A 72,089-nucleotide genomic window follows, 5' to 3' on the forward strand; every position below is an offset into this window, starting at 1 on the left:
TTTATGCAATGTGCCTCTATGATAAAGAATACATAGACTACATCTGGAAATCGCATGTGTGTAGCACCCCCTGCTTAATACAGTGAACCACACAATATATACTCTCTGTAGATCATGGTTCAAGTCCCACCTTTGCCTTATATGGAAGAAACCTAAAAAACACTGCTCACAAGGATAAAACACAGTGAGCTTTGCTTTCCATGTTTGCACACAACTTAACTTCACACAAACCTAGCCTAATGGGCCACACATGAAGCAGAAACAACATTTGCAGACAGGGACCAGACATTCTTGAATTCAAAAAGGAAACATTGCTGCATCTTTTGCTTTCCATCACGCAATCCTGCTAAGCTGCATTGCATGGTGGTTAGCAATTTCCCCCAACACCTGCAGGTCTAGAACACCTGCAGACAAGAAGCAGATGGTACTTAATTTCAAAATGGATACATTGTATCCTCTATAGTCTGCTACCGTGCAAACACAGTAAGCGGAGTTGTGCTGCAGATAACACACATAATTAAGAATGAATATGTACATATACATTTGTGTCTTAACTGCTCCTGTGGTAGTAGGTGTAAATGTAGAGCAACAATACATGTGAGCTTGGGTTCTAATTCAGCAAAGAATGTGTAACTGTGAGCATCAGTAGAACTATGGCTCTACAATTACACAATTAATTTCTGAAGTATCATGTCACACAAATACACATTTAAACACTCAACTTTTTAATGTATATGTCTAAGTAATGAACCGATCTGACAAACAAGGTCTTATTTGCAATGGGCACTGTGCATAATAATGACTATAAAAATACACTTGTAGCCCAATCTTTCCTGGGGTAACTGGTATAAGTTCTTGGTGGTATGTTATGGAAAGTGCACAATAGCAGGACTTACTAATGTTTAATGCTCATTTAGTCTTCATCCCATGAAAGTACATGTAAAAACACATATATAGGGAAGGCACTTTTTAAGGAAAGAACACATATTTAAACTGTGATCATGTGTTACCTGCACTCATGCACTTGAAACTTGGTCTGTCAGTACTTGTTCCCAAATATATCAACTACACTACAGAAATAAATAAGAAATCCTTTCTAATATACCATGTACATCTTTATACTGACAATATACATTCAGATTTTCCAATACTTGTATTAATGTGGACATCTGTTTGCATATAGTTTGTAAGGCTGTCTCTCAAAGTATACCTGCACATTGGAAACACAACAGCAAATACTACCCTTTGTGCACTCATCAATCTGGTAATATACAAATCTGTAATATCTTGGCAGTCATCCATGGCTAGCCATCCATTTCATACAGGCCTCCTAACATCTTCTAACAAACATCCAATGATGATGTCATCCATTAAAAATTGTCCTGCAGCATTATAAAAGCAGGACATGTGCTGTGGTGCTTGTGTTAAGTACTAATTCCTCTAGCTGATTTACCTAGATAGGCAGGGGTTCTAATTTTCTGTAGTCAACTAGGGTGTGTGAACGTGTCTGTCTGTCAAGTCTGAAAAGCATAACTGTGTATCTTTCAGTCATCAGTGCAATCCCATAGAATACCAATATTTTGACAGTTGTACATGCCTACACATCCATTTAATTCAGGCCTCCCAGCATCCAACGATGATGTCATCCACTATAAATTGTCCTGCAGTATTCCAAAACTCAGACTTCTTCTGTGGTGCTTGCATTAAATACTGAGTTCTCTAGCTGGCTGTATCTAGTTAGGTAAAGGCTTGAATCTCACTGTAGTCAACTTGTGCTTTGACTGGCCTGGATACCCATTTACAAATATTCTGAGCCATGGACAAAATAAATATTATGTTTGCTTGTTTGTTTGGTCAGCTGGTTGACATTCAAGAGATCAGTTTACACTAGCATGTGGGACATTGCTATTACCATCTTCTTCTCACCACACTCTGCTGATGTCATCCGCTATAAATTATTTTCAGATACTATAAAAGACAGACTTGTGCTGTGGCACTTGCATTAAATACTGAGTATTCTAGTTGGTGTACTTAATTTGGGGTTATGTTCTCACTGCAGTCAATTGGTGTGTGTGTTTGGTCAGTTGGTTGACATTCAAAAGACCACTTTACACCAGTATGTGGGACGCTGCAATTACCATCTTCTTCTCACCAGACTCTGCTGATGTCATCAGCTATAAAGTATTCTCTAACACTGTAAAAGACAGACTTGTGCTGTGGCACTTGCATTGAATACTAAGTTCTCTAGTTGGTGTACTTAGGTTGGGGTTAGGTTCTCACTGCAGTCAATTGGTGTGTGTGTGTGTGTGTGTGTGTGTGTGTGTGTGTGTGTGTGTGTTTGGTCAGTTGGTAAACATTCAAGAGACCACTTTACACTAGCATGTGGGACACTGCAATTATCATTTTCTTCTCACCAGACTCTGCTGATGTCATCAGTTATAAAGTATTCTCTGACACTGTAAAAGACAGACTAGTGCTGTGGTATTTGCATTAAATACTGAGTTTTCTAGTTGGTGTACATAGGTTGGGGTTATGTTCTCACTGCACTCATTTGGTGTGTGTGTGTGTGTGTGTGTGTGTGTGTGTGTGTGTGTGTGTGTGTGTGTGTGTGTGTGTTCAGTTGATTGACATTCAAGAGACCACTTTACACCAGCATGTGGGACACTGTGATTATCATCTTCTTCTCACCAGACTTTGCTGATGTCATCAGCTATAAAGTATTCTCTGACACTATAAAAGACAGATATGTGCTTTGGCACTTGCATTAAATACTGAGTTCTGTAGTCAGTGTATTTAGTTATGTAGAGGTTCTGTTCTCACTGCATTCAATTGGTGGGTGTATTCTGTTGATTGATGTTCAAGAGAACATTTTACACCAACATGTGGGACACTGCTATTACCATCTTCTTCTCACCAGACTCTGCTGATGTCATCAGCTATAAAGAAGTCTCTGACACTACAAAAGCAAAATTCCACTATGGTGCTTGTGTTAAGTTCTGTGCTCTGTAAATAGTAGATACGGGTTCTATTCTCACTACATTCAACTGTGTGTGGATTTAACAATCAGTATGGTGATAATGTTAGAATAATATGCAAGTTCACAGCTATGTCCAACCCTCCTCCAAACATCTTGTTGTAGCATACAATGATTATGCCATCCTGTGTAGCATGTACTCTGACAGTATTCAAGGAAAACCTGTAATGTGGCAGCAACATTAACTACTGTATTTGCAAGCTGCTTTAACTACACATATAAATGTTCTAATCTGACAGCAAGCATCTTGTGTGACTTTGCATGCAACAATCACTGCTGAGGCAATTTTACACAGGATTTGACTCCATATCCATGGCCTACACTCCTCCCAACATACTGTTCTCAGCATACAATGATGTTATCATACTCCATAAAGTGCAATGTGACAGTGTCAAAGCCAGACATATGTGGTGTTGCTACTGTGACATTACATGGCATTCATATTCTATACCTACACAGGTATAATGTTCAAATCATGACCAGTCTACTGCTGTGTGTGTATGGTGAGTGGTACATTATGGTCATTGTATGACCTTTGGAATAGTTCTTCATTTTACTACTACTTGTGGTACTTTTCATGCAGCCCCATGCATCCTTCTTTTTCCTCTGGCCACAGGACATCCTTCCTGCAGAAGAGTGTAGGATGCCCTCATGATCAACCTTCTGCACAGTTCATATTGTGCAATCACAGTGACACTTCCAGTATAGCACACTGTGTTATGTGTCTACATACCATCATTAAATGCTCTGTGACATACATCACTATAAATATATATTGATTACAAGATCACATAAGTCTTGTGTTTACACATGTTATTCTGTGATATACACAACCAATGTATCACATGTTTTGATTTAATTACAACCTTTGTGGAATTCATTGCATGTATAGTTGTGGTGCTACACCCAAGGATTACTGAGGTGGTCAGCAGCACCATTGTGTGACTATTAGCATTTGTGTAAGGAAGTGTTCTTAATAAGATATAAACAACTGATCTGTAATGTGTCCTGATATGATATCAGGCTGATCAAACAAAGCTTGCCTGTGAAACACATATAGGCATATGTTGTGCAATTGATGTAAGTACATGACATTGGTACAGTTGGATGACTGTGTATATTACCAGTGTGTGGAATGTAATGAATGACCAAGGCTGTATTTGTAGGTCTTTTCACACATCATTTATTCCAATAAATTTGAAATGTTAAGGGGAATACACAGCTAAGCAGAGATCTGCATGTGGATGCCACCAGATATACCCAACTGGAGGAAATAGACCATTCGCTAGATGACAGTTTGTCTCACATGCCACGCCTCCCTGTCAACACTGGTCATCAACCAAAGTATATAAGCAAACATTACTCAGTTTCTATTCTAAACAGGGCAGCACATCTGTGCTCTCTGTACGGCTAATAACACAGAATCAATGGGCCATGACAATATCACAGACTGTTATAGTGAGACACAAAACATGGACCTAACAGACAAGGTTGGATCCGTACTTCAACACAGCCTCCAGAGAGAATGTGTTTCCAAAGAAGGGTGTACATCAATATGCATCCTTTTGATTGGGGGGGGCATCACCTGATGAATGCATGTATAGACACATCCTGACTCTCCTCATCTGTGAGGTAGACCAACATATCATCATGGACCTTTTCTAAAAGGACACATGTAATATACTGACAGTGTAGCAAACACATGTGATTTGTTCAGGCTTCATCATGTCTGTTACATCTGTTCAATGTCCTCAAGAAGGTCACCAAGGTCATGCATGATAGCCACACTATCATCCTGTGTAACTTGACTTGGCCACATTTGAGACATATCCATATTGAGGTATTACTGAGACACTGTCACAAGTGGCCATAAACACCTATTTCACCAAGTGGGTAGACCACTAGATCACAAATATGACAGATAACTATGTTGAAGTGTGTAAAGTGACCTATATCTAAAGTTCAGTGATTCGGTCCATACTTCACGGCTTTCTGTCAGGCCTTTTCCTGTTCATTATTTAAGTTTCACACATCAAGAATGACTTACACATCCTTTGTCCAATTAGCTTTGTGAAGGAATGCAGATTGTGATCAATCATTGAATCCAAGTGTGATATTAATATAATACAGACCGTATCAAAACACACAAAGGATTTCTGCCACACCCGTGGAGACACAGGATATGAACAAAAATCATGGGGGATTTGTTATGTTACAAAAGCAAATACACAACCTAATTATAACATAGACAGCACACCCCCATGAGCAAACCAATTGGTGTGTGACCTGTGTACTCAGTTAGATAGGTGCTGAACATCCACCTGCATGTACCCACAGTGGTGACTACTTCTTTGAATGTAACGCAACTCCTGAATATGTGTGGGACATATTCATAAAAGGGCATTATAATTCCATAGTCCTTGGCCCTCTTCACAACAACACTGTTTCTGGCCACGAAACCATGCTTTCTTATGTTTAAATGCAGTGCGCAGCATGCATATGCAATTAGCGCTGCTGCTCAGCATGCAAATGTATAAACTCCATGTAGGCTTAGAGTGTTGCCCACACAGAGTTTATTGAATCCCCAGGATAAACTACATCTCACTGCTGCCTATCAGCTAAATGTAGAGCTGCATTCAATACTGTATGCTTGTTCTGAATGTGAAGTACGAGGTCATGCTATCTGATTGGCCTGTCTTCTGTCTTTACCTGACTTTTCTTTGTATACCTTTAATGCCTGGAGGGCAAATCTTGGAATGCAGTATTATAATGATAGGATGATAGGTGCAGTAATGGTTCTGTACCTCCTAGTCTTTGTTTCAAAAATGCTCTTAGCACCAAAAAGCTGCAGGTTCATGATACACATTGCATTATCTCTTCCTGGTTGCTTAATATAGTGTATCTTTTTAAAGACCATTGCCTTCAGAAAGATCCAACATAAAACTATTTGAGACAGATAATTTTGATGCTTCTTATTTAAAGAAAATGTAGATTTATTTCTGTTGCTTTTAAATAGTAGAATCCAGGCTGCATCACAGTAGTATGCTTAATTCTATTGTTGGGTCTGATGTTACAGCTCCACAAAATCAAATTAATCTGATAAAGCAAGAAGCTATGACAGACTGTTTGGAAAATCATAAACATTCAGCTATTTAATAAAATAACTAGTCTGAAACAACATTAGACTTGTTTGTTTGAAGAATATTTACTTGAAGTTGGCATCACCAGTTAGAGAATTGATACTGAGGCTACACATATAATTCAGCCATTTCTGGAAGAACTGAATCATGTTTGAACAAAAGTACAGTAATACATAAAGGAAATGGTCACAGTAATAGAAAACAAAAACAGTGATGACAAATCATGGAGAAGAGAAGGAAAACTTTTTGTAAGATTTGTGCACTGAAACAAGTAAGGACAAAGCACATTGTAGGATCAAAAATGAGCTGTGGTTGATCATAGAACCGGCCGTATTCACAGCCGGCTTGTATGTGCTCATCCTCATTTTCGCAGTCACGTCCCCATAGTGTGACACTGATGTGTTTGTCCTCTGGCCTGGCTATACTTTATACTCTCCTGATACTCTCATCCTGACTGAAACCTGGCTCAAACCTCACATCAAAAGTGAGGAAATACTCCCAACAGGTTAAAACTTTCTTCAAGTAGATAGACTATCTAAGAAAGGGGGTGGTGTGGCTCTAATGCTTAAAGACCACCTCAATATCCAGATCCTAAACACATCTGCCCCCCCACATTGGAAATGAAGAAATCCTATATGCCAACCTCAAGCTGAACCCAAATAAAACAATCAACATCATAGGATGCTGCTTCCCACCTGGCCAAAACATCCCACCCCTGGAAAATCTCCTGAACTGGCTAACCATTCCTTACTCCAGGAAACCATAATCCTAGGTGATTTTAATATCAACTGGCTATCTTGTAGTTACAATCACCCAGCCCACCATCTAAACTTTTATAGTTTCTCCAAACTAATTCAGTCACTTACCCAGATAAATAAAAATTCTAACAAATATACTACTCTCGACTGGATATTAGTTAATAAAGACCCTCACTCATACTTAGCTGTCTTTCTACCATACAGCCCCAGTAACCACACTCCAACATTCCTTCTGAGACAGCACTTAAATTGTGCTAAACCCATCATCTATAGGGAAAACCGAAATAGGGTAAACTTTAACCTTCCCTCCTTTATCTCATCCCTTCAAAAATGTGATTGGACACCACTAAAGTACCTCAATCTGGATGAAGCCATCCACTTCTTCAATAGCACCTTCCTAAACATCCTAAACACACATGCCCCCATAAAAAATGCCAGAGTCAAAACACAGTAATCCCCTTGGCTGCAAAAGAGCACCAGGGCACTAATGAAAATCGAGATAAGGCCTGCAAGCACTGGCGCTTAACAACCCCCCCAGACAGTCATTTCTAGAGTTGCGCAACAAGGTCAAAAAGTAAATAAAAGTAAATAAAACTCAATATTATTAGTCTGCCCTAAACTTCTCCCATCAAAACCCTAAGCAGCTCTGGTCCACATAAACTCAATTTTCCACCCAGGTAAAGTAGGCACCCTCCACCTACCACTTCCCCTTCCTCCAGCAGTATTGCTGATTCATTCAATAAACACTTTACTGAAACCATTCTGTCTTTGACTAAACAACACAACCCTTTACCCACCCTCCCTACATCAAAACCAAATACTCTGCCCAAAGTCTTTTCTTTTTCATCAGTACCTACCTCCTATATTAAAAAAAACTTCTACTGAAACTTAAGCCTAAAAAACTTGCAGCTGACAATCTCTCCTCTGAATACCTAAAATATCAGCAGAAGCCATAGCTTATCCAGTCTCTATCTTAATTAATCGGTCTTTATCAGAATGCTATGTCCCCACACTGTGGAAAATATCCCACATCATTCCCCTCCATAAAGGTGGCTTCTCCACTGACCCTTCCAATTACTGCCCCATAGCCATCCTTTCTCCACTTTCCAAGATACTAGAAAAATGCATCCATTCTCAAGTCTTAGACTACCTCTTAGCTAATAACCTCCTCTCCACTACCCATCATGGTTTCAGGCCATACCACAGCACTACTACCGCCTTGCTCTCTTTCACTAATGCTATCCTTCATCATAAAAATAATGACCTGTTCTCATCTGCTATATTTCTGGATCGATCCAAGGCTTTTGACATGGTCTCACACAAGCTACTAATCTCTGTTCTCACTAACCTATCCTTTTCCCAATCAGCTACTGATTGGTTTCACAGCTATCTAACTGGCCACCAACAATCAGTTGTCTGGCATAATGACCTATCTCCTCGACTTCCTGTAATACTCAGTGTTCCCCAAGGCTCCATCATTGGTCCCTATTATTCTCACTCTTCACCAATGATCTATTCACAGCCACCAAGTATGCCTCTCTTATACAGTATGCAAATGACTCCACCCTCATCTGCTCAGCCCCAACTACACCTGAACTTCACAAGATCACTCAGGAAGCCTTTTCATCTGTAGAACGTTGGCTATCTAATGCCCAGTTATTACTCAGCCCAAGCAAGACTAAACTCCTTATCTTCCAACTCACTAAATCTAACTCAATTATCCCCACTTTAATATTCTAACCATAGATGATATATTCATCTTCCCAACAGAACACACCACACTACTTGGTGTTGAGATTGATAACAATCTCAGATTTGACAGTCGCATTTCTCTTACCATAAAAAAGGTTCACAAAAAACTAGGTGCATTGCAGAGAAACAAACAATTCCTCACCAAGACAGCCTGAATTTCTGCTGCCAATTCCCACCTAATCTCCACTTTACTCTACACCTCTCCTATACTTACCTACCTTGGACAAACAGGCCTAAACAAGCTCAAGGCTTGCTACAATAAAGTTGCTAAGTTTGCCACTGGTGCATGTTATCACAGCCACCAATGTATCTCACTTAGAGAACTTGACTGGCTTGAACTCCCTTATCAACTCTCTCTCACCCACAAGTTAGTAAACCATCATCTTAAAGTCCCATCCCTTCAAAACCTTCTCCAGCCCTACTGCTCCACTAGACCACTGCATTCCAGCAGCAAAAATCTACTTCTAGTGACCAAACCCAAGACCTCCGCTGGAGAAACACTATTTTCCAGCATCATATCCATATTTTGGAACAATGCCCCCCCCCCCCCTCTATAACCACACTACCTTCTTGTAATCACTTCAAGACTGCACTAAAAAATCACTTAAATAGTCTCTGGTTATGCTAATGCACCAGTCCTGACTAGTAACCCTCCTTTTACCTCCCCTTCCTCTCCCCTCTCCTAGCCACCCTGCTTTACACCCTTTGATCATTGCATTCCTTATTCTGCATGCTCTGGCTCACCCTTTACCCTCCCCTTTCCTCCTTTCTCAATCTCTCAGACCTGTTATAACATGCTTAACTACCTCATTTAATCTCAACTCCAAATACATATCCAACTGACTTACAGTTAGCTTTCTCTCACTACCACATATACTACTCACTCAGTCTCCTGTTACTCCTCTACCTTCCCCTTTCATCTCATTAGTCCTTTTAGCTTATTCCACCTTCGTGTGGCATATCTGCTTTATATCTGTTGGAGTTTAGTGCAATATTTGTATATAAGATTTAGGTATATGAGTTTAGAACAGTATCTGTTTGAGCTTAGTACTATCTGTATATACATCCTACCCTTATTCCTAGCCTCTAGCTAGATATTGGTATATCTGTTCATTACTATGTTTCATATTGTATGTATAGCTAATGATAAGTGCATATGTATTATTTGCTATTGTATGTATATTCAATTGTTCTTCATATACTCTGCTGCTCATTTATTGTTCTGTGGAGCTTTTCTCTCCTGGCCTCTGCTGAAAAAGAACCTGTGTCCAGTTGGAATAAAGAAATATATAAATACTGGAGTGTTTCCATTTGAATGACTTCTAGAATATGTGGGGATAACATGGTCCACTGCCTCACAAAAATATACCACAGAGAATACTGTGGTGAAAACACTGCATATAATATTTCTGAGAGTAGTATCTATAGGAATATGTCGGCACCCCAGGGAACAGAGTGAGGATACCTCAGTGGAGGATTCATGGCACAGTACATTGGTTCTGTGCTTTGACTGGCCTGGGTACCCATTTACAAATATTCTGAGCCATGTGCAAAATAAATATTATTGAAAAAATCAATTGTCCTTTAAAATTTAACTTTTATTACATCAACAAAAATCCCATACACGTTTTGGGTATGTTCTATCCTACCACCTCTGTGTGTTCTATGCCCTGTATTATGTTTGCATTCAATGAACTGCATGCTGTTACCACAGTAACCGATGGTTGGCACCTGTGACATTTCTGTTTGTGTTTTTGCGTGATGCTGTCAGTTGCACATAGTGTACAGTTAGTGTAGTGCTCTCCATGACTGCTATACTTGTGGCATACTGATTAGTATATAATTGACAATGGTGGTTACTTTAGGATACTAGAACTTTCTAATGCTATATAACTTTTCATTATATGCAAACCCTTCATAAATTCTTAAACCTGATTAGTCAACCCACAAAAGAATAGGGCCTAAAGCTTGTTAAAAATAAATAAAAAATAAATAAATAAAAACAAGAACTGATAACAGAATATCTTTACAAAATAAAATCATACCAATATAATGTTGCATGTCAGTTACATAATCCTGTCCATAAACTACCAAATCACAATGGTTTAATAGCGGTTTGATAACTGTCAAAATAGTGGTCAAATCAAACGTATATAAGACTCTCAACTGTTACAGTCTCATGGCTTTACTGACTGCTGTGAAAATAGTTGTCTGTGTCTAGTAATTCACAGATAAAATGTATACATTTTGTTTGTGTGTGTTTCACTTCTCCACTGCTATAAAACTCAATGTAAAATGTTGAAGCTCTGGTCAAAAATACCACTCCATGTTACAGTTGCACTTAAAGAGCTGCAGTTTCAGGTATTTCGGAGCAGCACTTAATAAAACATAATAGCATTATGCTTAAAAATGTGCACTTCATGTTCCATCTGATAAAATACAAAAATGTCACAGGTGCAGTCGGACAAGTACTTGAGTGCCAAGTATTACTTTCTGGAAGTTTTTTTTAAGAGCTGCATGGATTTGCAAACATATGTATTAATTGATTATTTTTTAAGCATTTCTAAATGTACAGTATCAGGAAGATTCCAGTATAAAAACAAAGAAAGTACTTAAAAAAATCTGCAGAATTACAAAACCATACATATTTTTTAAAGCAACAGTTTTTTTCTAGACAATAAAATCACCAAAAGGTAGATAGACCTTCTGTCTAGAAACTGATCCTCATAATGTCCCTAGATGTCAATTATTTCCATGTAATACCTAATGTGAGAGACATTACTGGTTACAAATTGCACAGGGTTTAATGTCCACTTAGTAATAATACATTTTAGTTTACTTTGCAATTTTAGCTAGGAATCCTAGCAGTTGTCCATTTCAAAGTGTATACCGCTTGTTTGCATGGTTCTCTTCACTGACTGTGTTACTGACAATTTATTTGGTTCCCAGTTACAGGATCATTCACTGATCTGTGGTGCTTTGTGATATTTTCCCATGTGCTGCTCTAGTTTTCACTTGTTTATCATCAAGTATATCTGCAATGTTTCTGAATACCACAAGCTTGTTTAGCCATTTATGTTCATGCTTTACCATATTTAAATGTGCTTTATATCACAAAATGCTTCATGTGCAAGCCTTGTCTTTAAAGCATCAATGACTGCATTTCTGAGAACTGCACATGCTGTGCAGATCATTTTTGAGTCTCTCTATGTTTTAAAACTCACTGCAAGATAATATTCCCAGTCATATTTAACATTAAAACAGTTACAGAAACACAGGCAGCATTAGAAATGCATAGTTTTAAAATTACCCTCATGCATCCCTTTTGTATAGATTGCAGTTTGTTAGTTACCTTTTAAACAGTGTCTGTAGCTGGCTGTGAATTAGCACACAGATCAAAGAGAAAAGGAAAGCTGTGCTATTTAATTAAGTACCATTTTTCTTTGAGTTGTCTTTATACAGTACATTCTTATAAACAAAATTAAATGTTATAGTGATGCTGAAGAGGGACTGAATGAATGCAGCTTCAACAAATGTTACAGTCCACATTTCCTCCCATAGGACTTGGAGTAAAAGACTCAGCAGAAAAACACATTTAATCAGCTACTAACTAAATGCACACCTTTTATCAATGACCTCTATACACTTGACAGCTGGAATTCAAGTTGAAAAAAAAATGTCAAAATAAAGTGGTGGAAGAGAGAATGCTGTGTACTATAAAATATAGCTGGTTATAGAAATTCTCCCAAATGAGATAAGCTCTTTAAATATAGGAAACATTTTCTAAATATATTGAAGTATGCATTAAGTCATTTTATTATGCTTATCTGTTTGACTGGATTATTTTTGCTGAAATCCTAATCCAGGGTTGTTGCACTACTATTGAAATCTTATTTTATGAGGTTTGTTTTTCTGTCTATGTTTTTCATAGTTTATACATATATTTGCCTTCAGTATTTTCAATCTATGTTTTGTTTTTGAGTAAAGTGGAAATTAAAGTTATTCCAGAAATATTCAAGAATGTGTAAGCAACACTGAATGACAGAAAGTGACCTCAGAAATACAATTTAGTTCTTTTTAAGGAATAACATGGTATAATAAAAGATGACCCAATCCACTCTGTTTTAGGCTTTGTAAGCAAGTAACATGGAACGTTAAAAGAGGACTCCATTACTTCTGTTGTCAGCTGTAAAAGGTAATAACACACGAGGATAGATGAGGATTTGTGTGGCATAACCTATCAGAAGAATAAAAACTGCAGTTCTTTGTGGTGGATGTCCATTATCACACTTGATTATCCTCAGACTAAGGCCTGTCCAGTGTAATAGTGACAGGGAGGTTGCATCCTTTTTTGGCTAGCCAAGTCCACAATCTTGACTTGCATGGAGGATGTTACGATTAAGTTGTCAAGGCCTATTGCTATCTCTTGAAGAGTGAGAGGGTTAGTTGCTACAGTAAGTGCTTCCTAGTTGGCAACAGGAGGCTATCACCTATGCATCTATCAACATCGTAGGAGCAGATGTTTTAGTCTTCACACACACACACACACACACACACACACACACACACACACACACACACACACACACACACACACACACACACACACACACCAATGCCAGTTGCAGACCTGAGGACATGATTGCATGCTTGCAACACCAAGGGAATACATCAGCTACATCACCAATAACTCTTATGATGGCTGCCTCCCTTCAGTTCTGACTTGCTTTGCATGGGAAACAGAACTTTTAGACAGCCAATTAAACTGTCTTTACTGGAAGGGGTGCCCCCAACAAAGGGTCATATTGCGGAATCACTCAAAAATATGAAGGGGTATAATTAATCCAGACTAGAAAGAGTTGTTAGGTTGGGGGTGTGCAGACAGACAGAAAAAAATATATATTTTTAATGCTCTGCTCAACAGGGGCACAGGAAAATAATTTTCTTGGGTGGTGAAACCCAGGATACCTTTTTGGCTAGGCTTGTATAGGCCCTTGGGCCGATAGCCTAGTACCTACAAATGAACCTATGAAGTTTGGCCAACACAGTATTTCTTTTGTTTGTGATAATGCAAATGTGTTTCATGGCCATAAATGGCAAGCAAAAAGTGAGATTTGAAGTTATATTAAAGAAATTGTGTAAGAGGTAAAATCATTTGTCAGGTGTTTAGTATTAATAAGGTCCAGTTTGATGTATTGCAATAGTATGTTGAGTAAGCACATCCTGAAAAGTGAAACAGCAAGTGGAAGAACATTGCTCCATGGCAACGGTAATACTCCTTGGCTGTCCTCGGGGTTGACAAGTCATATATTCCCTGCTAAGAAACAGCAAAGGTGTGAATAAACATCTGGGAAATGTAGACTTGACACATAAATGTGTCAGTCATCATTTATTCTGAGTTTCAGTTCCTGGATTCCAATCACTGATCTAATCCAAGAATTCCTATCCGTTTTAAGCGCAACTTGGACCAATGTATAGGTAATTGGAAATTCACCCCTGGATCCTATGTCTCTAATGGACAGAGAAAATCTGTAAATAATCACCTATATAAATCAAATTTGTGGGTCATATTTGAGTTGCATGGCTAGGCTTATAAAGACCCCAGTGGTCATTAGCTCAGTATACAACTATGATCAAGTTCTACACTGAAATGGAGTTGTGTTCAGGAAAGAAATATATAGTGTGACTTGTATGTTTCAGATATTTTGGTGATAGTTTTAGACTATCTTGTTTGGTTAATGGCATTGCTCTTTTCTTATAGGTGACTTTTGTGAGTCCCTGTGGCCACCTTTTAGGCTAAACTATTGAGTGATATAGTAAGATTCATAGGATGGGACACAGTCATCACCTGTTCCTCTTTAAGCAGGGCAGTCCCTATTTTGGTAGCTGAGTCCTGTAAAAAACAGGAAATATCCTGACATTTAGGACAAAAAATACTAATGTTTCCCTAATACTTCAATATAAATAGTTATTTTGTATATGAAATACCATAATATGATGTAAAACAACAGAAAAAATCAAATTCTATAAAAGTATGCTTTTATTTTGACAAAGTGAAATCCAAGCACTTTTTCTGGGTGTAGACATGCCCCCGGATTCACTAATCCTCCGTGTAAGACTTAATAAGTCTTACTCGGAGGCTGCAGTTGAATGGTTTGACGTCAGCGTGCCATGAATATGCATGAGGGCACGCTGACTCAACCGTAAGTCTTACATGGACCGTGTAAGAAAGCAGGGGGCGTGTCCGACTGCCGAGCAGTCTAAATGTCCACGCCCCTGCAAGTGTTTTAAAACTAAACAAAGCACACACACAAGAGCGAGTCCGCTCAAATGTCCCTGCACCCAACACCACACTCCCTGATATTGTAAACCCCTATCACAGTTCTAAAATGCAAAACATTAAATATATTTTTTTAAATCCCCAAAATAGCTGCCCATATTTGCATGTGTGTGCGCGGGTGTGCCCATTGCTTAGCTAGAGTTAGCAATTCTGACATGGAAGAGCATAAGAAAGAATGTTAATGCAAATCACACCAAATAGCAATAGCATAATGGTAGAGTGTTCGCACAATGAAGTGGCATTCACGTTTCGAGTCCCACCACTCCCCTTCGTATTTATTTTTTAAATCAGTATATGAAATAATACCTGACAAATATGTTTAAACATCACCAAAAAGCACTGAAATGGCCAATGTATCAGTGAACAAAATAAATATTTTAAAGGATCCTGATATAAAATTGCCTGGATTGTGGGCAGAGGAGAATTCCGGCCAGTGGAACATTTACACTACATGATGAACCATCATTATCAGTCGCAAACGACCGTGTGGCTGGTTTACAAAGAAATAATGGAGCTCCTGCTGCTTCGAACAACTCAAATGGTATTCCACCCGGCTCCACCGGTTTTGGATCTATGGTAGCTGCAGTATTTGTCCCTGACACGGTAAACAATGGTTTAGTGTTTGATATCAATAATTGGCTGGCTGACAACTTCACCTTTTCAACATCGGACAATGGATCAGTGCAACAGAGCACTGCTAATGAAGGTGAGCAGGCTGACATTTCTGTTAACCTTAAAAACTTGGACATTCTTTTAGTTAAACTAAAGAAGACCCAGCTTGAGATTTCCTATTTTCAGGAGTGCATCAAATTTAAAATAGTTCCAAAAGGTTTGAGGCACTTTCAATACCCTACTGGATTGGTTGTTAATTCGATATTTCACAAGGACTTACTTGCGTTGTTTGACCGTCAAGGCCTTGAGTTACTAGACCCGATGATCAAACACTATTCTTTGTTGGTGGATTCTCTAAGTAAACAAGTTTCTGAACTGGATGAACTGATTAGACTTGACACCGAGTTCTTCCATTACAAGTATGAATATAGTAGGATTTTTTCAAGTATAGATCAGTACCTTAAAAAGCTCAAAAACAATAAAACTAAGAAACTTCACAGGGATATTAAAGCCTACAATGAAGGGACAGCGTATCCAAGGCCGTCACCAGCACAGGTCTGGCACGGTTTAACCAGATCATTTCATCCTCTGTCAGGCAACAGAGTTCCATCGTCCAATATCGGTAACAACCAAGTTTCAGACATTCAAACCTCCCCTGTTGTTTGTCTGGATGATACATCACAAACTGAACCTAGAAGGAGTGAGGTTATACAGAACAACAACAGGTCGGGTCACTACAACCTGAGGTCTAATGACCCTAATTTTTTAGGGACAAGACCAAAACAGCAGACAGGACATTTCAATCAGAAAAACAAACAGAAGTTCAGATAACCAAGGACCCGAGTTTGAGTCCTAGTAGTTCAAACAAATTATTTCTTCAATACTTTTGTCTGATGTACATGTTCCTGTCATACCTCCTGAGCATGTTGGATCGTCTTGTGCAATAGATTTGGTAGACAGTGTAGTTTGTGAGGCTTCAGTTGAGGAAGTCAACAACCCAACTACCAACACACTGGTTATACTCAACAATGTTGATGGAGACTTTAGAGTTTACAACTTTGTTTCAGTTAATATTACACCTGACCTAGTCGAGGTATTCTCTAAGGGGCATACGTATGTCCCTGCTCAGAAACTGGACTTGGTCAAAACAATTATTGACTTAAAACTATTCACTAGGAAACTTAACCTTAATCTAATGATGGGTAGTAACACCATGTTTGATAGTAACAACTTTAGGATTCCTAGTGTCTATAGCCCTCCCTTACACCTATTACTACAGGTCTTTGAACTTATGTGTGAATTAGACATCCGTCAAAAGTTTCAGGCAGTGCAACACTGTTTTATTTCTGGCAAGAACACTAAAGTAGAAAAGGAATGTCTTGAATTTATTAAACTTCATGACATTCGTATTTGTAAACCAGACAAGGGAGATGGGTTAGTTGTGTTTGATGGTGCTGACTATAATGAAAGGATGTTCCACCTTCTGGATTGTCCCTCTTACTCAACTAGTTCACGATCTGAAATTAATAGTGCTTATAACACTATTAAGAATACTATTGAGGAAATGTTTATTGAGAGAAGAATTAAGCAGAATATCTTCAATTGTATGTCAACAGTGTACCCCAGATTTCCTTGTCTGTTTGGTATACCAAAAATACACAAGGATTTAATCAAGCCCCCTATGCGACCTCTTGTTGATGGTAGGGGATCTCCTACTTACCCTTGTGCAAATGTTGTCAACGCCATTCTAGAGAAATATCTAGTTAAAGTTGAACAAATCTGTAAAGATTCCTGGACTGGACGTTTTTAGATAAAATTAACAGGTTAGAATTCAACGTCAGATATAACTTTCTTACTATCGACATCAAAGACCTTTATACATGTATTCCACACAATACAGATTTGGAATGGGTTGACCAAATGTTAAGGTTACACGGTAGTACTAGAAATGAGTTGGATCTTGTTCATAACCTTTTGGACTTAATACTAGACAATAATTATTTTATAATAAATAGCTATGAATCTCCGGTCACGCTGCAGGTTAACGCTGGGGTAGAAAATAAATCAATAATCAAACGAACAGCAGCAAACCCCAGTGATAGCTAGTGTAAGTCCACTGAAAATAGAATCCAACACCACATACGTTGTAGTCCAATCCAATGAATGTTAAACGAACAGATGAATAAAGTCAATATACTGTTTAATAAAAAATCAGATAAGCGCTTTCGCCTCAGCTTCTTCAGATCTACGACAGTAATGCCCTAAATAGAGCAGCCTTTTATAATAAAAAGACAAATGCCAATCAAACAATTAAAAAACAAACATGTACATTTAAAGGCATATAGTGTTTACAAATTCAAGTAGCAGCCTTAATAAGAATATAAATACTTAAAAATATATAACTACTTAAAAAATATATATATAAAAGATGTATATATATGTGTGTACAAATACAAATTTAGGTACAAGGATCTATATCTTATATGCTTAAATACAGAATCTCTTCGTACCTTAGTTTTAAGTTAGTAGTATGTCTATCCTAACTAAAGTGAAATTCTGTTACATACTAACTGAATTATTTAATAAAAAGTATATATCTAGTATACAATATAATGATTAACCCATACAGAAAAAACATTCAAGGCAATGGGACATAAAATGAAGTATAAAAAATCACATTAATTGAGAGTCATATAGAGCAAAATGTATAAAAAATATATAAAAAATTTTTTAGAGCCTCTTTATTCATACAATGCTATTTAATATTTCTTCTTTGTTTCAACCTTGGTCTTAAAGATGCTCTTTCGTTAAGACCCAGCCCTTTATCTGCTTTCAATAGTAGGATCCATTCACTTTCTTTGCCCTCAGTGTATGTAACTACATCACCACCCCTCGGATTCTGATGTATCACCTCAAGGACTTTAAATTTAAAAGTGTGCGAGGGATCTGTTACTGTGACATGCTTCGCTAAGGCATTATGTACTAAGCTCTTTCTTATATGATATATATGCTCCCTCATTCTGTCCCTAAATGGACGGTTGGTTTTCCCTACATAGAATGAGGAGCATGTTTCACAAGTAGCTAAATACACAACATGTGGTGTCATGCAGTCTGCTTCTGCAGAAATAGTGAAAGTCTTTTTCATGTCTGGGTGATAAAAATGGGGTGTCTCATCAATATAAGGACAAAAATTGCATCGTCCACATGGTTTCGTACTACCTCCATTCATATCCGTCCTAATATTAGTGGTATAACAAAGTTTTCTCTTTAAATTCTTTTTGTTTCTATACAGGAACTTAGGGGAGTCGCCCACAATAGCTCTAATTTCATCATCAACTAACAAAATGTCCCAATGCTTGTTCATAATCTCTCTTAATTCTAAGTGATCTGATGTATACTGTGTATTAAATTTAATAGTACATGGGAACTGCACCTGTGAATACTGATCCAATACTTCCTCTTGTGGTCCAAAATATGGTAATCCCTTAGTGGATCTCAAAAGTGAAGCAGCCTTCAGCTGCTCACTAATTTCTGTATAACCTCGTTCTACAAGTCTATCATTCAGATTAGAAAGCTCCGTTTCATAACATTGGTCAATAGGATTGAGCCTGGATGCTCTAATGGCTTGGCCTCTCACAATGTTCCTAAAGACATGTGGGGGATGCATGCTAGTCCTATATAGTAAGGTGTTGCTGTAACAACTTTTTCGAAATACCCCTGTATTAATGATATTATTATCTAGCCTTTCAATAAACATGTCAAGGAACTCTATCCTATACTGTGAGCTATTCATCGTGAATCTAAGGCAAGTATGTAAATCATTCATATTAGTAAAAAACAGATCAAGTTGTTCCTTTGTCCCCTTCCATAAAACAAACAAATCATCGACAAAACGTCGGTAAAAAATAACATGTTGTTTGAATAAGACTTCTCTAAATAGGGACTGCTCCTCCCATTGGGCTAGGAACATGTTGGCGTAGCTATTGGCACATGGTGTGCCCATAGCTACGCCATCTCTCTGCCTATATATTTCCTCCCTAAACATGAACAAATTATTTTCTAATATGAGCTCCAAGAAGCAAGTTATCAAGTCTATTTTAACTGCTGGGTACTCACTATACTTGCACAAATATTCAGTGACATACATGACACCCAAATCATTAGGGATCATGGTAAATAAAGATTGAATGTCAAATGTTACAAGGATATATTCCATATCAATGGTCACATCCTTAATGCAAGTATATAAATCTAATAGAAATTGTTTTGAGTCTTTTAATACTGTCTTGTTGTTATTTAATACATGCCTCAAATGCTTTTCTACATAGACTGATAGGTGTTCAGTCACCCAGCCTCGGCCTGACACTATAGGTCTTAATGGGGGGTTTGTCAAGTTTTTATGGATCTTTGGGAGGCCATGTATAGTGGGAACTACAGGATAAGGGATAATGAGGTATTCATAGGTATCCCTATCTATCAGGTGTCCCATAAAAACATCATTGATCGTATTATATACATATTCAATAGTTTGGGCCACATCATGTCTAGCTATTTTAACATAATATTCATCAGACAGCATAGAAGTCATGCGTGCCTCATAGTCAGTCATATCCATAACCACAATTTTCCCTCCCTTGTCTGCAGGTCTAATAGCTAAACTCAAATCACTGTTTAATTTCCTGAGGCTGAGTCTTTCACCATGCGTGAGATTATCTTTACTATAATACTGCCTCCTGGGCACTTCATTCCCATAATAATTAAAGAGTTCATCTTCAGTAAGTCTCATATATGCTTCAATCAATGGGTGATTGATGGGTGTGTATTCACTCAAATTCTTAAACTTAAACTCATTGTGTACCTGATTGCTGTCTTTAAACATAAATTTCAACATAGTGTTTCTACAAAAAAGTCGAACATCCATTATGGTATCTACTAGATTGCTCCTACTTCTAGGAATAAAGTTGAGCCCTTTATTCAACAAGCTCAACTCTTCTTTGGTTAAGTCATAACTCGACATGTTATGTACTAGTGTTTGTCTACCCACATTTTTCTCAATGTCTTCTGTGGGGTATACTCTTCTGACAGTTTTCTTTTTTGTCTGAACTTGTTGTTCTCTGCTCTTACTGGGAGTGGAAAAACCAGTTGGGCAGGGGTATTAATAGTAGAATGTATAGCAGTTTGCTTTGGTCTAACTGCCGGTTCACTAGTATGTGTGTCAGTAGGTTCTTTCATTAATCTACTGGTTTTACCTTTAACTATCTTAACCTCTGGATACAAATTAGTACTGTTTTCCACTGTAGAGTGTACTAGGTGTATGACATCAGTGGAATCATTACTATGTTCATTATGTAAAACAGTGGCATCATTACTATGTTCATTATGTAAAACATCGTTAATTACAGCATCGTTTTCTAAAGCATCAACTTGTACATTTTGAGTTAATACAGGACTGTCAACAATATTATTCCCATCGATAATTCGATTACTGTCTTTAGAAACACAGGGATGTGTATCAACAGCCCTGTTCGATGGTTTCTCATACCCTGTCTTTTTTACTGCATTAGCAAAGTTCACATTACTTGATTCTACTGTAGCTCTCGCATTAAGCCTGGGCCACATGAAGACATGTCCATTCTTAAAGTCGTTAGTGTCCCTAATAACCTTATGCCGTTTTTGTTGGTATAGCTTTCTTTCAAATGCGGAAATGCTATCCAACATGTTGTCAAACAAAGGGCACACAATATCAGAAGGAAAGTCTTTAAATAAGATATTCTGCTTGTTCTTTATCTCTTCCGTCAGGGCAATCTCTTCTGGCTTAAAAAAGTTAATTAATAGCATCAAATACTTCTGACTAACCTCTATGTTAAGGCGTTGCCACTGTGCCAGAAGTTCAGGGTAGTCCTTGCCTTGACTAGGCATTGTAAATACTCGCAAGCCCCTCGGTATTATATTGCGGTCTAGGCATAGCTGAAAGTGTGCTCTTTGCACTTGCAGCCTCTTAAGTTTGAAAAAACTCTTTTCAATGTCTTCAAGCATTGTATACAACCTATTTGAGTCAAAATTCTGCCCCGTCGTTCCCCTTCGTATTATCTCCTCCTCAAGGAACCATGATGTATGGGCGTTCCCTTTGAGCTGGTCTTGAAACCTCTTGAAAACGACGTCATCACGCATAGCTACACTCACCCGATGTTCATCTCTGGGAGTGTAATCAAGTTCGATGTCAGCCATGATAGGTTGAGACTGCAACTACAAACAGTGTATATAATACGATGAGAAAGTCCAAAAATACAAATAACACTGCTCCTGCACGCGTAAACTGTGTGAAAATATATATAATAAATAGCTATGAATCTCCGGTCACGCTGCAGGTTAACGCTGGGGTAGAAAATAAATCAATAATCAAACGAACAGCAGCAAACCCCAGTGATAGCTAGTGTAAGTCCACTGAAAATAGAATCCAACACCACATACGTTGTAGTCCAATCCAATGAATGTTAAACGAACAGATGAATAAAGTCAATATACTGTTTAATAAAAAATCAGATAAGCGCTTTCGCCTCAGCTTCTTTAGATCTACGACAGTAATGCCCTAAATAGAGCAGCCTTTTATAATAAAAAGACAAATGCCAATCAAACAATTAAAAAACAAACATGTACATTTAAAGGCATATAGTGTTTACAAATTCAAGTAGCAGCCTTAATAAGAATATAAATACTTAAAAAATATATAACTACTTAAAAAATATATATATAAAAGATGTATATATATGTGTGTACAAATACAAATTTAGGTACAAGGATCTATATCTTATATGCTTAAATACAGAATCTCTTCGTACCTCTGTGTGTTTTTTCTGTATGGGTTAATCATTATATTGTATACTAGATATATACTTTTTATTAAATAATTCAGTTAGTATGTAACAGAATTTCACTTTAGTTAGGATAGACATACTACTAACTTAAAACTAAGGTACGAAGAGATTCTTGATTTATTTTCTACCCCAGCGTTAACCTGCAGCGTGACCGGAGAACTTGATTACACTCCCAGAGATGAACATCGGGTGAGTGTAGCTATGCGTGATGACGTCGTTTTCAAGAGGTTTCAAGACCAGCTCAAAGGGAACGCCCATACATCATGGTTCCTTGAGGAGGAGATAATACGAAGGGGAACGACGGGGCAGAATTTTGACTCAAATAGGTTGTATACAATGCTTGAAGACATTGAAAAGAGTTTTTTCAAACTTAAGAGGCTGCAAGTGCAAAGAGCACACTTTCAGCTATGCCTAGACCGCAATATAATACCGAGGGGCTTGCGAGTATTTACAATGCCTAGTCAAGGCAAGGACTACCCTGAACTTCTGGCACAGTGGCAACGCCTGAACATAGAGGTGAGTCAGAAGTATTTGATGCTATTAATTAACTTTTTTAAGCCAGAAGAGATTGCCCTTACGGAAGAGATAAAGAATAAGCAGAATGTCTTGTTTAAAGATTTTCCCTCTGACATTGTGTGCCCTTTGTTTGACAACATGTTGGATAGCATTTCTGCTTTTGAAAGAAAGCTATACCAACAAAAACGGCACAAGGTTATCAGGGATACTAACGACTTTAAGAATGGTCATGTCTTCATGTGGCCTAGGCTTAATGCAAGAGCCACAGTAGAACCAAGCAATGTGAACTTTGCCAATGCAGTAAAAAAGACAGGACATGAGAAACCATCGAACAGGGCTGTTGATACACATCCCTGGGTTTCTAAAGACAGTAATCAAATTATCGATGGGAATAATATAGCTGACAGTCCTGTATTAACTCAAACTGTACAAGTTGATGTTTCAGAGAACGAAGTTGTAATTAATAATGTTTTACATAGTGAACACAGTAATGATTCCACTGTTTTACATAATGAACATAGTAATGATTCCACTGATGTCATACACCTAGTACACTCTACAGTGGAAAACAGTACTAATTTGTATCCAGAGGTTAAGATAGTTAAAGGTAAAACCAGTAGATTAATGAAAGAACCTACTGACACACATACTAGTGAACCGGCAGTTAGACCAAAGCAAACTGCTATACATTCTACTATTAATACCCCTGCCCAACTGGTTTTTCCACTCCCAGTAAGAGCAGAGAACAACAAGTTTCGTTCTCGCTCAGTAAGCAGGGGCAGACAAAAAAGAAAACTGTCAGAAGAGTATACCCCACAGAAGACATTGAGAAAAATGTGGGTAGACAAACACTAGTACATAACATGTCGAGTTATGACTTAACCAAAGAAGAGTTGAGCTTGTTGAATAAAGGGCTCAACTTTATTCCTAGAAGTAGGAGCAATCTAGTAGATACCATAATGGATGTTCGACTTTTGTGCAGAAACACTATGTTGAAATTTATGTTTAAAGACAGCAACCAAGTAAATAGTGAGTTCAAGTTTAAGAATCTAAGTGAATACACGCCCACCAATCATCCATTGATTGAAGCATATATGAGACTCACTGAAGATGAACTTTTTAACTATTATGAGAATGAAGTGTCCAAGAGACAGCATTATAGTAAAGATAATCTCACGTATGGTGAAAGACTTAGCCTCAGGAAACTACACAGTGATCTGAGTTTAGCTATTAGACCTGCGGACAAGGGAGGGAAAATTGTGGTCATGGACATGACTGATTATGAGGCGCGCATGATTTCTATGCTGTCAGATGAATATTATGTTAAAATTGCTAGACATGATGTTGCCCAAACTATTAGATATGTATATAATACGATTAATGATATTTTTATGGGGCATTTGATAGATAGGGATACTTATGAATATCTTATTATCCCTCATCCCGTTACACCAACTATACATGGCCTCCCAAAGATTCATAAAAACTTGACAAACCCCCCATTAAGACCTATAGTGTCAGGCCGAGGCTGGGTGACTGAACACCTATCAGTCTATGTAGAAAAGCATTTGAGGCATGTACTGAATAACAACAAGACAGTACTAAAAGATTCAAAACAATTTCTATTAGATTTATATACTTGCATTAAGGATGTGACCATTGATATGGAATATATCCTTGTAACATTTGACATTCAATCTTTATTTACCATGATCCCTAATGATTTGGGTGTCATGTATGTCACTGAATATTTGTGCAAGTATAGTGAGTACCCAGCAGTTAAAATAGATTTGATTACTTGCTTCCTGGAACTCATACTAGAAAATAATTTGTTCATGTTTAGGGAGGAAACATATAGGCAAAGAGATGGCGTAGCTATGGGCACACCCTGTGCCAATAGCTACGCCAATATGTTTCTAGCCCAATGGGAAGAGCAGTCCCTATTTAGAGAAGTCTTATTCAAACAACATGTTATTTTTTACCGACGTTTTGTCGATGATTTGTTTGTTTTATGGAAGGGGACAAAGGAACAACTTGATCAGTTCTTTGCTAATATGAATGATTTACATGCTTGCCTTAAATTTACAATGGATAGCTCTCAGTACAGGATAGAGTTCCTTGACATGTTTATTGAAAGGTTGGATAATAATATCATCAACACAGGGGTATTTCGAAAAAGCTGCCACAGTAATAATTTACTGTATAGGACTAGCATGCATCCCCCACATGTCTTTAGGAATATTGTGAGAGGGCAAGCCATTAGAGCATCTAGGCTCAATCCTATCGATCAATGTTATGAAACGGAGCTTTCCAATTTGAATGATAGACTTGTAGAACGAGGTTATCGTAAACACGAAATAAGTGAGCAGCTAAAGGCTGCTTCATCTTTGAGATCCACCAAGGGATTACCTTATTTTGGACCACAAGAGGAAGTATTGGATCAGTATTCACAGGTGCAGTTCCCATGTACTATTAAATTTAATACACAGTATACATCAGATCACTTAGAATTAAGAGAGATTATGAACAAGCATTGGGACATTTTGTTAGTTGATGATGAAATTAGAGCTATTGTGGGCGACTCCCCTAAGTTCCTGTATAGAAACAAAAAGAATTTAAAGAGAAAACTTTGTTATACCACTAATATTAGGACGGATATGAATGGGGGTAGTACGAAACCATGTGGACGATGCAATTTTGTCCTTATATAGATGAGACACCCCATTTTTATCACCCAGATCTGAAAAAGACTTTCACTATCTCTGCAGAAGCAGACTGCATGACACCACATGTTGTGTATTTGGCTATTTGTGAAACATGCTCCTCATTCTATGTAGGGAAAACCAACCGTCCATTTAGGGACAGAATGAGGGAGCATATATATCACATAAGAAAGAGCCTAACACATAATGCTTTAGCGAAGCATGTTATAGCAACAGATCCCTCGCACACTTTTAAATTTAAAATTCTTGAGGTGATACATCAGAATCCTAGGGGTGGTGATGTAGCTACATATACTGAAGGCAAAGAAAGTGAATGGATCCTACTATTGAAAGCGGATAAAGGGCTGGGTCTTAATGAAAGAGCATCTTTAAGACCAAGGTTGAAACAAAGAAAAAATATTAAATAGCATTGTATGAATAAAGAGGCTCTGAAAAATTTTTTATATATTTTTTATACATTTTGCTCTATATGACTCTCAATTAATGTGATTTTTTATACTTCATTTTATGTCCCATTGCCTTGAATGTTTTTTCTGTATGGGTTAATCATTATATTGTATACTAGATATATACTTTTTATTAAATAATTCAGTTAGTATGTAACAGAATTTCACTTTAGTTAGGATAGACATACTACTAACTTAAAACTAAGGTACGAAGAGATTCTGTATTTAAGCATATAAGATATAGATCCTTGTACCTAAATTTGTATTTGTACACACATATATATACATCTTTTATATATATATTTTTTAAGTAGTTATATATTTTTAAGCATTCACATTTTTATTAAGGTTGCTACATGAATTTGAAAATACTATATGCCTTTAAATGTATATCTTTGTATCTTGATTGTTTGATTGGCATTTGTCATTTTATTATAAAAGGCTGCTCTATTAGGGCATAATTGTCATAGATCTGAAGAAGCTGTGAAGCAAAAGCGCTTATCTGATTTTTATTAAACAGTATACTGACTTCATTCATTTGGTTGTCTAACGTTCATTGGATTGGATTATAACGTTCGTGGTGTTGGATTCTGTTTCCAGTGGATTTACACTAGCTATCACTGGGGTTTGCTGCTGTTCGTTTGATTAATAATTATTTTATGTTTGGGGGTAATTTTTACCTCCAAAAAGTCGGGGTTGCTATGGGCTCGCCTTGTGGTGCCATTGTCGCCAATATGGTTATGGCCCAATGGGAACACCTTTTTGTCTTCAACAACTGTGACTTGAAAGAAAGTCTAATATTTTATATTCACTATTTGGATGATATTTTCATCCTATTGGATGGTGATAAGACCACCAGTGATTTAATGGTCGACTATTTTACTAGGACCACTCAGTTTTTGAAGTTTACCTTTACACTCGACACAGAGACCATAGCATACCTCGACATTTTATTGTCCAAAGATTATTCTACTCAAACTCTTACAGCTGCTATTCATAGAAAGAGCACTTATTCCAACTCATTTCTACACTATTCCAGCTGTCACCCATTTCATCAGAAATGGGCTATAGTAAAAGGCCAATTAGTCAGGGCAGCCCGTATTACTACATTAGACAAAGATTTCCATGCTGAATGTCTACATTTAAGGAGTATGTTGTTACATCGTGGTTACCCCGACTACATGGTTGACGGGATTATAGAAGAGGTTACGAGTAAACAATTGAGACATTTCTACAAACCAATATTAAACAATGGGTATATCCCATACAATGAAGTAGAGAATATTCCCTCTCAGTCAATTAATGTCTCTAATACTTCACACTCGTCTGAGACACTAGGTGTCACTTTTATAACAACTTACAATCTCAACAGTGAAGAATGTTTTCATATCTTGTGTAAAAACTGGGCACTATTCAAGAGTGACAACAGCATTTTTCAGAGAGTAGGCCACCACCCTGTCATTGTATACAAGAAGGCTAAGAATCTTAAGGCTTTTTATGAACAACATCAAATTGGACGTGGTAGGATAGTTGGCATGTACAAATATCAAGTTTGTAACTATTGCCAACATGTTATTGAATCTAATAGATTTAAAGTCCATGATCAACAATACAATTTGAAGTTGAGAGTGAACTGCAACTCTAGAATGATAGTCTATCTAGCTCAGTGTCAGTTCTGTTTAGCCTTTTATGTTAGTAAAACAGAGAGGAGGCTTCGAGATCATATTTATGAACACATTTACGCTATTAGAAAACATAAACTTGACAATGCTTTGGCTAAACATATTTTATTGCACCCCGATCATAGTTTCAAATTTATAGTGATTGACCAAGTTTTTCAGAACCCTTGTGGTGGTCTGATCCCATTAAAATTAAAAGAACTTGAGTTGAGTTGGCAGATCAGGTTAAATGCATACAATGTGTCCGGTTTGAATGAGTGCTGTTCAATTAGTAGCATTCTTAAGCTCAAGAGTCTCACTAGATGATACACCTTAGTTATAGTAATTCCAACCAAGGGTGTAAGTTAAGCTTTTTTAGCACTGCATTTTAGTGTTACTTTACAGTGCTGTTTTTAATGGTTATGTTTAGGAGTCACAATTTTGTGAGTGGTTTTAAGTTTATTAAGAAAAGTCTTCATTTTCAACTTTAGTTAGTGCAGCGGTGTTTGTTAATGTTTTTTTAAGTGAATGTATTCCTTTAAATGACTTAATTGATTAATTGAGTTGTTAATTGACCTTGTATTTAAAGCATTTTTACAAGTGGTTTTATCTGTCTGAGGAAGTTTGCATACTGTGACAAATGAAAAGCACTTAATCTAATTAAAGGACTTGAATATTCTTTGTTGGGTGCCGTTTCATGGTTTATGTCCCTGTTTTTGGATTATAAAATTGCCTGCAGTTAAGCAGCACTTGACCCAGCGCAATAGAGTTGCCCATAGTTCAATGGTGCTTTACCCAGCACAATGTGTTTGCGCAGACGTGCGCACCGCGCCAACCAGAGCACTGTAGGGCACCGAGGAGCAATGTAGAGAAAAGTTGCTTAAATACAGCCACACCCCCTAGCCTGTCTGGATAGTATGAAAATAAAAGGAATGATAAGATTCGAACCCAAGACTCTGTGCATCAGAAGCAAAGTACAGAACCACTAAGCCATGACAACATAGGGGAAACAGCCACTATTAACATTCATATACGTACAAATGGTAGTTTAACCATTACTAAGCAGGTCTGCAGTCAGCCGAGAATTTTACAAAATGGCCAATCACAAAAAAGTGCAGGAAATGCGGCATATTTAAGCCCCAGCGGTGGGAATACACACCATAACTGATTGTAGCTCACATCTGCAGTTAGAATGCCTGGTGTCACAAACCTTTTGGAACTATTTTAAATTTGATGCACTCCTGAAAATAGGAAATCTCAAGCTGGGTCTTCTTTAGTTTAACTAAAAGAATGCCCAAGTTTTTAAGGTTAACAGAATTGTAGTTTAACCATTACTAAGCAGGTCTGCAGTCAGCCGAGAATTTTACAAAATGGCCAATCACAAAAAAGTGCAGGAAATGCGGCATATTTAAGCCCCACAGGTGGGAATACACACCATAACTGATTGTAGCTCACATCTGCAGTTAGAATGCCTGGTGTCGCAGAGGGAACACGCTTCCGAGCACAACGTTGGGGCATCGAGGAGTCCAAATACATGGTTTGGCTCCTTGTCCACCATCACGAGTCAAGACTCCTGCAGGGCCAGTTACAAGGGATGGACTACAAGGTAGAGGCTTGGAACCGGTTAGCTCATGACCTCACCAGTGCCACAGGTGTTCCTCGGACTGGTGAGCAGGTCCGTCACCACCACGCAGACCTGAAGAGACGAAAGAAGGACTGCCTGAACCAATGGATACAGGAGGACCGTGGGATGCGGGATGCTCCACAAATGAGTATGTAGCCATGGAATGCAGTATGTAAGAATTGATAATGGAGTATGTATAACAGATAGGTATGTCTCAATAGCCCTTTACTTACTTTACAGCTGCAGGTGACCGTGCTACGAATCAGCAAGCCTATGCTGATAGGCTGCTAAGGCTGCGCCACCAGGCAGGTTAGTGATTATTCTGCATGTATTGTTATATAAAATATGGGAGAGAGCATGAAAGAAAGTATTGTAGTCCAATAATACAGCTATAAAATTGCTGGAATAAGTCCTCTGCATGTACTATCAGATAAAAATGTCAGAGAGGCAGAAAAAAAGTGTATAAACCCATTAAAAAAGGTAACATATCTCTGGAATAATATCTCTGCAGGCACTGTTATATAAAATAAGTGAGTGAGCCTGAAAATAGATTGTTCTAACCCATTAATAAAGGTATTATATGTCTTGAACATGTCTGCCATATACATCGTTAAAACAAATAAAGGAGTGAGCCTGTGGAAAAGTGTGTAATGTCATTAATAAAGGTCTAAAACCCAGAGTGCGTCTGTGTCACAGAGTCTGAAATGTTGTTGTACCCTTGCAGTATACAAACAGTACTGTTTGAAAAGGTGCTGGCAACCCAGAGTTGTGCAGTCTCATATAAAGGGGGTGATGGAAGTACTAGTAGCTGTGAAACATATATACAGTCCAAAACAGGCAGTTACTGGCTGGCATGAATAAGTAAACCTGGCACACATGTAGCATGTTAATTTTTCCCCAGAAATGTGAGTGAGTGTCAAGAAATGCAGGGTTCTGTACAAATCGAAGTGAAAATGTCATGTGAAAACATCCCAGATATGTAGATAAAGAAATATAAATGCAATCACGAAATATGTAGCAGTAAAATCTGCATCCTGGACAGTTAGTATGTCAGATATAGGTCAGGCATATATTGAACTAGCCAAACCCAGTACACAACCTAATGTATGGTGGCAAGTGTAATAATACAGGTAGGGGATTTACACTTGCAGTCACTAGGAATGTAGTGTAGGCTAAAAGGTCATTATATGATGTTAACCAAGGTTTTCTATACACCCTACTGTATGTGCATAAACCATGCAATTCCACACCTCAGTGGGTATGTGTAATCTTAAATATTTGTTGGGACATATGTCCTATTATTCTATAAATATTTGCATTCACGTTGATGCATGTGCCCTGTTTAAACACCACAATCATGTTGGCCTGTTGCTACCAAGCATCCCTGAATGCTGTTGGAATAACCACTGTGGTTCAATATATGCATGTGTTATGCTTGCTGTTCAACTGTCGTACCCTTGGTGTGTTGGGTTAATGGAAATATTATTGCATGCTGTTACAACTAATCTGGAATGCTGTTTTGCTTATGTTGTAATTAAACACACCTAATCACAGAATGTATGGGAAGGCCAGTCCCAGTGGACCCACCTGTCCCTCCTCAGCCGGTGAGTGCACCTGGAGCCAGCAGGTCCGGTGCCCAGCCTGGGCTCCCCTTCTCCGTTGGTCCTGTGCCACCTTTGGGTGGAAGAGCTGCAAAGGATGGGACTCGCCTCCCCGTGCAAGCGTGGGCGGAGAAGGGCCACCTGTCACCCTTCAAAGTGTCCGGGCTGCAGTGCGTAGGGAGACCCAGCATTCAGTCGCTGATCCCCTATGCCAGCTTAAGGCGAGAGTGACACATCTCATGGGTGAGCCTGCCCATCCTACGCAGCCCCCAGCACAGCCCCCCTCGGGGCTGTGAAGGTTCAGTGGTGACTGCCCATGGGTGGGGATCTCAGTTCCACTGTTACCATCTGCGGGCTCATGGGCTTGCGATTTCCAAACATCCGACCCCGTCAATTGTGTCACCCACCCCATGTGTCATACACCACCCCTGTATGCATCTTGTCTGTCTTGTCTGTTTACCTTCTCAACCTACCTCCCCGGACATACCCACTTCCTCTACCTCACTTCCCACTCTCACCTGAAAAAAAAAGGGCAATCTGTACCCACAAAAAAATTACGCTCCATACATAGCTGCCCATTTTGCACACATGTCCATCGGACAAACATGTAAGCTGATAATTAGAATTGGCAGTACAACATACTTTGTTGTCCTCACCCATCTCCCAGGGGTGGAAGGTTTCAAATTTCACTCCAAATTCATTGCATATGCACAGCTGTTGCTGTTAAAGAAATGGGTAGCTATGGACCTTCCCTACACCCGTCCTGCACATCCCGAGCTTGTTTACCTAATGTGTGTACCTCTTTGTGCCCCCTTTTTCACCACTTTCCTATCTCCCCATTTTCTTTTCTTTAAAAGAAATTAGCGGGGGGTTTAGTGGGAGTAAGCACTTTTAAGCAGTAGTTAGCGGGTTTGCACCAGTGTTCGCATGTATGCGCTTAGCTAAGCATCGCTAAGTATCATGCAAACCTGCGCAAACCCGCTTACAACTGTTTAAAATTGCCTTAGTCACTGTGTATGACAGGGCCCTTGTACTGCTCAGCAGCAAAATAAAATGCCCTTGTCAGTCTCAAACAACACACCTTGGACTCACCAGTCTGCATGAAGTACCACTAAGCCACAGCAGATATACAATAACTTGGTGCTGTAAGAAATATATCATGCATTACAGTGAGTGAATGTAAAGGAAAAATAGGAAAGCCATAGGAACACATTGCAATAACTACAGTTGTATGCCAGTTAATTCTCTAATTCTAAAAGAAAGTACATCTGCCATGTATCCAGTGTTAGCATTAGGAGGTGTGAGTAAACTTACACACTGAGAAGAGTGCACTGGAAGAAGCAACAGTCAGGTTTCAGTACAACATGCATATCACTGGCTACAACCCTAGCTTCAGATATGAGACATATACCAACCTTCTGACTGAGACAACAGTGTCCACAGCAAACAAGCATAGGCCCCACCTTGCACAACTGAAAGGGCAATGCCTACCTAACCTACCATTTTATAGCAGTATCCTGCAATCACAGTGAGTACTGCAATTATCACACAGCAGGCTACGTGCAATTACTAAATGGTAGGCACCAATTGGTGCAGAGGCCATCACATGCACATGTGCAGATTCCTAGAAAAGCAGCCTGTACTTGCTGTCCACACATGCAATAATATCATTGCACCAACTGAGAGAGAGAGAGCGAGAGAGACAGACAGACAGAGACAGACAGACAGAAAGACAGACAAACAGGCTGTAAGAGACAGATACTGAAAAGAAAGACCAACACACAGAGGAAACCTAAACCAAAAAGAAAATAAAATAAAAACAAAGCAACAGCTACAACAGATGGAGGTGAGGAATACAAAGGTAAGGTATGTAACAGATATGTATTTGCAGGCATCTGAATGATGTGTCTGAAGGGTACTCTACATACTGTGAATCATCCATATGTGGCAGCAGTCCGTATCTATATGTATATGCACATGTGCATAGGGCAAGGGGCATACTGCAACTGTTAGTGAAGGCTGGACATATATATGTTGTTGAAGGTTGCTATGTGCACAAATGTATGTAGGTTGTAGTGTGTGGCATTGCAGACAGCAAGCAGTGCTAGTATATGTCATGTGGTGGTTAAACGCTGTGGCACTGAGCTACAGGCAGTGAGGCCTGCTACAGCTATACGGCCTGAGGACAGCAAAATGCATTCTGCACAACACTGTGCAATATTATTACATAACTGTATGTCTCACAACTGTTGCATAATTGACATCCCCTCCATGAAAGGTGGGCAGTATATGTGCCTATATGTGCATCTATATGTACAGCAATGGATGTATACATGTATGTGTAGATATATATAAATATATATATATATATATATATATATATATATATATATATTGATATATAGATATAGATATATATACATATATAGATATATAGATAGATATATATATATATATATATATATATATATATATATATATATAGAGATAGATAGATATATATATATGGATATATGTGGATATGTATAGATATGTATTGATATGTATAGATATGTATTGATATGTATAGCTATGTATAGATATGTATATATATATATATATATATATATATATATATATATATATATATATATATATATATATATATATATATATATATATATATATATCGAGAGAGAGGGAGAGAGACACGGGGTCATACGTACTGCAACAGGTGCCTGTTGACCAAGGCATGGACTGAACACCAGTGTTGGTACTGCAGTGCCATACCCCATTCCAAAACACTTTACCCAGTAACTACCACATAGGTGGTAGCCTGCCTAACACTGAAGGTGTTAGAAGGGAACATGGGACACAGGTGGACAGTAGCCTCCCCTTTGATAATCACAGTGCCACACTAGTCTTGTAATCTGTCTACGTGGTACGTGTCATCACAAAAGGTGTGTCATCTAGGGAAATATTGGCAGTGTTCCCCTCTCCTCATCACAATGCCCCATGTGGTATGTACCTCACATGACAACTACAGCAAGTGGAAAGGCCACAGACATACCTCACAAAGAGTAATACTGCCCTCAAACACATGCCCTATGCAGACTGACTCACAACACCACAGCTAGAGTGTGTTGCATACCGCCCACCCAGAGGTTACCTCTGCCAGACATACAGAGGTATGTCACACCCATAGCAGTCAGGCAACCACCATGTCAACACCTCACAATCCCTCCGGGCTACATGACCTAGGGCCCTAATCCTCACCACCTCACTAAACAGCACCTGCTGGAGGTACAGGTTCCTATCCACAAATTTGCCATACTTTGGACTAAACCACCCACCATTAACAAACAAGGCTCCTCATTAGCAGATGTCATACATACCCCTGATGATTGTTTGGGAGATAGGTAATATGCCCTGGGAGTCACCTCTGTGTATCCGGTTGACAGGAGCATGTGAAATGACATTACATGTGTGTCAAAGGCCAGGGTAGCATATGACTAGGCTGCTCTAGGCCCTAGGGCCAATAGTGTATTACCTACCTATGTCACAATGCACACACACATGTACTCAGTGCAATACCTGCTATGTGAGGTGGAATGAGTGTGACAGTGAATGTGTGCAAGGTCTGTAAAGGTGTGATAGCTTAGAGTGAGGTTGTTTCTGTCATGGTAGTTTGTGTCCTAGGTGTGAGGCCAGAGAAAGATGTGTCAGTTATTGGGATGCAGACATAGTAGGATGGCATATGTTGTGACATAGTTCCTTATGTATGACTGTGGTGTCCCATTGTAGGCTGAAGCAATACATGTATGCTCAGTAAGTGGTACTGCTGGTGAATCCAGCTCACATATGAACTGTTGTACTACCTGAAGCTGTAGGCCTAAACAGCACAGTATGGTGTATGTTCACATTCCCTGGTAACACTGTCTTGTGTGTTTCCTATAGTCTGCACAGATTACATACCTCAGGCATAGGTATCTGTAAGTAGGGACATACAGTACTGTAAGGAACTCAGGTAATGCTCATCTGTGTCGGCATACATTTGTGTGTTGTCTGTATGTCTGATGTGTCTGTAATGATGCATGTACCATGCCCGCAATCACATGTGTGCTACAGGGTATGTGTGTGTACCTAGCAACATGTATACTCTGTTACAGCAGTATGCCAGCTATATTAACAACCGTGCACATATGTTAGGTAGGGGTATGGCATCAACGACTAGGGTGGTTTACCGATAATACTGTAAATGTACTTTACATTCTTCGCATTGGATGACATATTTCTTCATGCTTTAGCTTGATATATACCCCCGTGGCGAGGTTGTGCATTGTATCCCAAACAGTGTGCCAAGTACTGGTGTATACTGGTTTGTTATATGGAGTGTGGCAGGCACTGTCAGCCAGTTGTGGGCTGTGACTGATATGTGGTATTGAATGTGTGTATCCTCTGATAGACAAACAGATGCTATATATGGCAGTTAAGTGATATCTGTACTTAATACTGTTAAGTGTGCCACATGACTTGCTCACACATATTTTGTTTAATTGTCTTCCAGGGCTATGGCTCATCAACAAAAATCCATCTTATACAGCTGTGGAGGAACAGGAAATACATAACAGCCTGGTGCAGCACTATACACTGCTGTTTTCCAGGACCAGCCAGCACCAGCATGAGCGTACTACACTGTGGCAAGATCTTGTTCGTCAGGTAAATGACATAGGCATGCATAACTGGACATATGAGCAGGTACGCCATTACTGCAGTGATTTAATTAGACATGTCCGGCAGTGTGCGTCTGATATCCATAGACGACAGCTTGCCACAGGTGGTGGGGGCGGCCATACATCCCCCCCTCACCAGAGTGGAGGAGCTGCTCCTAAGCATGGTGGCTCCTGGCCTACAGCAGCAACAGCATCACACATGTGTCATCATTGAGGCCGGAGCCACCCAGCATGATGACATGGAGCGTGCAGGTAATATGCCCTAGCTGTAGACTACTGTTACCTGTATTATTAGAATATGCATATGTGAGATGTGTACTGTGTGTTCAGCAGTTGTGCTGCCTATTGTGTGCAATACTGATATTTGGAATAGTATCTGTACACCTGTGACTGTTGACTGTTGCTCTACTGTAGTTTAGCACACTCACAGTAGCAATGCCACAGTTGTGGCCACTGACAAACTGTGTCATATTCTTGTAGGTCCCTTTGGTGTGACAGCATGGCAGATGATACATGCTGATGAGTGTGTTAATACTTTAATATTGGTAATGACATGTGCATGTCATAGGTGAGGTATAGGCCATGTGCACGTAACACACCTACGCATAATGCATGCTGTGCATGTTTGCTGTGAGACATTAAACATTTCAGTAAAGTCAATAGCTGCCTCAATCACATGCAATGCACAGAGCAGCAGACACATTTGTGGCAACACTGTACTGCACATTAGATACACATAGTTGCTACAACTGTACACAACAGAACACGTTTATCATACACAGGACATGAAAACATGCTACATTTGGCATTACCACACACCCAGTGTAAGGTCTCACTTCAGTATCCCACATGTCATGCACACACACATGATGTACCTCAGGGGTAGAGGCCTATCATGGGGCTGTGCAACACTCTTCAACACATAACACAGTCATGTTAGGAATGCTCCCTATCGGGCACCTCACACACCCATGTACAAAGTGGCTGTGTAATTGTGACTGTAGCCATGGCACTGCAGTTCTGATACAGCATGCTAGGTGTTGGTCTTGCACACATTAGTAGCTGTGAGTGACCACAAGATGCATGATGATGATGGCACAGGGTACTACACCCTATCCAGTTACAGTGACCACAGGACTACTCATGGTAATCATTGCTGTGCACCTCAATGTTGTGTGTGTGCAAACATATGCACCTATACACAATATGCACAGCATGTTGTGTGTGTGTGCTTACATATGCCAGTATACACAATATGCACAGCAGTCGCCATCCGAGCAAAGTGTCACATATATGTCCTGGAATGCTAGTGGGTGTATAAGTCGCATGACACACATTGGGTATGTGTGGTGTTTAATGTTGCAGTTGTGTAGCATGCCATGCCATGGCTGGCACCGATATATCTGCAATATGTCCCACACTCACCATAACCACTGTACACTGGCCATGTCGAGCATTGGGATTCCTTCACGTCAACATGCACCACTCATCCCGTGTGTGTACATAGCATGTATGTGCTACACCTGTGCCCACTATTATCTGTTATGGACACAGAAACTGTACTCAGACATGGAAATCTATGTGTCACACAGATAACACATGCAGCCATGGCATGTATACCTGTGAGTGATGGTGCACAGGGCATTGCAGAGCTGATAATACTTGCACAGCAATGCTGTGTCCAGGTACACATTGTGTTCCAGGGTGTAGCCAATCACTGAACAACTACACAGTTGCATCAAAACCATGTACACTGCCATGAAATAGGGGTGCCTACACTTGCACTTCATGGTCTTGTGCAACAGATATTCTGCATGCTGACACGTGTGTGGTGACTGTTTGCCTTGTGATACTGGCACCCACCTTCACCCACTATAGAGTTTGTGTTGGATTGCTGGTGTGTGTGTGTATGTGCTGTAGTGAGGAGTGTATATGTGTGCATGTGTTCATGTGTGCATGTGTGCATGTGTGTGTATGTGTGCATATGTGCATGTGTTCATGTGTGTGTGTGCGCATGTGTTCATGTGTGTATGTGTGCATGTGCTCATGTGTGCATGTGTTCATGTGCTAATGTGTGCATGTGTGCATGTCTGCATGCATCATATGCAGACTGTAAAGTGTGTTGCCTGTCTTCCTCTCACAGGTGCTGAGTTAGGGGTGGCCGAAAGCAGCAGGGAACCTGAAGCCACTGCCATGAATAGTGGTGATGATGAGACATGTATTCTGGCACAGGAAGGTTTGACAGGGTCTGTCATTGGTCCGCCAGTCGACAGTACACAGCATTCAACCCCATCTATGTGCACACTCATACTGCCAATACATCCCTCATCACCAATGGCCATAGGCGAGGGACAGCATACAGTTGGCATTGACCAGGAGAGTGTGGTACCCATGGCACTTGCATCCCCTCACAGCAGCCATAGCCGGATTCCTGGAATGGTACCACATAGGCGGAGGTCCAGGGGTTCTCAGAGGAGCACCACTGGACATATTGCCCCTGGCAGATGTGCCCTCACAGGTCTTACAACATCCAGTATGTTCTGAGCTGTAATGCAGGCTCAGGCACGTATGGAACGGTACACCAGACAGGGACTTAGGGCGCAAAGGGCCCATTGCACTGCTATCAATGACAGCATCCGTGACCTTGCCGGTGCCATCCGGAATTACACCGAGGTCATTGATAGACATTGCGGGGAGACAGTAGATGCCCTCCACAATATGTCTTCCATGAGCCAAGACCGTGTGGGACGGTTGCGACGTCGACGCGAACGCATGCCAGAAACAGCAACAACTGGCAGTGGTTGCAGATGGCCCACAGTTCACAGCCGCTCCCGTAGTGGCAGTTCCAGCTGTTTGGCATATAGCCCCCTTAGGTACATGCAAACACACTAGAGATGTGTCCATCCACATCTGGAAATGCAGGCATTGGCCTACAATGCATTCCCTGGATGGGATGCATATCCTACACAAGGGTATCATACAGACAGACACCTGTTGTCTGATACATGCTGTATAGCAGTAAACCGGCTATGGCATAGTCATCCACATTTACTATACATACTATCCCATCAGTACCACATCGATGGTAGACCTCAACATGTATGTTGGGTACCAATGTGTCCATACAGCCTCGTGTTATTTCATGTGTCCCTTGGTATCCACATATCCATAGGTACTGTGGAGTCCCTCAGTGTATCACATAAGACATTAGAGGCCTGAATGCATATCCACAAGGCAGTTGTACACCTATACAGTCTGTCCATTATTGCCAGTCATTGTGTATGAACATGTCTGACATATACCCTCATTCACACTACTCTTTAGTAACTGTCATGGGTGTGTGTGGCACAGATGACCTTGGCCACAGATCACAACAGTGGACGGCCTTGTTACATACATACACAGCAGCACAACCTGTCAATGGAAACAGATGTATTCATGTAGTATGCAGGCTTCACACCTATGTACTGATTGAGGGGACATGTACACATATATATTTGCCACGCAGATACCTGATGTGTGCAATGCACTTACTGTTTTAATCATAATATGTCCTACCATAGTAAAACCAAAACTCACACTGCATTGACCAACAGTGACACACACATGTTTGCAGGATTTAAACCCCTACCTAACTATGTTATGATACTAGTGAGAGATGCATTAACACGGCGCACTATTTACTTTACTGGCTGTTTTCCCTTCTCCGTCTGTATTTGTACGATGGTGACATCATCAGACTTTCCAAAGAGGAATGTACCTCTTTTAGTGAGTTTTCCCAGTCTCCAAAAAGGGCACTCCTCCCAAAGGAAACTGCACACACACAGTCAGTGTTTGCAGGATTTAAACCCCTACCTAACTATGTTATGATACTAGTGAGAGACGCATTAACACGGTGCACTATTTGCTTTACTGGCTGGTTTCTCTTCTCCATCTTTATTTGTAGGATTGTGACATCATCAGTCTTTCCAAAGAGGAATGTACCTCTTTTAGTGAGTTTTCCCAGTCTCCAAAAAGGGCACTCCTCCCAAAGGAAACTGCACACACACACAGTCAGTGTTTGCAGGATTCAAACCCCTACCTAACAATGTTATGATACTAGAGAGGGACTCATTAACATGGCACGCTATTTGCTTTACTGGCTGGTTTCCCTTCTTCTGCTGTATTTGTGGGATGGTGACATCATCAGACTTTCCAAAGAGGAATGTACCTCTTTTAGTGAGTTTTCCCAGTCTCCAAAAAGGGCACTCCTTTCAAAGGAAACTGCACACATCCCCCCACACACAGTCAGCATTTGTAGGATTCAAACCCCTACCTAACTATGTTATGATACTAGAGAAAGAGAGAGACGCATTAACACGGCACGTTATTTGCTTTATTGGCTGGTTTCCCTTCTCCTGCTGTATTTATAGGATGGTGACATCATCAGACTGGACATGGTGATGTGTGTACACTTTGTTTTATGCCATTCCAGGAATGGTCTATGTGGGTCAGCAGGTGTCAACAGCTTGAACAGGACCTCATAATCCTTACTTTGTCTGATCTATCTGTGGACACATTGACATTCCTTCATATGTCAACACATATTTATGCACAGCTTATTGGTTTTGTGGATAGTACATATGTCTGGGATGCTGATAAAGGGCTATTCAAAGTCTATGTGAGACATGTGTAGCTGTGTTCAGTGTTGTATGTCCTGGGTGGCTGCCTTGCAAACAGTCTAGCATGTTTGGGAACCATGATCCACACATGAACATACCACAGTTGGTAGGGTTGTGTGTATGTCAGCTTCCAATAGCTCTGTTTATGACTCCAACCATGATGGACTCCATGACCTTGCAGATCAGACTTCATAGGCGTACTGGACTGTACTTCCCATGGTGTGTTGTGCACCAACACTTGTGGGGAGTGCCATATGTTGCTGTAACACATTCAACGGTTCCACATCCTGTGTAGGGGGGTGAGGCTCAGCTGACTGTTCAGATGCAGGACCTGTTTGTTCTGTAGTTTATGCATGACACATATTAGGAATCAATGTATTCCAGTTGCTGACATGCTTTTGGCATAGGAGGTAGCTGCTCATCCATTCTACATGTGATATCTCCTGGTATGATGATATGGACTATCGTCAGTGGGAGGTGGATATGTATATATGGGCCTGTCTGTCAGGATGTCAGCATTGTCAGTCAGGTACAGTTGGCCCTGACTCAGGACATATATGGGTGTACATTGCTATTTATGACATAGCTGAAGGAGGTGTCATGATTCAGTCTGGATTCCTTATCAGCTACTCTTTAAAAAACACCAACAAACCTGAGCACTAATTCCTGTTATACTCTTTTACACACTTAACACCCTACTGATTCTTTGTGATCAGGCTACAGGGTATGTCATCATAATATCCTGTCATGTCCAGGGGTCGGTTTTGTGTGTACTCTCCAGTCCAGCTGGTGAATATTGTGATGTTGACACAATGTCACATCTGCCTCATGTACACAGACAACCCTCTCCTCCTCCCAACAAACTCAGATATATGTGTGAGATGCACCTATATAGACATACAGTGTGCTGAACTCTCTCAACCCATGACTGGCACAGTCTATCAGATGGTGAAGGTAACCACACACACCACATATCAGTCTCCCATATCCTCTAGCGACAGCACTCAAACCACATTATTACACATAGACATACTCCGATGCTGTAAATGAACTCTGCCTAAGCACCAAAGCAGACACACACACACAACTGCTACCCCACTACAATACCCACATATCACATAGTTCACAATATCAGTGTGCCACACAGTCACTGCCCTTTGGGCTAAACAACACACCTAATACACTTGTAATAGGTGACACTTATTGTCAGACACACTGATGTACCACTCACCAGCCCAAACAAGGGAATAGTCACTTTGGGCTGTCTGTCGGGTGCCAGGATCTGCCACATAACACATGCAGTCAGGTCACTCCAAAGCAAGTACAGGACTGGCACCATCATTGTCCATGCTGGTGCATAAAACCTCAGACGTTACTCCCAGGACCACATGACATGATACATGGAGGAACACTCTGATCATGTAGCCCAGGCCAGTATGACCCTGACCTTGTCTAGCATCTTACACCCACCAATTATGATGTCACAGTATACGGACAAATATATAATGTTTAACAGTTGGCTAACAAATTGGTGTCATTCATAGGGGATACAATGTCTGTCAGCCTGTGGTGACATGCTCGACATGCCACGTAGCTTCACTATGGACAGCTTGCACCTGTCACCCTTGGACTTTCAAATGCTGGCTAAGGCTCTTGCTACCACCATAGTGCCTTTTTTAAGCAGGGCTCAAAAGACAGACCCACCTCCATAGACATTATAGGTTAAATGAAACTAAGGGTAATGCTGCTCAACACCAGATGTGTTACCCTCATATTGCGGCCACTCAGGACTCTCCTCAATATGCAGGATAGCGATATCTGTGCACTAACAGACACCTGGTTCAGGCTCACTTATGCACAACAGCACTACCAGGTTATGTTTCATACCATGCTTTCTGACCACAAGACTTGGTACAGACAACACAACTAGGGGGATTATCCATATACATCACAAATGCACACACCTCCGGGTTAGTAGCACTGCACAAAGCATCACAGACCATACATATACAACTACCATTGTGCAAAACTGCCTTTCAGTTTGTTGCCTGCTACAGACCTCCCTCCCAAACTCAGGAACCACACACGGCTTTCATGGGAACTAATGAGAATATGAAGGTCTCCACAAACACTATTATATTGGGTGACGTCAAATACACAAATATTGACTGGGGATACTACTCAAGCCCCAACACCCTCACCCAACAGTCGCTACAATTTGTATACTCATATGCTATGGCACAACCAGTCAGCACAGCCACAAGAGGGAATACATATTGGACCTGATCATCACCAACATGAGGACTCTATGTTCCACACCAGTGATGTACCCCTCATTGGTAAGGTCAGAACATACATGTATCTCACTGGACATACATATACCCTCCACACACCCATCCTGGGTAATCTTGGTGAACCTCTCATGAGCCAACATCTCACTTCACCAAAGCAAGGTGGTATCCTTTAGAGACCCTGAGACAGTGGCAAATATGGCTCAGACTGCTGAATCCTTTACATACACATTCTATGGACACCTAGTGGACTGCATGGATTGTGCTATCCCAAATAACAACAGGACTCATTCCTCCAATGGCAGGGGACCTGTCTGGTAGACCCCAGCCATTAATAAGCTGTATAACGTCAGGAGGAAGCTACTACATGATAGAGCACAATCCCAGATGGGGAAGACATCTGTGATCTGTACTAGCAGACAGCTACAATCACTCATGAACTTTTCTAAGGGCTGCTTCTACCGGACAATTGCACCAGACACATAGGACTATTACACGGCCTTCTTCAGTTATGTCAGGAACCTGGCTGGACACTCACTGATATGCTGTGAGTTTCTGCATACTGACTAAACATACCCTGAACCCACTGGCATTGCCAACATCCTGGCAAACAGGTTCAGTGCAGATGTCTCCCCCCATCCCCCCTAAGGAGCAACTATCCATCCCAACAGAGTGTAACCTCCCTGACATCACACAGTAACAGGTGAGTGCTGCCCTCCCCAAAGCGTACATCACAGCACCAATGGGACCAGACAGTGTCCCGGCCTGCATCTTACACGAGCTTCATGACAGATGTAACCCCTACATTACAGCACTGTTCAATATCAGAGTTACTACAGGATATGTACCCAAGGAATGGCGTACAGTGACAGTGGTCCCACTCCACAGAGTTGGTGCCAGAATAGACCACAGACAATATTGTCCTATAAGCCTAACTAGCCTGTTCTGCAAAGCTATGGAGCGTATTGTCATTGGACTCATACACATAGACATTGGGAACCTACAGGCACTGTGTCCTACACATTTCAGCATTGTTGTGGGCAGATCTTGCCTCTTGAACCTGTTTGTATTCTTTAAATGGTTAACAGGTCCATCGACATAGGGATGGTTGTCCACACAGCCTACCTGAACCCTACAAAACCCTTCAACACAATAACCCACTGGGCCATTATGCATAGGCTCACCAGCATCGATATGGACACATATCTCACATGATGGATTGCTACCTGGATCAGGGATAGCACCCACATGGTCAGAATTGCAGGTGCCATGTCTGACTATACACCAGTTACGCATGGCATCCCACACGGCTCGATCCTGGGACCTCTCTTGTTCAGTATATATTTGTCTGATGTACAGGCTACCACAGGGGGAATATGGCTGACCATGTTCGCACTTGACTGCAAACTGGGTGCCATAATCAACTCTCCAGCTGCCACATGCATACTCAAACAGGGTCTCACAGAGATGGATGACTGGTGCCTGAGCCATGGCCTACAGATAAATGCCATTAGTTGCATAGTCATCCACTTTGGGAATAACAACATGCCCACACATTGCCACATAGGTAGTACTACATTACATACGGTAGGAGTTGTTAGGGGTTTGGGGACATGACTTGTTCGTACTGTCGCCTTTGACAATGACGTTGCCAAAGTGGTTGGACAGACCTTCTATATAGGCCACCTTATGCCATATGGTTTCACATCTAGATCGAGTGAGGTCATTGTGCCCCTATACTCATCACAACCATGCTTGGTTACAATGCCACATTTGGGGTGTACCTTACCCAACGCCTGCAGCAACTGTACTGGCCACAGAAGTTCCTCACCAAGCAGATCTAGGGACTCACACTGATGCCCTGCACAGTACGGATGCAGTAACTCCAGCTCTACTCAGTCGCTTACCACCTTCTTGGATATGATTTGTGCCTATTGTTTACAGATATACCCAACCCAGAATTACTGGACATGCTCCACCTCAGGATATCCGACTCCCTTGGAGCTACACCCTCCAGGGACATATACCTCAGCACAGATGTTAATAGGACATGCTGGAGGGACAGATTCTTATCCCAGAGGCTCCACTCACTCCGGATTGTAATCCTAATTTCACATAGGCAGAGACACCCACTGACCACCTACAGGAGACATCTTGATGACTGTATGGGTGATCGTATGTTTACCCCTGGGATATCTTCTGTGTCCCTGCTAGACAGAGGCACACTAGCCTAAACATACATGGGCTATCTTGTGTGACCTACTATTCACACACACAGTGTAGTAATCTGACAGGGTTGCGAATGCCAAACACCCTCTGGCTATGGTTGTACATGCCCTAGGGCAGATAGCCTAGTATCGACCTCTGAACCTATGCTAATATTCGGGATGCACAATGTTTATTGCTGATACTGTTTGCAGGTCTTTATCGTCTTTGCTTTACCAGTTTCTATGAACAACTTAGTTATCTGCAGAACATATTTGATTATGACATGGTTCCACAATATTATATATGTGTCTGTTATCATATAACTGTGTACACAGGGCAGATTGCTGGATAGTGAGAGGTTCCTGGGTTAACACATGCAATTGCCAGATACTGCTGTATTCAGACATGGCCTAAGTGTGTGAGCATGCCCAGTTCAGGCTTTCCGTGTTTTGTTGCCTGACATTTGTCTCATTTATTCAGGTGTGTGAGCATGACCAGTGTGACCTTTCAGTATGTTGCTATCTGAGGTCCACTACATTTGTTGATGTGTGTGAACATGACCAATATTAACATTTATACTATGTATGTTGGAAGTCAGGTACTGTTCATACTGCAGGATTCACCTTTGTGTCATAACTCGACAGGAATTATGCTGTGCCTGCAGGGTTTTCATGAGATACTTTGCATAGACTTATCAACATTCCTTCATACAGGCTGACCACTGCAATACTGTCATGGTTTAGTGGTTCAGTACTTTAACTGTATTGCACAGTATCCTGGGTTCAAGGCCCACCACTGCTTTATATTTTCATACTGAGCAGACCAGACTGCTTAAGGGCCAGTTAAGCAAATATGAGCATGTTGGCTTTTGCTCAGCTATGCCCTACTTAGACCAGGCTTGTCCAACATTGCTCAATATTCGCCAACATTGCTGAACATTGCCCAATATTACTCAACATTGACCACAGTTGTGCTAGTTGGTGTGTGCAATTTTGTTTGCATATACTACATGGTGGTAAATGCTGTTTAGCTCTGCTTTATATTGCTTAACACATGGCAATCATGCCTCAGGTGGTGCTGCAGGGCTGTCTATGTCGGATGCACCTACTACACTCCCTGTACATGTTTGAAAGCAGGTAGTGTCAACTTAGGCATCCCTTTTACTATATGTGCAAGTCAGAGAGAAGTATCATTTCCAGAGTTCCTACTGAGCCATTGTATGTGCTATGCATTGCCTCTTTGCCAAGGCCAAAGCATACTGGGCACACCTCCTTCTGCCTACTGGGGCAGGCTCAGGTTGTTCCTCCTCTGAGTCACGCTCTGCCTGTGATGGCCTTGGCAATGGTGGGGGGCTGTTTGGCCCAGGCCTATGCTGATCCTGCTGCAGCTGTTTTTGCAGGATCATATTATGTAGCATAGCACATACCATGACAATTTGGGTACATGTAGTTGGTGAGTACTGCAAGGCTCCACCAGATGTGTTCAGGCACTGGAACCATGACTTGAGCAGCCCAAACACACGCTCGATTACATTATGTGTTTGTGCATGTGCCTTATTATGGCGTTCCTGTTCAGGTGTGTGTGCGTTTCTGATGGGTGTCATCAGCCACGGCTCCAGTGCATAGCCAGCATCCCCCACTAGGTGACAATGTGGGATGTCCCCATTGGCAAATGTCTGGTACAGCTGCATCAGATGCCAGATATGGGACTCATGGTAGCTTCCAGGGCAGCCAGCACATACATTCAGTATTATGCCCTGGGCATCACACAGAACCTGGCAGTTGATGGAGAGGAAGCCCTTGCAGATGAAGTAGACCCTACCCCGCTCACCGGCTGGTGGTTTGATGCATATGTGCGTGCAGTCTATTGCACCCACTACCTCAGGGTATTACGCTATTTGCTGGAAGAGATGCAATTGCTGGCCAATACCTCACAGGAATTGGGGAAATATACATAATCACCGACATGTGCTGACATGGCATCCAGGAACTGGTGCAGTACCCTGGATGCTGATGCCTGTGATATCCCCATCATATCACCAGTTGGTCTCTGGAAGGTACCTGTTGCTAATATTCTTAGGCCAACACATACCTTGGTTTCCACTGGGATGGGTTCCCCTCTGTTGGTTCTGTGTGTGAGGCGTGGCCTGCACAGCTCAACAATTTGCTGCAGGAGGTCTCTGTCCACTCTATAGCTCTCCACTATCTCCAGCTCATGTAGCCCCTGGTAGATTACCCTGAGCCTGTACACTCTTCTCCATCTCCTCACTGTGGGTTGTCCAGCAGCATTTCCATTGTCACCACCCTCAGCATGTTGCATATGTCGCCTTATAACAGCAATGGCAGCCCCTAAGATTTCTTTGTCTCAGTAAAGCTTTTTCAGTTTTCACTTTTATTAGCTTACTCCCATGTCTGTTGTGAGAAACATAATGGACTGCTGTTTGCAGAGTTTTAAGTACTAGGCTGGGCTGGGCTAGTGTACTGCCTGTGTAATTGCCTGATTCTGATTGTATTCACCTGCTAGCTCTGCTGGTATTCCCTGGTAGCTTCCTACTATTTGTTATGCTTCCTTTTCCCTTTCTGTTTCCTCGGGGGGGCAGCACCACGCACACAAGGGCAAACACGCTCACAGCAGCTCACACGTGCGCACACATACTTACAGGAACTAAAACTTGCTTATTCGGGTTAAAACGCGCGCACACCAGCGCAAACTTGCTTACAACTCTTTAAACAGCTTTATACATGCTTACTCTGGCTTAAACGCGTGCACTCACACTTACACACGCGCACTCTGTCTTACTCGGGTTTACAGGCACGCACACGTGTGCATACCCGCTCAGCAAGAAACTTTGGTGTTATCCATGGCATATACCTTCCATTTCTTGCCTTTACCTAGCCTACCTGTTGACACACCTATTTCCATGATGTGTAAATGACAGCTGACATGCCACTCTTCTCCAATGAGCTTCACTTCTTTCATACATACCTCACTCGTGATGTCACCTATCTTTTACTCTGTTACTCCCCTTATCCTACTCCTACACTCCACTGACTGTGCTCATTTGCAATGTAAACTTGTGATTCACTATCCTAACCCTTCTTTGTATAGGATTGCCTACTAATGCTTGGTTACATCTCTTAGACTGAGCTTCCCCCCTTAGCAACCTCTAGTCAGTGGCCATGTTGTCTTCAGCCTGCCATTCCCTTGCATTGTACATTAACAATTTAAATAAGATCCACATTTGTGGGTTTTAAATTTAGTTTTCTGTTTTTTAGAGCGCAGCCCATTTGCACGGTGCTGCGCTACACTTAAACATCGGAAATCGGAGGAAAAAAATTATTATTTTTTTTTCATATTGCGTCGGGAAACATTGCCAATGGCCGTATATTTGGCCATTGGCATGCTTCCTGCACTGGATGCAACCTTTATTTGGAGCTGTCACGGCTCCGTTTTGCTGTTTGCAGAACGGTACTCAGTTATCAACTGAGTACATTTCTGCAAATAACACTGCTCTTACTCGGACAGGTTTGGGTTTCCTGAATCGCAAATCTACCTCATTTGCATGCCTTTCACCTGCAGTTGAGGTAATTTGCATATCCCAGCCCTGTCCGTGTAAGAGATGTTTTAGGAGCTCTCTTGCACGCCCCTGCAGGCTGTTCCTGGATCGCTCGTCGGACATGATGGCTGCATGGTGTCTTATTCTACTCTTAGACTTCATGCAAGCCATTATGAATCCGGCCCATGGTCTGTCATGAAATGTACACTTTATAATAACAATTCCTACTTCGACTATTTGAAATTATCTCAATCCAAGACGAATGGAGAAAATCAAGTGGCATGCTTTAAAGTGTAGACCTCAGTGCTGAAAACTCAAAAAAATCTGAAAAACAAACAAATAAAACAGTTTTATAAATTACTATGGACAGTAGTTGGAGACTGGTTTTCATAAAAGCAATATTCAAACTCTATATTGTAAACTGCAGAGAAAGCATTTCAAAATGTGATCTTGACGTAATTGTTATTGTCATCATTTATTACGATAAAAGAAAGGGAGTTGCATGCATGTTGCATATGTGTTCTGAGAAAGTTCTAACATCCATATTCAAATTTGCATATATGCATTATGACTAAGTTCATGGAAATAAGAACAGTTCCAAAAGATACTATTGAAAACTACAAACAGTAAATACTAATAACTGCCAAAGCAGAAATTAATATGCCAACAATAAACCTCCATAAATTCTTCATAGATTGTTTAGACATTTTTAACTCAATATTTAATGTTTTATGTCTTTTTTCTTAAATTTCGGGTGCCAATATACATTGGATGTATTGTCATTTCTCAACTAATAAGGCCATTTCCTATCATTTTTATATATCTTTCCCTTCTCACTGAAAATATCATGTGTGTGTGTGTGTGTGTGTGTGTGTGTGTGTGTGTGTGTGTGTGTATATATATATATATATATATATATATATATATATATATATATATATATATATATATATATATTATGTAAAATGTCCAGAAAGTCTGTAAACAACAGTTTCACTATGAAATGTATTTCCATTATTGTAAATGGCTTAAACAATAGTAGTGAAAGGGGAAGTTTGATTAAATATTTAAAAATTTCTAATCCAAAGATAATATTTTTACAGCTGACACATCTTTTACACATACACTTAAACAAATTTAACATCAGCAATTATACAATTTTATCAAGCTCACATTATAAACAAAAGACAAGAGGAATAATGATTTTATGGAAGAACTCAATTATAATGCCTAAAGTTATAAATACTTATCAGGCTAGATCAGGAATAGGTTCATAGGTTCAAAGGTATGTACTAGGCTAATGGCCCTGGAGCATTTACAAGCCTAGCCCATAGGATTACCCTGGCATCATGCCACCCAACCTCAATTCCCAGTGCCTCTGTCGAGTAGAGCCACTGGAGTTATCCCCAGGGTGCATTTTCTATTTCCCATCCACTTATCAAGATTTCTCTTGAAGAGAGCCAGTTGGGATTTTTTTAGATGTAGCATTTCTAACAGCTGGGTCAGACTTTGTAAGTCAAGCAGAGAGAGTGCCTATGAGTAGGCGATATGAGACGGAGAATAGTTGGAGTTTTTTGAGTCTGTCCAAATAGGACAAGTGTTTAAGGCCTAGGATCCTCTTTGTGAGGTACTTTTGTGGCCTCTCCAGTTGTTACAGGTGTCTAGTGAGGTACATGCCAAATGGGGATTGTACTCATTGATTGGCCTAATGAAGGAAGAGTAGAGGGAGACATTGACCTCTTTCTTCCTGGTTGTTAAACCCTTAGTAATGAGATGTGCCATGTGCAAGGACTTTCTGACCACAGTGGCAATGTCATGGTTAAAAGAGAGGTTGCTGTCAACCTGTGTTCCCATATCTCTTATAAGGCCTTCTGTGTTCAGTGGACTACCATCAATGTGGTAATTCATGAGAACTAGGTTTTTCCCAAAGGGTATGATGACACATTTGTTTGGCATTGAGCTTAAGGCCATGGTTCTGACACCAGTCATTGGTCTCAGTGAGGCCTTTCTGTAGGATGTCAGCATCACTTGGGGAGTTAATAATAGCTCCCAGCTTACAATCGTCTCCAATCATTGTCAGCCAGAGTCCCTTCATGTTGGCCTGGACTTCAGATAAGTAGATACCAAACAGGAGAGAACCTAGGACTGAACCCTGTGGGGCTCCACTCATGACTGTTTGGCAGTCTGATTTGGAATCAGCTACTTTCACACTGTGGGCTCTATCTGTGAGTCAGTTTGTAACCCACCTAGTGATATACAGGTTGATGACTAGCTTAGTGAGTTTTTCTATGATTCCTAAGTGGGGAATGATGTCAAAAGCCTTGGCCAGATCAAGGTAGATTACATGAACCACCTTGCCTTCATCCACAGCTCTGATGACTGACTCAAAGAAGTCAACCAGGTTGAGCAGGCATGATCTACCCTTTACAAAACCAAACTATGTGGGATCCAGAGCTTGGATATTCCCTATATCCTTGTTTATTAGGTCCATGATGATGCATTCCATAGCTTTACATATCAGACACGTCAGGCTAATGGGGCGATAGTTTCCAGGGTCTGTAATTGCTCCTCCTTTGTGGAGAGGGATGACTGTAGCAGTGTGCCATTCAGTAGGGAGAAAGCCTGAGGTGAAGCTGTGGTTGAACTGGACACACAGGTGAGGTGCCAGTTTACTCTGTAGTTCATGTAGAACACAGCCAGGGATATTGTCAGGTCCCATAGAAGCTATATTCCTGGCCTTGAACAGTGCTGTTTTAACCTGTGCAGCAATAATACTGGGTGCCTGGCAATCTACTGGTGTTGAGATTGGTCCTTTCGGGGGTGATAGGGGTAAAGTTGGCACTGAATCTGTCAGCCAGTATATTGACAATATCTGTTGGCTCGGTATAGGAGGTACCATTGTGCAGTTGCTCAGAGCAAATCTGGGTATTGCCATGGAGATTCTTTATATAACTATCAAAGGCCTTGTGATTGTCTTTACTATCTGCTGCAATCCTGTTTTCATAGCTAGCTTTAGAGGATTTGATGAGGGATCTCAACTTTTTGTTGAGGCTGATAAGGGAGTTTTTTCCAGTCTTGGGACTTCACCTTATTCCACATCAGTTTCCTCCTTCTGTTGCAGAGTTTGTTTATGGCAGGGGACCACCAGATTGGCTTCCTTTTTTGGAGGAGTGCATCTTGGTTCTACTGGGTATGGCGAGATCCATGCATTTGAGTACATGTTTGTACAGTGCATTGGTGTATGATTCGGCAGTCATGCAACTATTCACCATTTGCATGGGTGGAATGCTTTGTTTTGTAACTATAGAGATAATTGGAAGAATGTATACATTAGTGAATCTATACTGGAGTCTTGGGTCAGGAGTCAAAGTAGTTAAACAACAGATAAAAGACATCATACAATACTCTAAAGGAAATATAATACTAGTTGGAGATTTTAGCTGCATAATTAATGATAGTGATACTAACGCTATAAATAAATGTAGGAAAACTGAATCATCAAAGGCATTGATGATATTTATGACATGTTTAATCTAGTAGATATAAATGAATATGCTGACTTAGACTCATTATTTTACACATTTTATTCACATTGGCATGGCTCTTATTCAATTATTGATAGAGTATACCTATCAAGAGAATTAATTACAAAGCTAGACAAAGTCAAGGTAATATCATGTCCCTTGTCATTCCACGAAGCACTTACATTTGACTTAGAAGTGCATACAGGACAAAATATATCTGTCACTAGAATACAATCTTACATAACAAATTTAAAAGACATTAAGGAATTTTATGGCAAGGGAATACAATCCTTTCTTGAAATAAATCTCACTAAAGATACTTCAGATATATATACTATATATATAAAACTAGCATGGTACAATAATAAGAAAAAACAAAGGAATAAAGATTTGGTGGAGATGAATGCAAACATTGTATGTTAAAACTTAACCATTCAAAGAGTGATAAAGCACTTAAATAATGAAATGAAAGAAAAGAATAAAAAACATATTTAGAAATTTTAGATCACATAACTATGACTGATTTACAGAAAAGTAAGCTTGTATCTTATTTGATGAATCCTAGAAATCAGAAGAGGATAGCAGACAGAACTAAAAAAACAATAAAATCAAATCAGATAAAGGAAGTATATATACCAGGTACCAAGAAGAAAGTATCAGATGGAGGAAATATTGGAAGCATTTATAGTGAATTATCTTAGTATTAAATCACAAAGTAAAGAACTAGAACTACAAACTGTAATAAGTTAATTTCTTACAACAAATATAAAAATTAAATTATGGGATCAGCATATCAAGTTAATCGATAAGCAAATGACAAGGACTGAAATCAAATCTCAAATTAATATGCTAAAGCTTAACAAAGCACCTGGTATAGATAATATTATTCCAGAAATGTTTAAATTTTTACCTAAGGAAGCTATACTTTTGTTGTCAAGGGTGTTCAATTTAGTAAAGGAAGACATAGGTATACCTCCTTCTTGGGGGTATACGGTACTATCCTCTATTTTTAAATCTGAAAAAAGTGCTAAAGAATGTTCCTCTTATAGACCTATATCACCTTTAAATGTTGATTACAAACTGTTCATGGCAATTCATGTGATAGAATTAAGCAGTTGCTTTCTTAATTAATAGATGAAGATCAAACAGGCTTCATAAAGGACAGGAACACTTATGATAACATTAAAATAATAATGTCTTTGCTTGACTATATAAATCTAACAGAGAAATATGACATTAGTGAGTCTAGACATAAACAATGCATTTGATTCAGTTAATTGGAATTATCTTATCCTAGCACTAGGAAATTAAGGTTTCTCTTATAACTTTACTCAATTAATAAAATCACTGTATGATAAATCTTTAGCTTATGTCAAGATTGGGTCATATTTCTCTACTTTAATATCAGTTACTAAGGGCACAAAGCAAGGATGCCCTCTATCTCCATCGTTGTGTGCTTTGCTAATAGACCCCTTTTCAGGTTATATTAGAATGAATTCAAACATTAAAGGTATATTGGTTGATAATAAACTAGAAATGAAGATACATCTCTTTGCTGATGACATTTTGCTGACCCTAAATGACAATGTTAATTTGCTATCTGCTTTATTGAAATCACTTCAATACTTTCAGTCCCTTTCTGGTCTCAACTATAATGAAAAGAAAACAAAACTGTTGCTAATGAACTCTGTTAAAAGGAATTCAAGTAAGAAATGTTCTCAATATTTTGATCCTGATGAGAAAATCCAATACTTGGGGTTACATTGACTAAAAATACAAATCAGACATTAACTACTAATTATAGAAATATTTTAAACTATATAAAAATTCTCATACAGAAATGGAACAAATTCTTCTTATAGGTTCATAGGTTCATAGGTACATACTAGGCTATCTGCCTGAAGGCATTTATAAGCCTAGCCAGAATGTGTTGGCTTTCGCCGCCCCCTTAGATTAGTTCCCTTTGCCTCTGTCCAGCAGAGCCATTGAAATGATCCCCGGGGTAAACTTTCTGTTTCTCATCCACTCATCAAGGCTTCTCTTGAAGAGTGTTAGCGAGGAGCTCTGCCTAATGTAGATTGGAATATTGTTCCAAAGCATGGGAAGTCTCTGGGACAGGAATCTATCCCTCCAGCATGTCCTATTTATTGTTGTGGTGAGGTTTAGATCCCTAGAGCATGTGCCTCGAAGGGATATGATTTTCTTTAGGTGGAGCACGTCCATCAATTCTGGGTTGGACATGGCCTTGTATGTCAGGCAGAGATCACCTCTGAGTAGGCGGTATGTAACCAAATACACTTGGAGTTTCTTCAGTTGAGCTGCATACGGTATCTGTTTGAGGCCAGTGATCCTCTTGGTGAGGAACTTCTGTGGTCTTTTCAGCTGTTGCATAGAAGACGGATTATACATAATTAAAATTATTATTTTCCCAAAGCTATTATATTTTCTACTAACATTCTCTATTCCCCCTCCAAAAAAAATATAAATCAGTTTAACAAATTAGTGCTAAACTTTTTATGGTATCATAGTAAACCCAGAATAGCTATTAATCATCATTTGAATGATTGGGAAGTGGGGGTATACATCTTCCAGACATAGAGATTTATGTTTTATCATCTGTTATGAAGACATTATCCTTGTGATTGAACACCTTTTATTCAGCTAGACAGAAGCAAATACACAAAACATCTGTTTAATATACAGCCTTTGATAAAAAGAAATATATAAGTACTAAATTTATAACAAATACAATAAAATGATACAGTACTTATCTAAACAAGATTTCAGAGATCAAGGCTTAGACATATTTGTTATATCCCATTGCCTGTACCCAGGATTATATGAGTATTTTTAACATGGCCACAATCAAAAGTCTTAAAGAAAAGGAACTAATCTACTGGCATCAGCTGTTAAATACTGATAAACTTCTAACAGTGGAACAAATTAAAAATAAATTAAATCTGAACAGTAACATGTGGCTAGTAATACAACATTTAAGGCAATATGTTATAAATAGATTAGGGTTAATGAGTCCAACTATTAGACAAGTGGACTCTCATGCAGCAGCCTGAAAGAACTCAAATTCCCAATTATGCCATGTTAGATACTGAGTCAGCCAAGTCTGCAGCAACATCACTGAACAGACTTGAGAGGGCAGCAGGTCCCAAGCACAGGAGCAACTTAACTCCAATCTGATGAGTAGGATATGATAAGGAATGTTGCAGCTGTTTTCTGAAAGACAGCTTGTAACCAAAAGGTTTGCTCTTCTGAAGGAAAGTGCAGCATTGCTATCAGTGGTCTTGGATGCCTAAGACTATGGTTAGCAATGTTGTCATACTAAAAGACACTGAAAAATACATTTGGGTAGCAAAGAGGAAATGTAATGTTAAAGCCTAAAAAAGGTAACTGCATGTGCATTCCTTTCCTTTCCTTTCTTTTCCTTTCCTTTCCTTTCCTTTCCTTTCCAGGTTATGTCTCTAAGGGACAACATATGTGGTTGATTCTTTCTTCGGTCTTCTGGTAGCAGAGGATTTTAATGTAGTCCCTAATCTGTAATGCACAATATGCACCCCAGCTTTAAGAAAAAACAAAAAACAAAAAAAAAAAAAAAAACAAAGGACAAATAATGCTTAATGTCTGGGCCAAAGATCTATGTTTGAGAGCTGTATGATGAGCATGTCATAGTGAGAGTAGTGACTGCACCTTCAGGGCACTGGTGAACATAGATCTAGCAGACTGGAGCATTGGCTAGTTAAGGAGGGCTTTATCCAGTGTGTTCTGGAAGTGGACACAATTCATGATTTCTCAATATATCACAGAACAGTAATGCTTAAGATTTGTTTGGGGAAAACAGGCATGGGCTGGAATAGCCTGGTGAATGGATCCATTACTTTTCTTAGGCACATATTTGAGGGAGGGAATTGAAAGGGAGACAGAGCTGTATTTGTAATAAAATCTTTGGGTAGTTTTCCTAAAATCACGTGGTGGGAATCATTTAAGTTGGAACTCAAGGGTTTCTGCATGAAGGCCAAAGGGCTGTTTTTAAAGTATTGTAATATGATGACAAATGAGGGACAGCATGTAATGGGCAGGTTATACTTGTGCAGAAAGAGCAGGATTCAAGACAAAAAAACATTCTCAGAGAGTTTATTGGAACCTACTTTATGCTGGGCCAGTTGTGCAAAACAAAACACAGTTGTCTCTGAACATATCATTCTTGGGAACATGGGAGCAGGATATTAAGCCTGGCAAGGTGTTCCTTAGGATTAAGCAAAGGAAGATAAAAAGCACTATAGAGTATATTAAGCAAAGTTCTGCAAGGACTATTATAGAGAACAGATAGATTTTGCAGGAATTTGAATCCTCCTTCAGTACCCAGTCAAGGGACACTGGGGTGGGTATAAGGAACATCACTATGGCTGCTCTGTCTAGAATCTGAGCACTAGGAGACACTGGCAAGAAATAAATCAAAGGAGGAAATTAAGAGGGCAATTAAGGGGCTCCCACTGGGCAAAGCACTTGGGCCAGACGGCTTGAATCCTGAACTTCATAAAGTGTTGCAGACTGTCCTGACTCTGGCTTTGAAGCAATTTTACTCTTTCTTTGATAAAGAAGGTATAGTCACCTTCCCCTCAGATATGTTAATCCTAGTCATGTTGCCCAAGACTTGGAAACTCTGAAGTTCAGAACTACAGATTATACACAATATCTTACTGAATATGAATGTTAAAATTTATGTTAAAATACTAGCTGATCTCCCTTAAAGGTTTCTTGCCAGCAGTCTTTTAGCTATGCAAGCAGTGTTTGTTAAGGGTCGGTCCAAGGAGCATATTATGATGTATATGCAGGGGCTCAAGGCGGACCCCGATTCAGACACAGTGATTTTAACAGATTTTGAAAAAGTATTTAATAGAATCAAATTGTCTTATTTATGGTTTGCTCATGGGAATCTCCACTTTTTTTAGTCAAGTGGTAAAAGTATTATATGCAGTGAATAAACTGAAAATCAGAAACACTTTATAACCTCGAATTACTGAAATGTCGAATTTCAGTATCTCAAGACTATAAAGCCGAATGTTAAAAATAGCGAAAGGTCATAATCGCGAACTCGAATATATGTCGAATTCGCAGTTATGACTTTACGCTGCGTAATGTCCGGGATTGTGTTTTGATGGTGCGCGGTATCATGTGTGGATGTAGGTGTTATGTCAGGTAAGTGTTTTCTAAGGGTTTTGAGTGGGAGTTAGAGTGTATGTGAGTGTGCTGATGTGTTTGATGTGTGTGTGAGGGGTTGGAGAATGTGCGTGTGTGAGTTGGCTTTTGTTTTGTGTTTGTGCGATCAATGAGTTGGTATATATAAGTAGGGGGGTGTGGGGGGTGCAGCCCCCCACATGGGGGGTGCAGGGGGGCTTGCCCCCTGCTTATGTGTGTATGAGTTGTGTATGTGTGTAGTTTTGTTTGTTTATGTTGTGATGTGGGTGTTGTGTATGTGTGGTATAGTGTGTGCGGTGTGTTCGGTGTTGTGAATTTCGCGTTTTTTTTGTGTCGGTGTTTTGTGGATTCGGTTTTATAGTCTCGAGATACTGAAATTCGATATTTCAGTATTTCGAGGTTATAAAGTGAATCCACTGAAAATCATATTGCCTAAGTGAGTTTAATGTAAGTGCCCAGGGCTCAAACATGTCTTCAATTTAGATCCCTGTTAGACCACCTAGACTCGTAACTGTGTGCTCCAGAACTGAATGTAAATATAGGAGAACACTGCACATCAAATATTGCTGTGCTTTGGCATACTTTGTAAAATATGACCTCACAATTATGTAAGTTAATAGTCAAACTCACTAAAATGTGTAGCACAGCACTACCATTGGCATTCTGGGATCTTAGGTTCTAATCTGCAGCCTCTGACATCTCTTCTAAATGGTATCACTGATTCTTAAGCTACAGATTTTTGACATAAGAAGTACCTTATCTGTTGTTTTAAAATTCTAACATCTCTGCACCTAAACTTTGCGATCCCTTATCAAGAAAAGTATTCTCCCCAAAAGAACATAAAACCTCTAATGCCCATACTAAGATATAAGTAACATCAGTTCTGCTCAACAGAAAACAGCTGTAACTTTCCAGAATCCATTCTGTGTTACTTCTGTACAGAAAATCATTCCTTCTTGAGGCTTATGGTGATAGAACTTTTCTTGCTGGCATAAGGAAACTGTGATTAGCAAAAATAAGCATTTGAATTTTCTGCTAATTAGGCTTACATATGATAATTTACAGCGAGACGGCATCGCATTTAAAACAGCATGCACTGCTGATTAGATAATGTGCAAATCATACCTTTAATATGTAAAGTATGAATGATCTTTAATTACATTTTGGATTTCAAGTTTCTGCACGGTTAAGCACTGTTAAACTTTAGCCGCCCCGCCTGTTAGAGTATTGTGTCCTTAAGGAATTCGAGACAAAAGGTCAAAGATGCTGATGTATGCCAGACTGCAAATGAGATGTGGTTAGAGACATATCAGCTGTCTTCAGATGTAAGGAGGGGGAGAACCCATGTCAGGCTGGCTCATATTAGCTCATCAACAGACAAAGGTGCTGTATGGGAATGCACACTATCTGCTGCAAAAAGTGCAAAAATGTAACTTTAACCAGCTTGCTTTGAAATCATTGTAATATGTAGTACCCTGAACCCTGCAAAATTATTTATAAATATGTGTATACAAGTACATTGTTATTTTTTTTTAACTTGATGAACTCATTAGGCACAAATGCCTGTTGTCAGTAGTGGCCTATGATCATTTTTGTTTTAAGATGTTTTTCAAAAATCACATAGTAGGCAAATGGAGACTGAGATAACCAAATGCCAGACTATGATATGATGCTAGTTATCAACTCATTCTTAATTCCCATGCTAGGCTCCCATATATCCTTATATTTCTTACCATGAGCTCTTTCTGATTCACGGGGATATTTGCTAACATTTATTACACCCTCCCTCAAGTGGTGCATATAAGTTACAGTTTTTATTTATTCATCTTATTTTTTCCATGGTTGTGGTCCTTATTGAAATCTTAAAGTAAATTTGATATGCACTTTAGGATAGGTTACATTTGGAAGCTTTTAGACTCCTTTGTAGGTCTAGGAGAATATTCATTTGAAGTGGAGGCTTTTGCGTTAGTCTGTTATAATTGCATTTTTTAATTTGTTTTACAATTATTACCTATAAATGGTATCACTGATTCTTAAGCTACAGAAAATGGCTGATGATCATCTGTAGTGTTAAACTTCTAATACCCACATAGTGTTACATTTCAATTATTCATTCTTCCTGTCTGAAAAAAGTAGCTTTATTCAAAAATAACACTAAACTTGTAACATTATGGTTCTAGTATATCCTATAAGAACACTCAGTCACTGTCCCATATAGCAAGTCAGTATGGACTGCAGTAGAACATCCACAGAGGGTATTGACCTGTTTTATAATGCATAATCACACAGTGGCTTACAAACATTCATAAAAAATATATTTCACATATATTTCATTGTCTTTGTATAATTTTTAACAGAAATAAATGTCCCAAGATAGTAAGCTTGCTCTTAATGTTCCAGTGCAAAGATTTTTTTTGATGCAATTATGCTATTGTCGTATAAAGTGGGTGTTCTAATTCTAAAACATATAGTTTTTACATTAGTTGCATCAAAGGAGCTCTAGTTATTAAGTTTAGAAAACATGGTGTTTCTATGAACTTTGTGCAGAGCAGGTAACCAATTACTTCCTTATTCCATGTCAGCTGGTGGCACCTTTGGATTATGTCATAAGTCCAAAACAATATTTGGTTCAATACCTCAACGTATTGAATTGAAGGGAGTCGCACCATGCCAGGAGCAGGTACTGATATTTTATAATACTCTTTACTGGATCACATTAACTGTTCTGACTATAGCAAAAGACTTGGTAGGTAGGCTAAGTGAGTCTGGCTGATGTTCTCTGTCACAGCAGCTCAACCTGACTATCATAACTGGTACTGTCAGCAGAGAGGCAGAAATACTCCAGAAGTACTATATACCATAAACATCCACAGCACACGATAGTCACAAACAAGAAACTTTTAATGAAGCTTTCAGGTCTACACCCTTCATCAGCATACAAAATCACAACACATTATTACATAAAGGATAGGACCATTATAGTCACATGATCAAGCCAGCCATTTAAAGGACCACTATAATTAAATATACAAATTTAATTATAGTGGTCCTTTAAATGGCTGTCTTGATCATGTGACTATAATGGTCCTCTATTTAAATGTGTTAATGTGTTGTGATTTTGTACACTGTCAGCAGAGAGCCCAGTCTTGCAAATATGTGGAGCAGCACAGCAATGAGGCTCAGATGTAGTTCAACCAGTCGAATGGCATGGTTGCCATAGCTGCATTCTTTGCATCAGGCTACCACAGCATCTGGTGCCCCAGTTCTGGTCTACCTATACCAAATAAATACTGGAAAAGCATGCTCTGCATCCAAGACAAGGGATGGGTTTGCAGGACCACTGGATACCAGGGAATTAAACCTAATTTAGAAAATGGAAACCTGTAAGCCATCCTCAGAGCAGTTCAGGGGATGGCTCAATTGCATGTGCATGATTCCAGGCTTTTACTCTGACTACTGAAGCCCACGAATCAGCTCCATCAGTATATGAAACTCAGTACTGCAGGCAGTATGACTTTCCACTAGGTACTTCCTGCAGTATGCAGTCCCCAATATGGCTGCATGTTCTGCCTTGCCAATAAGCCAAGTCTGTTCAAAGAACATTTTTCATTCCAGCACTAATCCAGTCGATGCATAACACAAGCATACTTTGATATAATCTATTGTTGCAATGATTCAATTAGCCCTAATTTTCTTCCTAAGCCATGGTAGACAACTATGTATTATAGTGCTATATCTGCATTGTTGCATTGCAAGCCAAGCATTATACACTTAGCTAGGAATCTTTTCCTGTTCAGCATCTCTTTTGTTACCTTTTGTTTGAATATAAATATATTTAGATATTGATTTATCTTTCTGATTGCCTGATTGAATGACTGACTGGTTTTGCTACAACCTGTGTAATTTTACGTGTTGAAATCTGCTGCAGACTACAGAAAACATACCTAGCTATTATGAGCCGTTTTACTCCCCTGTTGAAGCATCAGAATGGGGGATGACATGATTCAGAATCAGGATGTATCTGGCAGCTGTTCAGCATGCAGGAAATGCAAACATGTTGATTATATGCTCTTAACAGTTGACATGGATATCAGAGATATGAGTACACATATAGACAGTAGCTTTACCTTTGACCACCACATGGCCACAGTGTTGAGGAAATCCTTTTGTGTTGTGAAACCTATAAGTAAGGGCATGGCATCTAGGTTCAAATAGTTCATTATCCCACTGCACTACACCCTTATCAGGCCAGTCAAAGAGTACAATGGCCCCTTTGGTACATACCTAACCAATGCATATGCAGCAATTAGAGTGACCTCAGAGGTTCCTTATAAAAATAATGCAAGGCATAACGAACCTGCATTATGCTGAGCACCTTAAAGTCCTTTCTCCTCTATTCAATCTCTTATACATTGCTGAGGTGTGATCTATGCTTGTCATATAAGGCATCTGCAAAACCAACACTTATGAATCTCCTGCATATTTATAAGTCAAACAGTACCAGAAATACAAGGTTTGGGAACCTTCATTTTGTTTGTGACTTATACGGAACATGCAGGAGGGACATATATGTGTCCCAGAGACTGCCCCTCCTATACAACAGGCTTCTCAACCATGTGATGATGAGTTCATCTATTACCTCATTTAAACACAACCTAGACCAGTGAATGGGGAATAGAAAATTTACACCTGGCCTGGCACCCATGTCCCTTATGGACAGAGGCAGCTTATAAATGCCTAACCCTGAATTGAAGGACATCATTATGCTTTTGTGAAAACTTGGCTAGGCTTAGAAAGACCCCTCAGGACATTAGTCTAGTAATAATCTATGAATCTATGGAAATGATCAAAAGGGACTTTGGCAGCCAACAAAACACTAGACCCATCATTGTTTGACTTTGTTAAGAGAATGTGATGCCTACTTAGCCTGGTTGATTTCTCTGAGAAGTTCAGCAAGGCAATGGATGAAGGTAAAATAGTGCATACTGCATACCTTTACCTGGCAAGGCATTTGATACAATACACTGCTCAGGCATTGTTGGCAACCTGTCTGAACTAGGTACAAATCCGTACATAACTCACTGGATTGCTCACTGGTTTACTAATAGAACCCAAAAAGTCGGGATTGGTAAGAGCACCTCCACTAAAATCTAATGTCAAAGGCCTTTGGCACACCAAGTTCACAGATGACAATAAAGTGACAGCCATCATAGATTCCTGCCATAATACAAACATCATGCAAAAGGGTCTAACTCAGACAGATGACTAGTGGTAAAGTCATGATTTAGAACTCAATGCCAAGAAAAGCGTTATGATTGTTTTTTGGAAATTGACCACCCAAGTTAATTACTCCATTGATAAAACACCCCTAAGAGTGGATCCAGTTGTCGGGGATCTGGGAACATATCTAGAGAATAATCTGGCCTATAACCAGCATGTAGCAAAGATAGTAAGAAAGATAGTGAGAAAATCTTTCTATGTCATCCAACTTGTAAGTAATGGCATGACATCCAAGTCCAAAGAAGTTAAGTATCCCTCTACTCAGCCCTTGTCAGACACATCACTGAGTACAATGCCCCCTCTAGCATGTACCTAACCATACACTTGCAACAGCTGGAATGCCCGCAAAAGTTCCTCAACAGGATAATCCAGGGCATGACTACCCTATCCTAGACAGATCATGTGAAGGTCCTGTCTTTGTGCTCAGTATCCTACAGGCTCCTGAGAATTGATCTATGCCTGGCTTATAAGGCATCACTAGATCCAGCCCTGATGGAACTTTTGCACAACCACAAAACAAACAGTACTAGAAACACTCATTCCAAGGATTTGAACTTCACTTGAGACATAAACAGAACATAGTGGAGAGACAGATATGTGACTCAAGGGATTCCCATCTTATGGAATAGGCTCCCCATCCATGTGAAGCAGAGTTTGTCCCTGACCCTATTCAAATGAAACCTTGACCATCAATGGGAAATTGCTTATTCACCACCGGTCTGACTCCCATGTATCTAATGAATAAAGGCCATCAGTATGTATAATGTTCTCCAATTAACCCCCCCACCACATGTCTCTTAGCTACCTCCTTACTAACATACTCCTCTTCCTAATAGATACCCAATGTACTCAAGGACAAAAATGGGTTGGGGTGCATGGCTAGGCTTATAAAGTCCATAGTGGTAGTTAGCCTAGTAACAACCTATGAAACTATGTCTTTATTAAACTTAATAAATGCAGTTCCATTGAAAAACTAAAGTAAAATTTACATAATTTAGAATCATAAAGACCATTTTACATGTGAGAATAATTATTGCAAAAATAAATGGTAAACAAAACACCTTTGCACTTGTTATTTAAAACATGCTTTAAATATCACCTTGTGAGCCTAACATGAATAAAATGTCAAAAAATATAACTTTTACTTAAATAAAATTAAAAATACATAGGATAAAATGCTTTCTTTTCAAAGAACAACACTATACACACAATGTGTCAGTATATTCAAATCAGGTATTTCTATTAACATTAATCGCTACAAGTCTATGATGGTACTTTGCAAATGCCATCATTGTTTGTTTAATAAGATGGACAGTTTACTAGTCAGCCACAAGCTGGATGTGTTTCAGAATATTTGTTTTGATAGCGACAATGCAGGCATGTATTTAGTTATATATTGGTTATAAAACAGGATAGCTAAAGAAAAGCTCTCATAAAAAAGTTGGCATAACATTAAAATTAGAACAGTTAAAGTACACAGTTACATTACAAATTCGGTAAAAGCTGTATAATTTGACTGCTGCCCTGCTACCCTCTCTGTGGACAACAACTACAGAGGATGCAGAAATAGACTCTAATTTTCAACTGTAAAAGATTTATATCTTCTGTTAGTAGGGAATGAGCTAGTTTCTAAGGTAAAAAAGCTGTAATTATGCAACTTCAAGACCAGTACCACTCCACTCACAGCCTAATGCTCAGTACATTTATGAAACTTTTACAATTTTACTTTTCCTGGTCAGGGTATCCTAAATAGAAGTCATCTGTCTCTTTTTATAGAAGTCAATGTTTGACTGTCATAGCTATTCAGAACTTTATCCATGAGTTCATAAGTAAGTATGGGCCTTCGCTGAAAATGGACATGTATCCAGTTGGACAATCCCGATAAACAAATGTAAAATAAATAAATAAATACTAGGACTAGCTGCCTTTGAGGGCCATTTTAAGCCAAGCCAATTTACCTCAAAAGTGAGAATCAAACCCTGTACCTTGTGTCTGTGAGGTAAACACCTTAACCATTAATTACCTTTATAAATTCAGCTTTAATTAGCTTATTTTTTTCTTATCTTGGGTTTCATTTTAAGCCTATCCAATTTCTACTTTTTGTGCTTGAATTAACCTATCCCATTTGGTGTTAGACTGGCTTTACCATCCCATGGTTGATAATTATATACTACCCCTAGTGAGAATAAATGGGATCATAGCATATATAATTTTAGTTGCCTGTGCATGGGATAAAACATTTAGGAGCTCTGTCTGCCCATTAGTAGTATGGTGACAGTCCTAAAGTACATTTTCTGTTTCCGATCCATAGATCCAAGTTGCACTGGAATATGGACAGGAATGAGCCTTGTTTTATGTAGATGGGGGGTCTGTTCCAGAGCAAAGGTATCCTCTGCAAGATGAGCTTATCCTTCAGAACTACTCTGTTGATGTTGCAGATGAGGTTTAGATCCCTAGACTGAGCATTTCTGATGCTATTTGACTTGCTGATGTGCAGTAAATCCACCAGTAATGGGTAAGAGGATGCCTTGTATGCCAGACACAGGTCACTTCTTAGCAGTCTGTAGGATACCAGGTATACTGATAGGGCTTTGAGTCAGTCCATACAGGACATATTGTTTAGGTCTTGTATCCTTTTTAGTAAGGTATTTCTGTGGGCATTCCAGCTGTTGCATGTGCCTGTGCAGATACATGCCAAAGGGGGAATTATACTGAATGACTGGTCTAATGAGGGAATTATTTTTGGCTCCAGTTATTTGTTTCGGATAAACCTTCCTGCAAGATAGCTAAGATATTTGGTGATTCAGCGACTGCTCTTATCTTACAGTCATCTGTAAGTTTTGGCAACAACAGCCCTTTGGTATTAGTTTTTACTTCAGAGAAGTAGATGTGAAACAGGAGAGGTCACATCATCAAACCCTGGGGGAGTCCATTAGTGAGTGATCTCTTTGTGGAAATAATTTCCATTATTTTGAGTTCCTGCATCCTGTCTGTGAGCCTTTTAGCAATCCATCGGGTGACATAGGGGTTTATTCCCAGTTTATTTAGCTTTTCTACTATGCCTGAGTAGGAGATTGTGTCAAAACTTTTGGCCAGGTCAAGGTATGTGATGTGTAGCATTTTAACTTCATCCATTGCTTTGGTGACCTTAGTATGCATGACCTGCCCTTGTTGAATCCAAATTGAGATGAGTCCCAGTATTTTGAGATTCCTTATTTCCTCATTGATTAGTTTCATGATAAGTCTTTCCATGGCTTTGCATTAAGGGCTGGTCAGACTTATAGGTCTGCAATTGCCTGGGTTTGTGGAAGATCATCCCTTATGCAAAGAAAAGAATGTAGCTGTTTCCATTTGCTTGCCAAAAAACCTGTATGGAGGCTGAGGTTGAAGAGTGTTTTTAGGAGGGTGGCTAAATTGTGCTTTTGCCATTAAAGAGTCATCCAGAAATATTGTCAGGACCCATCAATGCAGTATTTTGTAGCTTTTGATATTGTCTTTAGGACCAGATCTTGTGTGATAGTTGCAGGCAAGTCAGTTTCAGGTATACCATGGAAGACATAAGAAGAAGGCTGAGAGGGGTAAAGTTAGACCTGAATTTATTGACCAGTGGGTTTTGAGATTATGAAAATATCCAAAAATGGCCTTGTGATAGTCTTTGGCTTTGCTAGCTATTTTAGCCTCAAGCTTTACTTTTGTGAATTTTATTAAGCTCCTAAGTTGCTTGTTTATCACTTGATTTACTGGTTGCCTCTGTTATAGTAGAAACATGCTTACCCAGACTATTAAGCAGTTTGGGCTAATTCTCACAAAGCTTTGCCTTTTTTGCAAACTAAAAATATCCTTAATGTTCTGGAAATGAGCATTTATAAAGGAGGTTAAAGCCAATATATATCTTTATGGTTTTGTTGGAAATTATTGAGTTAACTGATAACTTTGTCGATAGGGCTTGTGATCCTACTTGGATTAATAAGAAAAAATAGATAATAAATGCATGCCTTGGTTAAGGTGTTTGCCTTACAAACACAAGGTACAGGGTTTGAATCTCACAGGGGATAATTGGCAGTTAGCTTAGTATGAACCTATGAACTATGAACTTATTTCCATAAAACAGTAGATATAAAAAGAAGACATTATGAAACATTAACTATGGAACATACAAGTTAAATTTATCGAGCAATGTATGTAATTGGAGAAATTATAGATACTGATGGAAAAGAAAGAAAAATTGTTGTAATGTTATAGGAAAATGACCACAGATTACTTATAAACAAGAGATAAAATCGCATCTGTTGAAGAAATAATGTCTAGTGCGAAAATTATGAATGCCATAAAGTGTGGTACCTGACAACTTTATGATTATTATGTACTCATTTTTTATACTGTCTCTTTCTCTATCTATCTATCTATCTATCTATCTATCTATCTATCTATCTATCTATCTATCTATCTATCTATCTATCTATCTATCTATCTATCTATCTATCTATCTGTCTGTCTATCTATCTATATATTTTTTTACTACTACATTGATTGTAATAATACAATGGCAGTTTATGTAGCACAATGAGCAATGTGTGCATCATTTTGTGTACATATCATTGTGAGGAAAATATGCTAACATTTGAAAGCCGTAAGTAAACAGAATTAAACTAATTCCCTGCTTAAACATACTACCAGATGTAAAGAGTTCACAGATTTAAGTTTCTTGTCAAGAATTTATGCTGGTTCCAATGCTAAGAAGTGTTGATGTCAATAATGTGTTAAATGTTGCGAAACACCATTAGAAAATGTATTAAGGTGAATCATCATTCTTGAGTAAATTATTTAATAAGCATTTAAATAGTGTTAAAAAGAGACCATTAAGGGGCTAATTGACTGTTTGAGCCAGTGAGTGCTATATAATACAAGATTTACTTTTTGTTTCTTTTTAATTAAGTCTGAGGATGTGATGCATGTGAAACCACTTAACTGAAATGCTGACATTTTTCTTTATTTTTATTTTATACATTAATGTACTTTAATGTTATACATTTCAACTAGTTTTATTTTTCTTAGTGATGGAGTGCTAGTGACCGTATTGTTAGATAAGGGCTACTGAGTGAATATTAGTAAATGTGTTAACTCATTAGGGCATGCATGTAGATCAGAATGCAAGTGACTGTCAGGGTTCCAGATGTTTCCTCATACTGAACAATGACTGGTGATTAATGGACTTGCTGTTTATAGTATAAGGAGCCATATGTGGCCTGAGAGCTGGAGGATAGCAACCTTTGTATAATGTCTTCTTATACTATACTTTAAGCCTTGCAGGTTCTCTTTTTTTTATTTTTTTATTTTTTGTACTTGAGTATGCACCTATAAATGTTCCTAATTATATCACACCTTCTTAAATAAATCAAATACTTTGTCCACTCTCTGGGATTCAGGTTTTATGCTTACCCTGTTTCCTTCTGCTTTAACTGGACTTGTTTCCTCTCTTGCTGCTCATTTCTTTGTGTTCCTTGAGTGCTACGCGCTTCCCCTAAGATGCTTAGTAAGTCATACTTTTTTCATTTCCTTTTTTTTTACATTTGTTAAAAAATCTACATTGCAGTCTTGGCACAGTTCATTTGTTTGTCTACGTCACCATTTGTTCTCAGACTAATTTACTTCTTATACCTTTTGATCATTTCTTATTCTTGGTGATTTCCATTTCAGAATATGAGATCTTTTCTTTATCTCTTTCAGAATATCGGGTCATGTCATTCTCACTGATGGCTTCAGCATGTCTTATGTAATGCATTACAGTGATAGCAATTGTAAGTGTAATTGCAGAGATGACTATCCATTTAACATGAGGCATGAGATGCCCCCACCCAACAGTTTGTAAACGTTAGTCATTTCATGTTTACATCCTCTCCTCAGGATCATGATGTATGTATAACCTTTGTGCAGATTTGGCTTGTTGTTTCAGTTTACAGAAATACTGCTCTGCTCACTGGCACATAAGCGAGGCTTTCATCTGCTGTGCATCTGACAATGGGTTTGAATGGTAGGCCAGAAGCCAAAGTGACAATTAGACATGGAAAAGAGCATTAAAGCTTTTGTATGATCACTTCTCTTGACAGATTGATATGTGTCTTAGAAACATTTACCACAACACTGTATCTATGGCAGAGACCAGAAGCTTATTTAAATTTATTTATTTATTTATTTATTTATTTTTGTTTGTTTGCTTCAATTTAATAAGTGGGTAAGTGGACTGATCAGCAGACCCTTGTCTGCCTAGATTTAGGCACTATAGTGCAAGACACACACTGAAATGTATACATGGACTAAAGGATATACAGAGTTGTACACAGTACATTAACAAAGTACAGACAATACATGAGTACGTTATTTACAATTATAAATGCGTGTGATATGCTTTGTAGCATGTGCAATTATGGTAGGTATTCAACCAGTGGTCATATGTTAAAAGTATATCTTTACAAGAGAGATGTGACTACAAAGTGAGCTGCAAGGAATAGCCAGTGTCACAGAAGTAAGAGCATTTGATGTCCTAAAAGAGTTGTTCTTTTTAGTTTGTTTCCAAATAATTGAAGGGCATCTTGCTGCTCATTTCTGTGGGAAGTTGATCTGAAACAGCTAGAGACAATACTTTCTTCTGTGGAGGTTTTAAAATGATGTATAAGCATAATGCTATATTCTTAGCTGAAGTGTATAGCTAGGCTCCCTGATTTGTAACTTTGTCTTCATGGGGCAACAGACTACCATCTTAAATTGCTTGTAGATTTGACAGCTAAGAAAAAAATGTGCTTCTGTTATTTACAGGTAGCCAATTACGCCACTGTAGAAGTCAGCAATGACGAGTGTGATGTTCTGCAAAAAGAACAAATCTGCAGATTTTGTTTATAATAGTTTGTATTTTACGTGTTTGAGCTGGAATGTAAGATTACAAGAGGGAGACTATATTCAGTTTTAGAATAAGCACATTTTTAGCTAAGTCATTATGAGCTGTAAGGGTGATGACCTGTGAAATTCTAGGAGAGTTTTACTAATAATTTTGACAGCATGTTTAGCCAATGAAAGAGTAAGGACAAGGGGAACATTAGGTTCTTCTGTTCTGTTACTAGTGGTAGTGGGCTAATGTCTCTATCAGTGATAATTAGATCTGGGGGATTTAATGAGTTTTTGAGGGGTGCCACATATCATGATTTAGACTTCAAGGGTTTGAGTAAGATCATATGTTTATTCATCAGTAAAGCCAGATTGCAGTTTCTGTTGAAGGGTTAATGTGTTCTTATATGATTCAAGTAATAAGATATCATCTGCATAAATGACCAACTTGACATGGATTTGGTCAACAGATATATCACTGAGGAATAAAGAAAATGACAATGGACCAAGATTGGTTCCTTGTGGAACTCCTATGCCAATAGAACCTGCCTAGGTGTACTAGAGATGTCTTGAGAGAAAGCATGTGCATTCAAGTTCAAGAGGGACAAGGCTACATAAAAGCTACCACTGGTATGAGCGAATGCCTACATTGCAGTCTTTGACCTCTCTTCTGAATAGTAAGTGGGTATACATGAGGATGTGAGGTACTGGGAAAGTCCAACTTGGAATGAGCCAATTTTCAGCAGAGGCCTGAGGAGAAAATCTCCAGGTCTTGTCTTTGGAATGTGGGAGGGAACCGGAGCACCTGGAGGAAACCTACATGAATGCAGGGAGGACATGCAGACTCTGCACAGAAGGCACCCCTGCCAAGAATGGAATTGGAGAACCACTTGCTGTGAGGTGACAATACAAACTGCTGCACCTCTGCACCACTGCACCATTTATGTAAACATGTTTGGAACTGTATGCGCATGAAAGCCACTTATCTCTTAAAAATTGCATAATGATACCTTGCAGAGACTTTGCTGGGAAACAAATAAAAAATTCAGCATAAACTTACCACTGTCTCTCATCATTACTTAATCATTTGTTCTGTTAAAAGAAAAAGCAAAAGAGTGATGGTCTTCTTGCAGAAAAGGTGATAGAACTGAACTAAGGAAACTGATGCATTTAAGGGGCAGAGGTGAAGAACTGGAGTATGGATAAGGGGGAGCACCTCAAATGGATTCCTGCTGCTGAAACATTTAGTACTAGACACTTTTCCATCACAGAGGAACAGGTAGAAAAACATGAAATAAGGACAAGCATTCTGAGGGCAGGAGGTAGAAAAGGACAAAGAGGGAAAAGGAGATTAACCTCCAGGGGATCTGCATGAGGCTTGCAACCAAAGGCCTGGGCATAAGGTATTCCAGTAAATGAGGTGTAGTATGCGCTATGTTTCAAAAGAAATACCATGAAATAAGATCCTATTTAGTTACCAGGCTTGGGGGAACAAGGCCTAAGAGTTATTCTTTTCCAAAAGTCTGATTAATGTTCAGTTATATAAACAAAAATTGCTGGATAGCCTGAATGGATTTTAGCATACTATGATGATAATGGGAAAGTGGCATACTGTAAATACATTATTGTGATCATATGAATGACACAGTGTATGAGAATGTACGTGACTGTCTGAAGAATGTGGTCAATAATAAAAAGTATTCTTTGGGACCCAATATGTCTGTCCAGTTATTGACTTATGGAAGAAAGTCATAAATATGTCCTGATAACCTATGAACCTATGAACATGTCCTGATAAGTTGGTATTTACTGACTCCCACTGATTACAGAGATGCTATGTTGGATCTGCTTATTCAGTATATGATTTCCTTACTTTATGGAGTTATAGGCAATTTGTGGTATGCTACTGCGCTGGTATGCCTGGAGTTCAAATACGTTCCCCACTTTACTTCTGGAAGGAACTTTCACTTTTTAACCTTTAATCTTGTTGTGTGTGTGTGTGTGTGTGTGTGTGTGTGTGTGTGTGTGTGTGTGTGTGTGTGTGTGTGTGTGTGTGTGTAAGTGTATGTGTGAATGTGTTTGTGAGAAATGTTACTGCTGTTTTTCTTCAGGTTTTAGCAAAAGTGTGCCCCTTCTAAGGATGATGCTAAAACAGCCTAAGCTGCCTGATACTAAGAATTTCATGCTAAAACATACAAATGGTTCTCAGAGTATATAACAATAATCTTGATTTCTTACGTGTGGTTTATGGAATAGCTAATTCAGAGAGTTAAACATTCAAGTTTACAGGTCATAACTAAAAGTGTTTTTCCTCTAGCATAAGACATTTGACTTTTTGACCACTGTATAGTTAGAAAGAGTGGTTAGAAGAGACATACTAGTCTCACAGGATAACTTTAATCTCTAGAAGATATGCTCAATTATTGCCAACTCAATATTGTCCCAGAATTTCTAAACCAGTTTGAGTGCTGCTCACCTATTTTGTAGCAAGTTGCTCAACAAGAGAGACATCGTATATCACGTTAACATTAGTGTCGCATCTGGCATGGCAAGGAAACTATGTGTCACCTAGTAATCCACTTTGGTTGCAGAGTGTGAGATGTTTGCATGTCTGCATTTGCTCAGAACACCAGCCAGTACCATACAGAAGGCAGGTCAAAGAATGTTGCTGCTCTTCTCCAAGCTGTT

The sequence above is a fragment of the Protopterus annectens genome, chromosome 4.part0 (genome assembly GCF_019279795.1).
Source record: "Protopterus annectens isolate FY-2018-M chromosome 4.part0, PAN1.0, whole genome shotgun sequence".
Lineage (NCBI taxonomy): Eukaryota > Metazoa > Chordata > Ceratodontiformes > Protopteridae > Protopterus > Protopterus annectens.